Source organism: Hordeum vulgare, chromosome 2H, assembly GCF_904849725.1.
Source record: "Hordeum vulgare subsp. vulgare chromosome 2H, MorexV3_pseudomolecules_assembly, whole genome shotgun sequence".
In the NCBI taxonomy this organism is placed as follows: domain Eukaryota; kingdom Viridiplantae; phylum Streptophyta; class Magnoliopsida; order Poales; family Poaceae; genus Hordeum; species Hordeum vulgare.
This window is the reverse complement of record NC_058519.1, coordinates 654,632,939-654,704,652: the sequence shown is the minus strand read 5'-3', so window position 1 is coordinate 654,704,652 and position 71,714 is coordinate 654,632,939. Positions and strand designations below refer to the sequence as shown.

Here is a 71,714-nt window from a genome sequence, read left to right as displayed (position 1 = left end):
ATTAGAAAAGCATTAGCATACGAACAATACGATCTAGTGCTAGGCTTAGGATTGGGTCTTGTCCATCACATCATTCTCCCAATGATTTGATCCTGTTATCAATGACATCTAATGCCCATGATCAGGAAACCATGATCATCTATTGACTAACGAGCTAGCCAACTAGAGGCTTGCTAGGGACACATTGTGATCTATTTATTCACACATGTATTACTGTTTCCTGTTAATACAATTATAGCATGAACAATAGACGATTATCATGAACAAGGAAATATGATAATAACCATTTTATTATTGCCTCTAGGGCATATTTCCAACAGTCTCCCACTTGCACTAGAGTCAATAATCTAGTTACATTGTGATGTATCGAACACCCATAGCATTATGGTGTTGATCATGTTTTGCTCGTGGAAGAGGTTTAGTCAACGGGTCTGCAATATTCAGATCCGTGTGTACTTTACAAATATCTATCACTCCACTCTGGACATGGTCCTGGATGGAGTTGTAGCGGCGCTTGATGTGCTTCGTCTTCCGGTGAAACCTGGGCTCCTTGGCTATAGCAATGGCTCCAGTGTTATCACAGAAGAGTGTCATAGGACCCGACGCGCTTGGAACCACTCCAAGGTCGGTGATGAGCTCCTTCATCCAAATTCCTTCATGAGCCGCTTCTGAAGCAGCTATGTGCTCCGCTTCACATGTAGATGCTGCCACGACTTCTTGCTTGCTGCTGCACCAGCTCACTGCCCCACCATTCAACACATATACGTATCCGGTCTGTGACTTAGAGTCATCCGGATCTGTGTCGAAGCTAGCGTCGACGTAACCCTTTTCGACGAGCTCTTCGTCACCTCCATAAACGAGAAACATTTCCTTAGTCCTTTTCAGGTACTTAAGGATATTCTTGACCGCTGTCGAGTGTTCCGTACCGGGATCACTTTGGTACCTCCCTACCAAACTTATGGCAAGGTTTATATCAGGTATGGTACACAGCATGGCATACATTAGAGAGCCCACGGCTGAAGCGTAGGGGACAGAACTCATCTTCTCTCTATCTGCTGTCGTGGTCGGCGACTGAGTCTTACTCAATCTCATACCTTGCAAAACTGGCAAGAACCCTTTCTTTGAGTTTTCCATATTAAACTTCTTCAATATCTTGTCAAGGTATGTACTTTGCGAAAGACCTATGAGGCGTATCGATCTATCTCTATAGATCTTGATGCCTAATATGTATGCAGCTTCTCCAAGGTCCTTCATTGAAAAACTCTTGTTCAAATAGGCCTTTATGCTCTCCAACATCTCTATATTATTCCCCATCAATAATATGTCATCCACATATAGTATGAGGAAAGCTACAGAGCTCCCACTCACTTTCTTGTACAGACAGGCTTCTCCGTAAACCTGTATGAACCCAAACGCTTTAATCACCTCATTAAAGCGAATGTTCCAACTCCGAGATGCTTGCACCAGCCCATAGATGGAGCGCTGGAGCTTGCACACTTTGTTAGCACCCTTAGGGTCGACAAAACCTTCTGGTTGCATCATATACAACTCTTCCTTAAGGTTCCCGTTAAGGAACGCTGTTTTGACGTCCATTTGCCAAATTTCATAATCATAAAAGGCGGCAATTGCTAACATGATTCGGACTGATTTCAGCTTCGCTACGGGAGAGAAATTCTCTTCGTAGTCAACTCCTTGAATTTTTCGAAAACCCTTTGCGACAAGTCGAGCTTTGTAAATGGTTACATTACCGTTTGCATCAGTCTTCTTCTTGAAGATCCATTTATTTTCTATGGCTCGCCGGTCATCGGGCAAGTCCACCAAAGTCCACACTTTGTTCTCATACATGGATCCTATCTCGGATTTCATAGCCTCAAGCCATTTGTTGGAATCCGGGCCCGCCATCGCTTCTTCATAGTTCGAAGGTTCACCGTTGTCTAACAACATGATTTCCATCACAGGGTTGTCGTACCACTCTGGTGCGGAGCGTACCCTTATGGACCTTCGAGGTTCAGTAGTAACTTGATCCGAAGCTTCATGATCATCATCATTAACTTCCTCTTCAGTCGGTGTAGGCGCCACAGGAACAACTTCCCGCGCTGCGCTACTTTCCTGTTCGAGAGGGGGTGCAATTACCTCATCAAGTTCTACCTTCCTCCCACTTACTTCTTTCGAGAGAAACTCTTTCTCTAGAAAGGATCCGTTCTTGGCAACAAAGGTTTTTGTTGGAAATATGCCCTAGAGGCAATAATAAATTAGTTATTATTATATTTCTTAGTTCATGATAATCGTTTATTATCCATGCTATAATTGTATTGATTGGAAACACAATACTTGTGTGGATACATAGACAAAACACTGTCCCTAGTAAGCCTCTAGTTAACTAGCTCGTTGATCAAAGATGGTCAAGGTTTCCTGGCCATGGGCAAGTGTTGTCACTTGATAACGGGATCACATCATTAGGAGAATCATGTGATGGACTAGACCCAAACTAATGGACGTAGCATGTTGATCGTGTCATTTTGTTGCTATTGTTTTCTGCGTGTCAAGTATTTGTTCCTATGACCATGAGATCATATAACTCACTGACACCGGAGGAATGCTTTGTGTGTATCAAACGTCGCAACGTAACTGGGTGACTATAAAGGTGCTCTACAGGTATCTCCGAAGGTGTTAGTTGAGTTAGTATGGATCAAGACTGGGATTTGTCACTCCGTGTGACGGAGAGGTATCTCGGGGCCCACTCGGTAATACAACATCACACACAAGCCTTGCAAGCAATGTAACTTAGTGTAAGTTGCGGGATCTTGTATTACGGAACGATTAAAGAGACTTGCCGGTAAACGAGATTGAAATAGGTATGCGGATACTGACGATCGAATCTCGGGCAAGTAACATACCGAAGGACAAAGGGAATGACATACGGGATTATATGAATCCTTGGCACTGAGGTTCAAACGATAAGATCTTCGTAGAATATGTAGGATCCAATATGGGCATCCAGGTCCCGCTATTGGATATTGACCGAGGAGTCTCTCGGGTCATGTCTACATAGTTCTCGAACCCGCAGGGTCTGCACACTTAAGGTTCGACGTTGTTTTATGCGTATTTGAGTTATATGGTTGGTTACCGAATGTTGTTCGGAGTCCCGGATGAGATCCAGGACGTCACGAGGAGCTCCGGAATGGTCCGGAGGTAAAGATTGATATATAGGAAGTCCTGTTTTGGTCACCGGAAAAGTTTCGGGCTCATCGGTAGTGTACCGGGAGTGCCGGGAGGGGTGCCGGGGACCATCGGGAGGGGTGTCACGCCCCAAGGGATCTCATGGGCTATGGGAAGATATAAACCAGCCCCTAGTGGGCTGGAATAAGTTCCCACTAAGGCCCATAAGGTTTGAGAAGGAAAAAACACAAGGTGGAAAGAGTTTCCAAGTGGGAAGGTGGAATCCTACTCCAAGTAGGATTGGAGTAGGACTCCTCCACCTCCAATTTCGGCCAAACCTTGAGGGTTTGAGGCTGCCTCTTCCCTCCCCCTCCCTCCTATATATAATGAGGTATTAGGGCTGATTTGAGAAAACTTTTGCCACGGCAGCCCGACCACATACCTCCATAGTTTTTCCTCTAGATCGTGTTTCTGCGGAGCTCGGGCGGAGCCCTGCTGAGACAAGATCATCACCAACCTCCGGAGCGCCGTCACGCTGCCGGAGAACTCTTCTACCTCTCCGTCTATCTTGCTGGATCAAGAAGGCCGAGATCATCGTCGAGCTGTACGTGTGCTGAACGCGGAGGTGCCGTCCGTTCGGTACTAGATCGTGGGACTGATCGTGGGATTGTTCGCGGGGCGGATCGAGGGACGTGAGGACGTTCCACTACATCAACCGCGTTCTCTAACGCTTCTGCTGTACGATCTACAAGGGTACGTAGATCACTCATCCCCTCTCATAGATGGACATCACCATGATAGGTCTTCGTGCGCGTAGGAAAATTTTTGTTTCCCATGCGACGTTCCCCAACAGTTTTACCTTCGGATCTAAGATAGAAGGTATACCCAATAGTTTCCTTAGGGTATCCTATGAATGCGCATTTCTCCGCTTGGGGTTCAAGCTTTTCTGGTTGAAGTTTCTTCACGTAAGCATCGCAGCCCCAAACTTTAAGAAACGACAACTTAGGTTTCTTGCCAAACCATAGTTCATACGGTGTCGTCTCAACGGATTTAGACGGTGCCCTATTTAAAGTGAATGCTGCAGTTTCTAATGCGTATCCCCAAAATGATAGCGGTAAGTTGGTGAGAGACATCATAGATCGTACCATATCTAATAAAGTGCGATTACGACGTTCAGACACTCCGTTGCGCTGCGGTGTGCCAGGCGGCGTCAGTTGTGAAACGATTCCACACTTCCTTAGGTGTGTGCCAAACTCGTGACTCAAATCTTCTACTCCACTTTCAATGCTTTTAGCATCAAGATAGATGGACTCTGAATCATTGGGGCACTTTTCAACCAAAGTGGATTCATATCTAGCCCCATAATCAATGGGTTTGACACAAGAAAACAAAGATTCAATGGGAGTCACACCAAGCACTTTAAGATCTTCGTGATTCTTATCACGAGAACACGCCTTTTAAGCCATTCATGTCTAGCACGAATTTGGGCGGTTCTTTGTTTGCTCTCAATCATGGAAACACGCATAGCTTTCAAAGTTTCATCCATATTGATCTTGGGAGGAGCACATCTAACTTTCAAAGCATCAACATCACTAGACATTTGATACGTCTCCATCGTATCTACTTTTCCAAACTCTTTTGCCCTTGTTTTGGACTCTAATTTGCATGATTTGAATGGAATAACCTGGACTGGCGTTGTTTTCAGCAGAATTGCCTTGGTTTTATTTTTGTGCAGAAATCAAAGTTCTCCAAACGTCCTGAAAATTTACGGGGAGCAGTTTTGGAAAATATCAAAAGTATTTGCGCCAAGCTCCACCTCAGGGGGTGGGCCAGTGGGCCACAAGCCCCTGCTCCGCCGCCACCACCCCTAGTGGCGGTGGGCAGGCTTGTGGGGCCCACACGGCCCTGCCGCCCCCAACTCCAGCTCTATAAGTTGCCTTTCGTCCCAGAAAAAATAAAAAGAGAAGTTTTCGCTGCGTTTACGATACGGAGGCGCCGCCACCACCTGTTCTTCATCTGCGGGGCAGATCTAGAGTCCGTCTTGGGCTCCGGAGAGGGGAAATCGTCGCCGTCGTCATCATCAACCTTCTTCCCTCTCCAATTCCATGAAGCTCTTCGTCGTTCGTGAGTAATCTATTCGTAGGCTCGCTGGGCGGTGATGAGTAGGATGAGATCTATCATGTAATCGAGTTAGTTTTGGTGGGGATTGATCCCTAGTATCCACTATGTTCTGAGATTGATGTTGCTACTACTTTGCCATGCTTAATGCTTGTCACTAGGGCCCGAGTGCCATGATTTCAGATCTGAAATTATTATGTTGTCACCAATATATGTGTGTTTTAGATCCGATCTTGCAAGTTGTAGTTACCTACTATGTGTTATAATCCGGCAACCCCGGAGTGACAATAACCGAAACCACTCCCGATGATGACCATAGTTTGAGGAGTTCATGTGTTCACCAAGTGCTAATGCGTTGGTCCGGTTCTTTATTAAAAGGAGAACCTTAATATCCCGTAGTTTCCTTTTAGACCCCGCTGCCACGGGAGGCATGGACAATAGATGTCATGCAAGTTATTTTCCCTAAGCACGTATGACGATACACGGAATGCATGCCTACATCACATTGACAAACGGGAGCTAGCCACATATCTCTCCGTGTTATAGCTGTTGCATGATGAATATCATCCAAACAAATCACCGACCATTGCCTACGAGTTTGTCCTACTACTGCTGTTACTTGTTTTGCTCTGCTGCTGCTGCTACTGTTGCTACTGATGTTACTTGTTTTGCTCTGCTGCTACTTCTATTGTTGCTACTGCTGTTACTTGTCTTGCTCTGCTGCTACTGTTGCTACTTGCTACTGCTGTCACTACTGTTGTTCCTTGCCACTGCTATTGCTTGTTACACTGCCGTTACTCGTTACTTTGCTGTTACTACTGTGCTTGCAGATACTAATCTTTCAGGTGTGGTTTAATCTGACAAATTCAGCTGCTAATACTTGAGAGTATACTCTCACCTCCTGTGGCTTATCAACAAATTGGGTCGAATACTCTACCCTCGAAAACTGCTGCGAACCCACGCGCTGGTGGGTCATCAACAACATTCTTCCAGTTTCATTACCGGGGAGTGCTAGCAGCATTCTTCTGGTGCCGTTGCAGGAGAAGGTTTCTTGTCATCAGCATTCGTCTAGCCTACGCCAGAGATTGCAAATCATCATTTTTCTGGCGCCGTTGCCGGGGAGGTATTGCTATATTCTCTGAGTCACTTGGGATTTATATTTGCTGATCACTATGAAGAATCTGAAGGATCCGAAAACCAAAGTCTTGCCCTCAACTACGAGGGGAGGTAAGGAATTGCCATCTAGCTCTGCACTTGATTCACCTTGAGTTATGAGTAAGTTTTCGACATCACCTCCTGCTAGAAATCTTGATATGTTGCCTGTGCCTGATGATGCTATGTTTGATACTTAGCCTGATACTGCTAGAGATGCTATGCTTGATATTATGCCTGGTACTGCTAGAGATGCTATGCTTGAGACTGCTTTGCTTGATACTGCTAGAGATGCTACTTTGCCTGATGTTCCACTAGGAGTGTTCCTTGATGCTCATATTGCTAGAGTTACTGCCAATGCTCGTGATGCTTCTGAAGCTGCCGATACTATTGAGATAGAACCTCTTTTGCTCCTGCTAGATCTAGCTCTCCTAGATATGAATTGCCTGATATACCTGAGGGTTACGTTATGGAGGGAGAGATAGCTGAGGATTTTCTTGCGTGTAAGGATGCGTATGACGCTGAGAAATTACTTCTCAAGTGGAAGGAAAAATCTCGGGAAGCTAGGATGAAAAATGACCCGAAGTTTGCCACTTCGCCTATCTTTGTCACCGATAAGGATTATGAATTCTCTGTCGACCCTGAGATAATCTCTCTAGTCGAATCTGATCCTTTTCACGGTTATGAGTCTGAGACGGTCATAGCCCATCTTGCCAAACTATCTGAAATAGCCAACCTCTTCACTAATGAGGAGAAGATCCGCCACTACTATATCCTTAAGCTATTTTCTTTCTCTCTAAAGGATGATGCTAAAGCCTGGTTCACCTCTCTTGCTCCTGGATGTGTGCGTAGTCCCCATGAGATGGTCTATTACTTCTGTGAGAAGTATTTCCCTGCCCATAAGAAGCAAGCTGCCTTGCAGGAAATATACCACTTTGCTCAACTCCAAGAAGAGAGTCTTCCACAAGCTCGGGGGAGGCTCATCCAGCTACAAAATGCTTTGCCTAATCACCCTCTTAAGAAGAATGACATACTTGATATCCTCTATAACGGACTTATCGATGCCTCTAGAGACCACCTAGATAGTTGTGCCGGTTGTGTTTTTAGGGAACGAACTATAGAACAAGCTGAGACTCTACTGAATAACCTCTTGATCAACGATAATGCTTGGACTATTCCCGAACCACCTCCTAAGCCAACTCCTAAGAAAAGAGGTATTCTATTCCTCAGTCCCGAAGATATGCAAGAAGCCAAGAAAACTATGCAAGAGAAAGGCATTAGATCTGAAGATGTCAAAAATCTACCACCTATCAAAGAGATCCATGGTCTCGATAACCCGATACAGGTAGTGGAAGTGAATTCTCTGCGTAGGTTTGACGAGAGTGATATTCCTTTTGATAAACCTGCTAGCCTATGCTTTGATGAATTTGACAACTTTGTTGCCAAACAACAGAGTTTCAATGATTATGTTAGCAGACATTTGGAACAAAGTACTCGTATGCTTAGCCATTTAAGTGCTTGTGTAGACAGAAATGTCAATGCTCTGAAGCTTCTGAGTAAACATGCCTCTATGATTACTTCTCAGGTAGAACAAGTACTTAAAGCTCAGAATGACCTGCTCAATGAATTAAATGACAACTCTGTCAAAGTCATTACTAGAGGAGGCAAAATGACTCAGGAACCTTTGTATCCTGAAGGTCATCCTAAGAGAATTGATCAAGATTCTCAAGAATTCAATGCTGATACACCTAGTCATCCTAAGGATAAGAAGAAGGATGATAGAAACATGCACGCCAGTTCACCGAATACTGTCAGACCTGAAGAACCTAATGATATTTCTGCGTCTGATGCAGAAACACAATCAGGTGATGAACATGAACCTGGTGACAATGTGGACAGTGATGTTCATAATAATGCTCAACCTAGCAATGATGAGGATGTGGAGATTGAACCTACGGTTAATCCTGATAATCCATAACCTAAGAAGTACGATAAGAATGACTTCACTGCTAGGAAGCATGGTAAAGAAAGAGAGCCATGGGTTCAGATACCTATGCCCTTTCCTACTAAGCCATCCAAGAAAAAGGATGATGAGGATTTTGAGCGCTTCGTTGAGATGATAAGACCCGTCTTTCTGCAGATGCGGTTAACTGATATGCTCAAGATGTCTCCGTATGCCAAGTACATGAAAGATATCGTGACTAATAAACGGAAGATACCGGATCTTGAGATATCCACCATGCTTGCCAACTACACTTTTAAGGGTGGAAATCCTAAGAAACTTGGTAATCCCAGAGTGCCCACTATACCTTGCTCAATTAAAGGAAACTACGTAAGAACTGTCTTATGTGACCTTGGAGCCGGTGTTAGTGTTATGCCGCTTTCTCTTTATCGTAGACTTGAATTGGATAAGTTGACACCCACTGAAATTTCTCTGCAAATGGCCGACAAATCAACTGCTTTCCCTATCGGCGTTTGTGAGGATGTGCCTGTTGTGGTTGCTAATACCACTATCTTAACAGACTTTGTTATCTTGGATATTCCCGAGGACGATGCCATGGCTATCATCCTCGGAAGACCCTTTTTAAACACGCCAGGGGCTGTTATAGATTGCAACAAAGGCAATGTCACTTTCCGTGTCAATGGTAATGAGCACACAGTGCACTTTCCGAAGAAACGATATCCAGTACATTGCATCAATGCTATCGAAAAGACTTCATCGATTCTTATTGGGAGCTTTGAATGCCCTATTCCTCGTGTCAAGATGAAGTATGATTTGCTTGTTGGGGAGATACGTATCCCCATTGAGGTGACTTGGTGGCTATTTGAAAATTCTCCATTCTCTCTTGCGATTCGAGAAGGTTTTTTCATAAGGACTTGATCAATCCCATTGACGGATTTCTTTCGATGACCATGAAACGGATTAATCAAAGAGTCACATACCTACATTTTGAGTTTTCCTTTTCTTTTGCTTAGAAGAAAAATGATAGAATTAGTTTAGTTTTTCCTGTTTTTTGTTTTAGCGTCCCGGAGAAAAATACCTCGAAAATAAAAGTTCTCCGATGGTACTAAAAATTTAGTATGATTTTTTCTGGAATTTTTGAAAATTTCTGGGCCTGAGAGCTGGCCTGGGGGCCACACCAGTGGGCCACAAGCCCTCCCACCGCCACCTACCCCCCTCGTGGCGGGGTGCAAGCTTGTGGGGCCCACAGGCACCCCCTCCACTCATTCCAGCTCCCAGCCTCTTCTTCCACCTCCAGAAAAAAATGTTTCGCAGCTCAAACCCATGTTCTTGCTCATTTGGCTGTGATTTTCGATCTCCTTGCTCAAAGCACCATTCTCCGAACCGTTTTGGGGAAATTACTCCTTGGTAAGTGACTCCTCCATTGGTCCAATTAGTTTTTGCTCTAGTGCTTTATCCTTCGCGTATTCTTGCTACCTTGGTGACCCTGTTCTTGAGCTAGAAACGTTGATTTTAGCTGGCCCCAAGTAGTTTTAGCGCGTGATACGGTCTCTAGGCACTAGTAGGAGTAGTTGCTACAAGGTGTGGTGGGTCTTTATTCACTTTTCTCTTGAACTTCAAAAATTTCAACAAAAGGAAATTATGTTCAGGAGGAAGTTTCATGGTGGTTCCTCAAGTAAGAAGGGTCCTCGTCTCTCCTTTCGGGAGCCTGAACCTTTTCAACTAAGGGACGCACCGGTACAACCATGTGAATGGCCTTCCGATGAGTTCATGATCGAAGCATGTTTCAAGGATGAGTTTGATGCACTTGTCCGCAATGCCGGGTTAGAAGAATTTCTCTCAGATAAATGTGAACATTATGCTTTGCTCACTGCCTCTTTCATGCGTAGATTTAAATTCTCAGTTGGCCGTGACTCATCCATACTATTTGATCTGTACGATAAATCATATACCATGGATCTGGAGGATTTCAATAGGATTTGCAAGATATCCAATGGGGGTAGTGTTAATGATCCTCCTTAGTCCTCGGTCACAGACTTTGTCTCCAGTATAACTATTGGAGAAACCAGAGATATCACGCAAGCCACCATAGGAAGCATCCATTCCCCTGTCTTGCACTACCTTGCCCTTTTCATAGGTAGGTGCATTAACGGCAAGGGTGCACATTGTCACCTATGCACTTCCGACCTTAGTATCCTTAAGAGCGCAGTAACAGGTGACAGGAGCTTCAATATGGGAGCTATAATAGCAAGGAGGCTGAATAAAAATGCCACTCAGGGGGATTTCTTTGGTGGAGTTTATGCTACCCGCTTAGCAAATTTTCTTGGGGTATCCATCCGTCCAGAAGACCCTCCTCTCCGTACAGCCTACCTTGATCGTGTCGCTTTAACACGCTACCAGTTCCTTGAGAGAGATCATGGATCCCTCCTATACCGCTTGATATTTAACCGGAGCGTGTTTTCCATATTACCCTTCCTGCTCCTGCTTTCTTTGACTTTCAGGTAAAACGAAGATACTACATAACCATAGGAGAGGCAGAGGAGTATGAGAGGGAGGCGACGGCTGCTCGACTTCGTGAGGCAGTTATTCAGGAAGTGGCTGCAGCACTCCCGTATAACACCCATTATGACTTTGGGTTTCGCCAGGATCATCCATGGGAGTAGACCAAGCTAGGCCAAAAGCCTAAGCTTGAGGGAGTACGTGTTCTCACCGACTTTACATTCATGCTTATGCTTTCACTTTGTTAGCCGGTGTTTACACTTTGCCACTGCATTATCCATGCTAGTTTCTTTTCGTTTTCTTGTTTTCTTGTTTTGTGTCCTTTTGAGAAAACCCAAAAAGATTTTTCTTTCTTCTTTTGCTTGTTGGGAGCTTTCCCGTGTAAATTGTTTTCTTTTTCTTTGTGTCAAGGTAGAAGATATTGGTTACAATGTTTATTGGTTCTTGCATGCTTACCTGTTTAGCTTTCAAAGAGTCATATTACTTTGTCTTCTCCTTTGTGTTTGCATGCAGATTCAGCTTAGTCCAATGCGCTTATTATCGTTCTCATCGTTCGATCGTGCAAATGAAAGGCAACAATGATGATATATGATGAAGTGACTGAGACTGAAAAGCTGGTATGAACTCTATCTATTTTGTTTTTGTAAATATGACTAGCTTGTTGACCCAAATTTGGCTTTGTTGTGAGAGAACCATGTTTGCAATGACAACTTAGAGATCATAGTTTCTGATGCCATGCTTATTTAGCTGAGAGCTTATAATGGTTTGTCTTGAATGCCAACATAGATTTTGAGATGACTTGATGTAGTATGATAGGATGGTATTCTCCTTTGAATATTTCAAGTGGCTTGACTTGGTGCATGTTCATGCATGTAGTTGAAACAAAATCAACGTAGCCTCTATGATGTTCTTATTCATGGTGATTTATATCATGTTCATGCTTGCATTCTATGATAGTCAAACTCATTGCATCTTGATGACTGTTGTCGCTCTGTAGTTGGTCGCTTCCCAGTCTTTTGCTAGCCTTCACTTGTACTAAGCGGGAATACTGCTTGTGCATCCACTCCCATAAACCCAAAAGTTTTTCCATGAGAGTCCACCATACCTACCTATTTGCGGTATCTACCTGCCGTTCCAAGTAAATTTGCATGTGCCATTCTCTAAACCTTCAAGAAATAATCTGTTTTGCATGCCCGAACCGCTCATGTGGTGACAGAGGGCTATTGATATCTTCCATGCTAGGAGTGTTATCCTCGACATGTGTTTATTCACAGTCATTCACGAGAAAGGGGCCGGTATTTGGAATGCCTAGTTCCACGCTTAAATCGAAAACATAACTGTAAAACAAGACTCCCCCCGGATTGATGTTAGTATGGGCGGTACCCGAGGATTCGGCTAGCCGTGGAGTGTGATTGATTGGTGGTGGGGGAGTTAAAACTTTACTTTTCTGTTTGGGAACCGCCTATAGCATGAGTAGCATGGAAGATATTGAGAACTCTGGGTCATTGCGTTGACAATGAAAGCATGCCACCCAAAATTATTATCTCTGTTTTCAAAGCTTGAGCTCTGGCACCTCTGCAAATCAATGCTTCCCTCTGCGAAGGGAATGTCTATTTATTTTCCTGTCGAGTCATCCTCCTCTTATATAAGCACCAATTAGAGAGCACCTCTGTCATTTTTATGCTTTGCTTTTGATTGATATTGAGTATGACTATGACTGGATCTTCGTTGCTAAGAATTACAATGTTTAGTCAGCCCTTGATCTTTCAAAGTGCTCTGCATTTATGTTTTGCGGTCTCAGAAAGAGCTAGCGACATACCACCTATTCATATTGCTTCATGCTTGTTTGTATTGAAGTGTTGGTATTTGAAACTCGTTATTATTTGCTCGTTAGCTGTTTATGCCATTGATATTAGTTTACCGTGAGACCTTTGTGTCATTTGCTTATGTGGTTAACTTGTGATCTTGCTGGAATTCTGGTTATGAGTTAGACATAGTTGCAACAACAAGATCAAACAGAGTTTGTCAAAGTTTTTCTTTCTCTCTCAGTTTGTCAAATGAGTTGCTTGAGGACAAGCAAGGTTTTAAGCTTGGGGGAATTGATACGTCTCCATCGTATCTACTTTTCCAAACTCTTTTGCCCTTGTTTTGGACTCTAATTTGCATGATTTGAATGGAACTAACCTGGACTGACGTTGTTTTCAGCAGAATTGCCTTGGTGTTATTTTTGTGCAGAAATCAAAGTTCTCCAAACGTCCTGAAAATTTACGGGGAGCAGTTTTGGAAAATATCAAAAATACCTGCGCCAAGCTCCACCTCAGGGGGTGGGCCAGTGGGCCACAAGCCCCTGCTCCGCCACCACCCCCGCTGGTGGCGGTGGGTAGGCTTGTGGGGCCCACACGGCCCTGCCGCCCCAACTCCAGCTCTATAAGTTGCCTTTCATCCCAGAAAAAATAAAAAGAGAAGTTTTCGCTGCATTTACGATACGGAGGCGCCGCCACCACCTGTTCTTCATCTAGAGGGCAGATTTGGAGTCCGTCTTGGGCTCCAGAGAGGGGAAATCGTCGCCATCGTCATCATCAACCTTCTTCCCTCTCCAATTCCATGAAGCTCTTCGTCGTTCGTGAGTAATCTATTCGTAGGCTCGCTGGACGGTGATGAGTAGGATGAGATCTATCATGTAATCGAGTTAGTTTTGATGGGGATTGATCCCTAGTATCCACTATGTTCTGAGATTGATGTTGCTACTACTTTGCCATGCTTAATGCTTGTCACTAGGGCCCGAGTGCCATGATTTCAGATATGAAATTATTATGTTCTCACCAATATATGTGTGTTTTAGATCCGATCTTGCAAGTTGTAGTTACCTACTATGTGTTATGATCCGGCAACCCCGGAGTGACAATAACCGGACCCACTTCCCGTGATGACCATAGTTTGAGGAGTTCATGTGTTCACCAAGTGCTAAAGCGTTGGTCCGGTTCTTTGTTAAAAGGAGAACCTTAATATCCCGTAGTTTCCTTTTGGACCCCGCTGCCACGGGAGGGATGGACAATAGATGTCATGCAAGTTCTTTTCCCTAAGCACGTATGAGGACACACGGAATGCATGCCTACATCACATTGACGAACGGGAGCTAGCCATATATCTCTCCGTGTTATAGCTGTTGCATGATGAATATCATCCAAACAAATCACCGACCCATTGCCTACGAGTTTGTCCTACTACTGCCATTACTTGTTTTGCTCTGCTGGTGCTACTACTGTTGCTACTGATGTTACTTGTCTTGCTCTGCTGCTGCTACTACTGTTGCTACTGCTGTTACTTGTCTTGCTCTGCTGCTACTGTTGCTACTTGCTACTGCTGTCACTACTGTTGTTCCTTGCCACTCCTATTCCTCGTTACACTGCAGTCACTCGTTACTTTGCTGTTACTACTGTGCTTGCAGATACTAATCTTTCAGGTGTGGTTGAATCTGAAAAATTCAGGTGCTAATACTTGAGAGTATACTCTCACCTCCTGTGGCTTATCAACAAATTGGGTCGAATACTCTACCCTCGAAAACTGCTGTGAACCCACGCGCTGGTGGGCCATCAACAACATTCTTCCAGTTTCATTGCCGGGGAGTGCTAGCAGCATTCTTCTGGTGCCATTGCAGGAGAAGGTTTGTTGTCATCAGCATTCGTCTAGCTAATGCCAGAGATTGCAAATCAACATTCTATCAACGCTCTTAGCCAAATCATCAATTTTGAGTAGTTTTTCCTCTATGGACGCATTGAAAATCTTTTGAGAGTTGATGAACTCTTTGATATTACTCTCTAGATTAGAGGGTAATCTATTGTAATTTCCATGTCTATTGTTGTAGGAGTTGCCAAAGTTATTAGAGGAGTTACTAGGAAAAGGCCTAGGAACATAGTTTCCTCTAAAAGCATTGTTGTTGCCAAAATTATTCCTACCAACAAAATTAACGTCCAAGCTAGCGTTTCTACTCTCAATCAAGGAAGACAAGGGCATATCAATAGGATCTAAAGGAGCACTTCTACTAGCAACCATATTCATTAACATATCCATCTTAGCACTCAACGAGTTAATTTCTTCTATAGCGTGTACCTTCTTACTAGTAGGTGACCTTTCAGTGTGCCACTGAGAGTAATTCGTCATGATGTTGTCTAGGAGCTTTGTGGCTTCCCCTAACGTGATTTCCATGAATGTTTCACCTGAGGCGGAATCCAAGATATTTCTAGAAGCGAAATTCAAGCCAGCGTAAAAGATTTGAATAATCATCCAAAGACTCAAGCCATGAGCGGGACAATTTCTAATCATCAATTTCATTCTCTCCCAAGATTGTGCAACATGTTCATGATCAAGTTGCTTGAAATTCATGATATCATTACGGAGAGAGATGATCTTAGCCGACGGAAAATACTTGGATATATAAGCATCTTTGCACTTATCCCAAGAATCGATACTATTTTTGGGCAAAGAAGAAAACCAAGTTTTTGCGCGATCTCACAACGACAAAGGAAAAAAACTTCAATTTAATCACGTCATTATCCACATATTTCTTCTTTTGCATATCGCAAAGCTCAATGAAGGTATTGAGATGGGATGCGGCATCTTCACTAGGAAGGCCAGAGAATTGCTCTTTCATAACAAGATTCAGCAAAACGGCATTGATTTCCTATGACTCCGCACTAGTGGCGGGAGCAATCGGAGTACTAATAAAATCATTATTATTAGTATTCGAGAAGTCACAAAGTTTGGTGTTTTCATTCATGGTGACTTCGGCCAGCAAGCAAGCACACAAGCGAACAAAGAGCAAGCGAGAAAAAGGGCGAACGAAAAGGCAAACGGAAAAGGCAAACGAAAAAGGCAAATTGTGAAGTGAGGGAGAGGAAAACGAGAGGCAACTGGCGAACAAAGTAAATGCAAGAGATGAGTTTGCGACACTTACTTGGATGAGTTCTTGACTTGATCCTCCCCGGCAACAGCGCGAGAAATTCTTCTGCTACGGCAACAAAAGTCCTTCCCCGGCAATGGTGCCAGAGATCCTTTTGTTGTCTCTTGAGCTTGCGTTGGTTTTTCCCTTGAAGAGGAAAGGGTGATGCAGCACAGGAGCAGTAAGTATTTCCCTCAGTTTGAGAACCAAGGTATCAATCCAGTAGGAGAATCCAGTCAAGTGTCCAGAGTACCTGCGCAAACACAAACGAGCTTGCACCCAACGCTATAAAGGGGTTGTCAATCCCTTCAAGATTAATTGCAAAGTGAGATCTGAAGGCGGAAAGTGCAACAAAGAAAAAGTGTAAGGCTGAAAATATGATGTGAAGTAGACGTGGGGGCTATAGTGTTCACTAGAGGCTTCTCTCAAAATAGCAAATATTACGGTGGGTGAACAAATTACTGTCGAGCAATTGATAGAACCACGCAAAGTCATGACGATATCTAAGGCAATGATCATACATATAGGCATCATGTCCGAGACAAGTAGACTGATACTTTCTGCATCTACTACTATTACTCCACACATCGACCGCTATCCAGCATGCATCTAGTGTATTGAGTTCATGACGAACAGAGTAACGCCTTAAGCAAGATGACATGACGTAGAGGGATAAACTCAAACCAATGATGAAAACCCCATCTTTTTACCCTTGATGGCAACAACATGATGCGTGCCTCGCTACCCCTTCTGTCACTGGGTGAGGTCACCGCACGGTATGAACCCAAAACCAAGCACTTCTCCCATTGCAAGAAACATAGATCAAGTTGGCCAAACAAAACCCACAACTCGAAGAGAATTACAAAGATATGAAACCATGCATAACAGAGATCAGAAGAAACTCAAATAAGATTCATAGATAATCTGATCATAAATCCACAATTCATCGGATCTCGACAAACACACCGCAAAAGAAGATTACATCGGATAGATCTCCATGAAGATCATGGAGAACTTTGTATTGAAGATCCAAGAGAGAGAAGAAGCCATCTAGCTACTAGCTATGGACCCGAAGGTCTATGGTGAACTACTCACACATCATCGGAGAGGTCATGGTGTTGATGAAGAAGCCCTCCGTATCCGAATCCCCCCTCCGGCAGGGCACCAGAACGTGCCCGAGATGGGATCTTGCGAAGACAGAAGCTTGCAGCGGCGGAAAAGTATTTTCGTGGATCTCTCACGCGGTTTTGGATTTTTCAGGAATTTATAGGCGGAAGAGGTAGGGCAGACGAGCCACAGTGGGCCCACAAGCCTGCTAGGCGCGGGCCCCCTGGCCGCGCCTAGGGGGCTTGTGGGGTCCCTTGGTGGCCTTTGCCTTGGTTCTCAAGTCCCCCGCATATCTTCTGTTCTGGAAAAAATCTTTTCGGAAGTTTTATTCCGTTTGGACACCGTTTAAAATCCTCCTCTGAAAAGGGTCAAAAACACGGAAAAAAACAGGAACTGGCACTTGGCACTGAGTTAATAAGTTAGTCCTAAAAAAGATATAAAATAAATACAAAACATCCAAAGTTTTACAAGATAATAGCATGGAACCATCAAAAATTATAGATACATTGGAGACGTATCATAGGGTCGCACGCTTAACGATTGGTAGAGCTAGGGTAATATTGAGATATCAATAGCGGAAATTCCACAAGTTTTTCGGAGTCCTGGATAGGGTCCGTGACATCATGAGGTGCTCCAGAATGGTTCGGAGGTACAGATATATATATATATAGGGTCGCGCTATTCGTCACCCTGGGTGAGGAATTCTTATTCCTCACCCCTGTCCAATTCTACAATCGTGACTTGAAAACGTAAGAAAAAATTAGACTTGAGATAATATTACACTCTTGAGGAAGGAAGTTTCTCTTTCACCGTATGAAAAGATGTGAGGTAATTTTACAACACGCGTGATGTAAAGTTACATTCTGCATGTGTGAAAAAATATGATGCGATGATATAACACTAAAAGTTGTTTGATAATTTTATATTAGAAGTGAGGTAATTTTACATCATGCATGTTAAAAATTTATGCTGTGCATGTGAGTAAATGTGGCTCGGTGAAATGGCTAGGGTGAGGAATAAGTTATTCTTCACCCTGGGTGCCTAATAGAGTGTGTGTGTGTGTGTGTATATATATAGGAAATCATATTTAGGACTCCAGAAAAGTTCGGGAATTTTTTGATAGAGTAGTGGGAAGCTTCTAGAAGGTTTTGAGGGTTCCATCGTGGGTCCAACGATCCAGGAAGGGCCCACATGGACTGAGGGTGGGGCTATAGCCCATATGGGCTGGCAACACCATTCTCCAAGGCACATGTCGTTTAAATCTAGAGATAAGATCTTATCTCTAAATTTAAATGGTTGAATCTAGAGATAAGATGTTATCTTCATGTTTAAAGGGTTTTCTCCCTTGTGACCGGCCCTAGGAGGGTTTTGGATGCCCTCCCCTGCCCTCTAGCCTATATATATGGGGGTGCATGGCGGCGGCCAACCCATCACCCTTGGCCATTGGCTCTCCCAACTCCTTCCACGTTTCTCCGATGCGTGCTTGGCCTTGTCGAACTTATGATTCCACTACCACCACCATTTCCGCCGTGTTGGTTCAGATCTCATCAACCTATTCTCCCTATCATGCTGGATCAAGGAGGAATATATGTCACCAAGCCGGACGTGTACTAAACTCGGAGGTGCCACACTGATAACCCACAAGTATAGGGGATCGCAACAGTTTTCGAGGGTAGAGTATTCAACCCAAATTTGTTGATTCGACACAAGGGGAAGCCAAAGAATATTCTCGAGTATTAGCAGTTGAGTTGTCAATTCAACCACACATGAAAGACTTAGTATCTGCAGCAAAGTTTCAATAGCAAAGTAGTGCGATAGTAACGGTAGCAGCGGTAACAGTAGCAGTAGTGACAGCAGTAGCGGTAAAGCAACTTAGCAAGGACCAGTAGGAAAAAGACTCGTAGGCATTGGATCGGTGATGGATAATTATATCGGATGACATTCATCATGTAACAGTTATAACATGGGAAGATATGTAACTAGCTCCAGTTCGTCAATGTAATGTAGGCATGTATTCCGTATTTAGTCATACGTGCTTATGGAAAAGAACTTGCATGACATCTATTGTCCATCCCTCCCGTGGCAGAGGGGTCCTAATGGAAACTAAGGGATATTAAGGTCTCCTTTTAATAGATAACCAGAACAAAGCATTAGCACATAATGAATACATGAACTCCTCATACTATGGTCATCTCCGGGAGTGGTTCCGGTTATTGTCACTCCGGGGTTGCCGGGTCATAACACATAGTAGGTGACTACAACTTGCAAGATAGGATCAAGAACACACATATATTGATGAAAACATAATAGGTTCAGATCTGAAATCATGGCACTCGGGCCCTAGTGACAAGCATTAAGCATAGCAAAGTAGTAGCAACATCAATCTCAAAACATAGTGGATACTAGGGATCAAACCCCATCAAAACTAACTTGATTACATGATAGATCTCATCCAACCCATCACCGTCCAGCAAGCCTACGATGAGATTACTCACGAACGATGAAGAGCATCATGGAATTGGCGATGAAGGATGGTTGGTGATGATGACGGCGTCGATTTCCCCTCACCGGAGCCCAGAACGGACTCCAGATCTGCCCTCCAGTGGAAGAACACGTGGTGGCGGAGGCTCCGTGTCGTGAAACGCGATGAACTCTTCTCTCTTAATTTTTTCCGCGCGAGAGAGAATATATAGAGCTGGAGTTGGTGGCTGCGGAGCCACGAGGGCCTCACAAGCCTGCCAGGCCCGACCTGGGGGGCGCGCCTCCTGGGCTTGTGGGCTCCTGGCTCCGCGTCTCCAGGTAATTCTTGCGCCAGTATTTTTTATATATTCCACAAAAATCCTCGTAAATTTCTAGGTCATTCCGAGAACTTTTATTTCTACGCAAAAACAACACCATGGCAATTGTGCTGAAAACAACGTCAGTCCGGATTAGTTTCATTCAAATCATGAAAATTAGAGTCCAAAACAAGGGCAAAAGAGTTTGGAAAAATAGATACGATGCAGACGTATCACACACATGCGGTGCTTGGATCGGATTGGATCGCGACACTAGTACGACTATGCCAACCCCAATCTCTAAATCGTTAATGCTTTTGGTCTACAAGGGTATGTAGACACGTCTCCCTCTCGTTGCTAGCATCTCCATAAAATAGATCTTGGGTGTTTCATAGGAAAAAAATTTGTTTCTCATGCAACATTCCTCAACACGACGAGGCCCGTGTCCGTTACATGGACATGGTGGGGAAGGAGGGCGAGGAGCTGTTCTGGGAGACGCGGGTCAACGCCACCTACAATCACCACCTCCTCTAGGAGTACGTGTAGGTGGAAGAGCAGCTCGCCGCCGGCAGGGAGGTCGTGTCAGAAGCGAACCTGGCGGAGCAGCAGGCATTGCTCAAGTCCTATCCCTCCACCCACGAGATTCGCCTTGCCCGCTAGTGGTACCGCTAGAGGGTGGTGGAGGTGGCGGCGACCTACAAGGAGTGTGACGACGCGGTCGAGGCGGTGTTCGGTGAGACCAACGAGGAGGAGGAGGACATCACTGAGGTCGCACCCCGCCGGGACGACCACAAAGCCAGCACGGCCGCAGGTGCCGTCGGCATCGAGGAAGAGTAGTGCATGGTAGGTCGCCGACTCTCGGGTCCCAAGAAGGCCACCGCTCCTTCCGTGTTGTTGAAGAAAATCTTGGCCGCCTCAACATCATCCACCAATTAGATGCTTGGCGACAACGTGAAGGCGAGCAACTTCACTTCCCGGGGCTCGGGAAAATGAGGTTACGGAGGCGGAGCTGGAGAAGACAAAGCTTCGGTTCTTAGGGATCATGGTTGTACACTAGGAACGGGCGTCGGCGATATTAGATTAGGTGTATTAATTATACCTCTAGATCCGGACAAAGGGTGAATCAATAGTCAAAACCGTTTTAAAACAGGACAATTTTTTCCTAAATAACATATAAAACAACATTTTAATGACTTTGACTCAGTACCAAGCTCCTCATACTCTAGAATATTTTTTATTTACACATGCCTGATCATAAACTTGAAATCGTTATTAGGATATTTTTAGATCATATCCTTTATATATATATCTATCAAGATATCTAAGGACACATATAAATGTATACATTTTAATCATGCGAGTATCACAAATTGATTTACAAAATTATGAGAGTTTGTGTTTCTTCATTTTTTTCTCGCATTTACAGGATTGAGTTTCAATATATTTCTAAGGTGCACTGTATAGAAAAATAACTAATGTAACCATTGGAATTTAGTACTGAGTGATAACCAATCTATAAAAATTATAGATGCAATGTAAAAAAATTATTATTATTATTTAGTAACATTATCATCTAGTTATTAATCATGAAAAAATTGATGAAAAATAACTATGATTGTATGATAAAAATTGAGTTATAAATAAGTAAAAAAGTTTTGTATAAATATTAAATTCATTTCAGCTTGTCATGTAAACTAAAAATTGCTTGATCCAGCTTTGATGTATATACTAATATTCACGAACTATATTTATTTATTGTATTATTGACCTATCTTTAATAGTCACATACATATATACAATTGATCAAGGGCAACACTAAGTATCAGATTATGATAGGTAGCATCCTATCAGACCAGTCTTTAGCAATTGGATTAGAAGGAGCATAAACATTCGACCTACTATTTAGTCTAGGCGTGAGATTAGGTATTTAGTGGGACCACTTTTGCCTCACATAGCCTATGCATGCATTTGTTTTCCATGGTAACTAATGCAGCACTAATAACATGGGATTAATGATTAATTAGGCCCCCTGTTTGAGTAAAATAATCCCTATTTTCACAAACCAAATATTGTTTTAAATATATTCCGGTTTGTTGCAGAGTATTATACTCCGTAACGTAATGGTTTGTTTACATAACAATAAAAAATATGATTACCATAGAATTATCTTCCAGGATGAATTAGATTTGCTTCAATTTGCTAAAAAAGATATAATAATATTTCCTACCAACCATAGTATTGCTTTCAACGTAATATGAATTTGTTTCCATCAAACACAAAATTATCTTCGCTATCATGAACGCACATGCTTCAACCGAATTGGGGATGTGCATCCACAGAAATAAAAATTTGCCCCCATCCTAACATGATTTTGTTTCCATGGAGAAAAAAACTCAAATTATAATCACAATGTTTTTGTATCAGTGATCAGAAATATTCATATTGATTGTGCCACATGCTTTCTACTAGCTTCTTATTTGATTTTGTAAACATTGACAAGCGGCTATGCCGTTCCTATTTCCATGCAATGTATACTTTCTATTTTCTTACTGACGCTTGATGATGCAACAATGTCGCTAGTTATTTCCATGTGTTGGAAGAAATCATGCCCATCATCTTGAGCTGGGTTCTCATGGTGCGAGAGGTCTACATCGCTATTTCCATCAGTTTCCATTTTTTACTTTTTCGCTTGTCATCATTACTTGAATGACACTGGTGCCCCCTATTTTAACATAGCGGATCAGGAAGCGTGGATATTTTTAAGCATCAATTTCATAATATCTCACATTATTAAGGAAATCGTTAACTGGTAACTTATCGGTCGGTTGGCGAGTATGGCATTAATGGTCTAATCGGCAAGTTAATCGACCATTTTATCAATTAATCGGATGATTTTTTGGTTTATCTGCTACTCGGTGACCCTATGAGTAGGGATTAATCGGCAAGTTAACTGGTTAATCGAAAGAATTCTTGAACACGCCTATCTCAACATAAGTTATACCTAGTGGAAGCATAAAAACTGAAACTAGAAATTGGCTATGCTTGCCGCCCACATGCAGGTGCATCATTTAAAAGCACGAATATGTTACCAATGAAGCAAATTGTATGCCCAGAAGAAGCACAAATAAGTCGATCGATGCGCAAACTCGACACGTCGTCTTTGAAGTAGCCGCATCCGACCTTCACCTCCAAGCACCACACATCGTCAATGAAGTATATGTGAGAAATCAAAAAATATGAAGCATAACTAACACAATTGTTTTATACTATCATGAACTAGAAAAAACGCAGAAAACTTGATTTGAGAAACTACACACTTGCCGAGCAAAATTTGGGTGCATAAATTTAATATTTGCGAAACCATACTGTGATACGGACACTACATGTCAACATTAGCAGGATAGTAAAAAAATCAAGGAAGCATGCTTCCAATTGAAGCGAAACTACTGGAGAACGGCGAGACTTGGAGCGATTTCGGGTGAGAATGAGGCGATAGAACGAAAAGGTGCGAGATTAGGAGGGGGTCGTGGGGTGTTTTTTGTTATTTTAATTTCAATTTAGACGGGGATAAAAGGTAGTTGGATCGGGATACTACCGGATCCTCTCAGCCATACGATGAAAAGGAAATCGATGGAAAAGGACTAGTCTGTCGAGTGAAAGGGATAAGACGTCTCACAAACAGTGTTTCCCATTGATCAAACGGAGAATATAGAAGCGAATCTCCCCTAATCTCCCCTAATAATAAAGCGTCGATCGTTTCTGTCGTCCGGCGTGGCATTTTTGCAAAAAGGCCCCTTCGTTTTCAGTTAATAAACCCGCAGTCCTTTCTTTAGTGAGGAAAACGTTTCACTTTTATCTAAACCCCCCTATGGTTTCCCGGTGCTGGAGCTGCGACGAGCCGACGACGGCCAGGCCGAGCTAGGCCTTGGGGAGGGCACGACCAGGCCGTGGCGAGGAGGCATGGCGGCGGCAGCAGGGGCCCACGCACGCACGAGGAGGCATGGCGGCGGCAGCAGGGGCTCTCCGGCGCGGATCTCGGCGGGGGACTGCGGGGATAGGTCGGCGGAGGGGCGAGGCACCGCCGCCGCCTCCCCGGCCTCCCTCGCGCGTCGTCCGTCGACCACAACCACTGATCTAAGCGTACATGGATGGTGGCAGCGGTGGGGAGGAGCCCTGCGACGACCTCGACGCCTGCTCCGTCGACCACAACCACTGCGTCCGCAAGAAAGGTACAAAACCAATCGCACATCCCCCCTTCAAGAATCAGAAACAACCATACATGCTGCCACCAACAACCCATACATTACAATGCCTTGTTAGGACAAGCGAATTCATATGGTAGTAAGGATTAATAAGATTAGCAGCCGTGGATGGAGTGAAGTGGCTAGAGAATTTCGGAATCCAAACTATTGCTGCTATAGATCTACTCTGCTCCGCCATTTTGGTAACTGATGGCAATGCAGCAGCTGTGTGGTTCCCGGTTTTATGCAGCAGCTATTCAACTACTGATTTATTGCTTGGCGACCAATTGTGCGTGCTTAGATAATTTATACTGCGTAAACTGCAAAGCTCAGTAGCATGCGCACCTGAATTTGCTGTGATGACTGGACAAGTTACATGTTCAGTCAGTCATTCACCGCCAGCCCATGGCTATGCTTTCCATCTAAATTTCACATGTTATGTGCAGCCGCATGGGTTGGGGATATGCACTTCGGTTTTGGGTTCAAATGGCAATCGTTGAGCATTTGTATCACTATCGAGGATCTCAAGCACATGGGTCACACTATGATCAAGTGCATTCTGGTGCTATGATGATTGTGACACAAGATGTTAGCAGCAGAAGCAATCGCTATGTAAGTGTGATAGCCTGGTGTGACATCTCTTTTGATCCTGCTTTGTTTATTTTTCAAGTCATCAATATTCCCATTGCTTTTCTTCTTGCATAATTGCTCTAATCTCCAGCACTTTTGTGTTGTTGATAAAAATTGGTAGTATATGCAGCCGTGATCATGAAATTGTATTGAGCAGAATAGGAAAAAGATAATTTGAAAGCAAGAGGGGGAAAACTAGGGGGAAAACAGATCAGGAGTGAAGATGGCTGGTGGGAGGAGGGATCAGGGGGAGGGAAGCATGGTATGATGCCAGCCGCCGGCAAATCGGCACTCGTGGTACTGTAGAGTTGTCCGCTGAAATTGCTGCAGTTGAGGTTGATGATTATGAGATTTGTGCAGTTTTTAGAGTTGATGGCAGCTCCCCATACATGATATTATTGTTCAAATAGAGTTCCTCCAATCTCTTAAGATGGCCTATAGAATGTGGAATCCTGCCACTGAAATTGTTCTCTACAACACGAGATAATCTCCTTATAACATTTGTTTTTCATTTTGATATTTCCTGCAGATTATAGGATATAGAAGGCAGCTTCGCAGAGGGATCGCTGACGAGCAAGGTGAGGCCATTGCATCTATTATTTTGTTATAGTTCGTTTCAAAGAAATCACACTATTTTCTCTCAGTATATGCCTATACAGAGAAATGTCCTAAAGCACGCTTTAGTGAAGACTACTGATCTAGAAGACTAGAATTGGTTGTTGCTGAAATAAGTCTTTGCATAGGATTCTTGTCCGTTTGGGTGGAGCCAAGTTTTGTCTTGGTGTTGAACAACGCTACAATTGCATAGTTGTAAGTTATTTAGGATTGTCTTTGTTGGATACGACTTGGAGTTACAAGAGGTCCAGTACTAATTTTGTATATGTATGCACTTGTGCGCTCTTCCATTCTATATACACATGATTTCGAAGCATCTTTTACCGTACATTTTGTTTCTTTGCTCGGTACAAAATGTATTGCAAGTCTTGTTCTTTTTTTCCTTTTATCTAAATATAAAGCAGACCCTCTAAGGGCTCAGTTTTCTTCCCGTTGTCTGAATATTTCCAGATTCATTATTTTTTATTCTGCATATTTAGAAAACCATTTAGTTAACCACTTCCACTTCATTCTTCTTTGTCATGAAACCATATATATAAGTGTGTGCTCAAGCTATATTATGTGTGTTATTGGGAAGTACTCAGGAGCTCCTGGGTGCTTCACACCCCTGTATGAAATTTAAATTTAAAATATGCCAGTTTTTTAGAACACTCTGTAATTTTGGGAATAACAAACATGGGTGCCCAATTTACTCCCATGTGAAGTTCGTGAAAAAATTGGTGGAAATACAATCCAAACTAATATCCATCCAAACAGTTTTTCCATACATAGGAATTTTTTTGTCTTTCTTTGTCATGGATAGTTTCATGGTATTTTTTCACGATATCACACGAAAGTAGATAGGACACCCAAGTTTGATATTGCAAAATCCCAGTTTTTTTCCAATTTTCCATGCATTTTTTGTACTTAATGTTCATATACGGAGTGGAGCGGCCCGGTGCTATAAATCCTCTTTTGTATGTTATTATATTGCCTTGATTGCTATCTTAAAATACTATTATGTAATATTTCATATGATCCTTTTTTGTCAAATCTTGTAAAGGGTTTGGAATGTTACAACGTCAATTTATTTTGAATGTCGTCATTATCTTTTGGTCATGGTCGGCATGTTGCATCATATAATGCTCACTTGCTAGAGATGACATATGTCAAGCATGGGTGGTCAGGATAGGATTAACTCATTGGACTACAGCCGAAAGATAAGTTAGTAGTCATCACAAATTGCCACAAGCGATGCATGCTCTGTCCCCTCGATACATGATACAATGAGAAGTGAGAAAGGTGACTAGGGAGAACAACTACACAAAAAATCTTCTCGCGAGGTGAAGACTGAAAATGTTTGGCTTGGATTAAAAGGTTTATTAATTGTAAACCCTATGTTTGATCATGTGTGATATGTACACATCAACCATATAACATTGCTTCGATCATGTCTCCTTACATCTGTTATCATCTATAAGAACATATGAATTTCTGACTATAACTTAAATCCACCTAATCTTATGTGATACGTAGCGTAGCACGGGCATTTTACTAGTAATAATAAAGCGCGCAGCGCTTCTGTCGTCCGTCGCGATATTTTTGCAAAAACACCTCTCACTTTTTTGGTATTCAACCCGCGATACGTTTCTAAGTTAAAAACTTTTCGGATTTACATAACCCCCCTTCGTCTCCCGCACCCAAGAGCAGCCCCTGATCTGCTCCCCGCGCTGCCGCCCCGCTCCTTCCGCCGGTCGCCGGCCCCGATCCACGCCGGATCCCACCGCCGGCGAGCTGCCGAAGCCGTCGCCCCCAGCCATGCATCCTCCGGAGCTCCGCCGAGATCCGGAGCGCCGCCCCGGCGAGCAGCCGCGTCGCCCTGCCTCCTGCGCCTCCCCGCTCTCCCTGCCTCTCCTTGCGCCGCCGCAACTCGTGCCGACAGCAAACCCCGCCGCGCGCCTCGCGTGCTAGTCCCTCCGGACGCCGCAGCCGCCTGCTCGCCGAGCACCTCTGCCCCGTCGCGCCTAGATCGGATCCAGATCGACCCGCCGCCGCGTGACGACTGGGATTTTGTACAGGTCGGTTGCCGGAGGTGGCAAGTCGCAAAGGAGAAGGGAAGTGGTAGCATACAGAGGGGGAAGAGAAAGCGGTGACACGCATGGGAGGATGGGAAGCGGCGCGCACTGATGAGGACCTAGCTAGTCGTCATCTAGATCGGGAGGGGGTGAGAGGAGCGGGAGGGGCTGGGCAAAGGGATAAACCCTAGCTCTTTAGGAGCGGGCGGGGTTGAGAGGGGTTATGGGCCAAATAATCGGGCTTTTTCCCACAAGTTAGCGGGCGAACTTTCATTAATCGGCGATCTAACATATTATTTAACTGGTCTGACAGATCATTTAATCAGCCTGGCAAGTTAAGTGATGAATATATATTATTCAATTCGACCATCGGATGAATAACGATTAACTGACCAAGTAACTGATTAATCGGATGTATTCTTGAACAATGCTATTTAAAGATAGTTTATAAAATGAATGAAAAAACATATGCATATAATTTTGAATATTATAGATATGCTTGGAATGTATCATGTTTCACTAGCAAAAATGCCCGTGCGTTGCAACGGAAGAAAAACTATCAGGTTATACAGGTGTGATAGATATAAAGAAGTATGAATCCAATGCGAATATGACATAAGGATTTTTGAAATATTATTTCACAAAGTATATCTGAGTGATGGCATGATGAGATAAGGCACTTTTAAAATGTAATTTCAAAAACAAAAAATATAATGCTCATTGTGACTTGATTTGTTAAGGGGCCACAACAAAATATTTTGTGGTGAGTAAATTGTAAATCACAGACACCTTTTTGTACCCAGCGCGGGGGACTAAATAAAATCATAAAATGACCACTAGAGATTTTTTAATAAAACCTTTATCTAAGCGACAGTTAGTTTTGTTCATTATTTAGAGATGTGTTTTAATTTTGGGGAACATTTTCTAAAAGTTGATAGACATGTTTTTCAAATTCCTTAATATTTTTTGAATATCTGATCATTTTTAAAAATCATGAGCATTTTTTATTTCATGACAATTTATTTGAAATCATGATTTGTTTTATAATATGTGAGCAATTTTTGAATTCATGAACATTTTATGACTTTCTGAATATTTTTTAAATACACAAACAGTTTATCATGTTTCTACTTTTTTTAAACTGACAACTTTTAATATATTTTTTGTTCTTTTGAAATCTGGAATTAATTTAGAGAAGAAAACCAAAACAGGAATAAGAAAGTAAAAGAAATACTAAACAGGGGTGCCGTTACCTGTGAAAAACCAAAACAGGAATAGAAAGTAAAAAAATAGGTGTGAGAACCAGGGATCAAACCCCTGCTCTCCAGTGTGGAGGGTTGAGGCTTTGGCCATCGGGCTAGTCCATGTTGATTTTCTTTTAATATATTAGTCTATTGAAAACATACAACGGCGCGACGATTTTTGAAATTCGAAAACTGAAACTTTTTTGACTTACGGATGGCATTGGTGGGTAATTTATGATTGCTTCAGGAGCAACTTTAATGACGTACCACAGAAGCAATAGGTGCTTTATTAATAGGTAAAGATAAAGAATAAAAAATACGCGCGTAGACAAATGTCACAAAAAACTAATGAAAAATTTTCACACACGCAAGAAAAGAAAGAAAAATTAATGAATTTTTTTGCACACGTAAGGAAAGAATTACTTCCTCCGTTCTATAATAATTGTTTTAGTCCACGACAATTTTTATATGAAACAAAAGGGAGTATCGACTGGAAGTACTTTTTCACTCACTTTTTGAGAGTATTTGTTTTCCTGCATTCATGAAGAGACCGCGCTGCATACAATCAAAAAAGGGCTCCAGCTAGCTACGGAGCATTCGCAAGCTACAATCATCCTTCAATCCGACTGTGTAGAGGCACTCAAGATGATTGCAGATGCTTCCCCCCAACAGATCAGCTTATGGATACTTGGTGGCGGATATCAGGGAGTATATGAACATTAGGGCTTTTGTTCCTGTCAAAATTCTCCAAGAACAGAGTAGGGTTGCACATTGTTTAGCAAACTTTGATAGATGTGGTGATAGCACAGTCTGCTGGTTGGGGCGCCCACCTTCATGTACCCATAGTTTAGTCGCTGATGATTGTAACACTATCACTATGGAATAAAAATCCCTATGTTGTCTCGCAAAAAAAAAGAGACCACGCGAGGGAATTGTAGTACTTAGAGCATCTCCAACAGCCGCGCTTCGCGCCGCGCCCAAAAAATGTATTTACAGCGGCGCGCCGGCTGGTTTAGCGCAGGGATACGCGCCGCTCCAGCAGTGCCCAGAAATGCAGCGCGCGCACAACATTTTTTAAAGTAGATTGCATTACAATAAAAACGATATTTTACATATATTGCAACTAGATAGGTAGTTCGAAAACATAGATAGATAGTTCGGTGCTAGATAGTTCGAAAACAAAAAAACTAATCCTAGTCGCTCCAGTCATCTGCACCATCACCATCGTCGTTGGTATCGTCAGGGGTTGACAGCCAGATGTCAAACCAACGCTCATCTTCTTCAGTGAAGAAGGACCTCCGAGGTCGGCCTGCGCACACGCCAATGCCTTCCGACGACGCCTGTCCAACCGCTCCTCGCGACGCCGGCGCGTGTCCTCCTCGCGGCGTCGTTCCCAATATTCCTGCTCGTAGGCGACGTCCTCCGGATGGCGCCGGCGCCACTCCGCCATGACCCGCTCGTCCTCCTGGGCGACGAGGAGGCGGCGTTGCAGCGCAGTGTGCTCCGCACGGTCTTGTGCGGAGTTTAGACGAGGCGGCGGGGCGAGGTCTAACGCCTGCTGGAGCGTGTGGACGTCCGTGAAATTCATTTGGAGGCGCGGCCTGCCTAGGCGCCACGCCGCCGCGTCGAACGCGCGGGCGGCCTCGTGCGTCGTGTCGTAGGTTCCGAGGCTCAGCCGAAGATCGCCGGAGCGTATCTCGGCGTAGAACCCGCCGTTGGGGCGCTGGCGGACGCCGCGGTAGCCGGACGCAGAACGGCGGCGCGGCGGCATGGTGGCGCGTCGACGACGGCGGCGGCGCGAGAGGCAGAGGAAGAGAGAGCGCGCTGGGGCGGCGGCGCGAGAGGTAGAGGGAGAGAGAACGCGCGCTGTGATGGCGCGAGGAAGCGGCAGCGCGCTGCCTTTTATGGGCGCGCGGGACGCGGTGCCGCAAAAATGGCGCGCGAGCTGCCGCCTTTTCGCGCGCGGTTTTCCCGCCGCCACTGGAGCGCGCCAAACTGTCCCGCGCGCGGTAAAATGCCGGTTTAGCGCGCGCGCCCCTTTTTGCGCCGCTGTTGGAGATGCTCTTACCCCGTCGCCCAAACCAGTCAAACAGCCTTTGATCAGATTTTTTTTCTTAATAGAGGCATCAAAAAATGTCTTAGGTCTAATTAATAGCGAAGGAAACAAAATTAAATATAACAGACAAACAACTGGACACCGAATTATTGATAAAGAATAAAATTACATTGAAAAGTATACTGCTCTCTCCTATCCGAATTAATTGATCCGGTCTTTATACAATATAGTAGAGTCTAAGACTACATCAATTAATTCAGAGTGGAAACAATAGTCTTCTTCCTCCTATTGCCGCTTGCACTGATTGAAAAATGCACTAAGCCAACAGTAAAAGAAAGGACACGAACAAATTCGCTCGTTCCGGAGGATGAGATATATAAATCACTGAAGCATTATCTTATGTAATACAAACATGCAATTCATCACCATCAGTCCATAGGATTGGAAAAATCAAATCATGCCACAAAACAACAAAAACAAAGATATTGAAGTCGCCGCGCCAATTGGCAGTCAATAGTTCTCCTCGAAAAACACAAAGTACCAGAAAACCAAAAAAATCCAGGGAGACATACTCTCGCAGGCCCCTCATTGGCTCAAATCAGAAATAGGATGTCGCCGCACCAATTGGCATTCAATAGTTATCCTTGAAAAACACATACCAAAAAACCAAAAAAATCTAGGGAGACATACTCTCACAGGTCCCTCATTGGCTCAAATTAGCTCAAATCAGACATAGGGAGAGACGGAAGAGACCTTATTTCCAACACGCCATCACTGCCACCACCTCGTTGATGTCACCAAGAAAATAAGACCTGATAAAAATTGATATATACTTATCGAACATCGAACAGAAGAATATGACATCAATATCCATGTACGTATTACGAGCCTGGAATATGGCATCAATATCCATGTACTCCCTCCGTTTCTAAATATAAGTCTTTTAAACGATTTTACTATATGTCTACATACAGAGCAAAATGATTGAATGTACACTCTAAAATATGTCTATATACTCGTATGTAGTTCACTAGTGAAATCTCTACAAAGACTTATATTTAAGAACAGAGGGAGTATGTATTACGAGCCTGGATCAGCTGTAATAAGCAATAATAATACTGCAACGTGTGTAAATTGCCTGTCAAAACATCCAGGCATAATCACCCGCGTTGGCGTTGCTTGTACCACAAGGGTCCTAACATGTCCAGTAGACAAAATATAGTAAAGCAAATTCCTCTGAACCAGTCCTGGAAGAAAGTTTCAACACCAGAAGTCACAAGGAGACCAGGGCAAAAGCACAACAGCTCAAACTCATCACTGTGGTCAACCCAAATACAATCCACAACCAAGCCACTGATCACTCAGGTCAACTTTATTACCACTATGCAGAGAACTACAATGCCGAACAGGGAAACACCGACGAACTACGTCGACGCTGAACTGCTGCACACCGCCAGTACCGAATATGCTATAACAAGAATTTCAGCATTCCAATCCCCCCAAAAGAACAAAAAGAATCTCAGCACACCGAAACCACCTACTACTATGATAAGCAAGGCAAGACATACAGCTAGACCTTACGCTCTGTACAAAAGACCATGCACCGAGGGGCAAGGGCCGATGCAGTTCGACTCAGTCACATGGACAAACTAGGGGTCCAATTTACAGGAACACCGTCGCACCCTCACAGAGCGCGGCACGCAGCGAGGCCGGCTATCAAGAACGTTCTTGTTTCCCCTCGAATAGGTTGCCCAGGAACAGCTCAAGCTGCTCAGGCGTGTGCTTGACGTACTTCCCAGGCGCTTTGCTGTTCTCGATGAGAGGCCTGCAATTCGACAAAGAGATTTTATAAGCACATACACAATTACGGATGAACTAGAAGCTAGGAGCGACAACCTTGAGACAGAACAGTTTTTGAAAGAGATCTTTAGAAATAAACATCTATGTTCGTAAACAAGTAACACCAAAAGAACGTTATTTCACGAGATTAAACCTGTCAGAAAATAGTTATGAGCCAAACCTCAAAAAATGACGTGTTGTTAAATTTCACCACAAATAAATATAAACTAGCCTAACCTGCAACCTCAGGATTCAGGTCTAAATGTCTAATTGACACACATATACACAAAAAGATACAATAAGTTTGCCTCCTAAATGGCTGCCAAGTGGCAAGTGCATCAGGGTATAGGAATAAATGGATTAACTATATTTATTATAATGCTGGTATGAAGGAAAAAAAATACCGTCACTAGATACCATATACAAATGTGGCACAAGCTTAGCTTTAAGATAATGCCACCAGGTTCAGAACAAAAAGCATAGAACAAGAAAGTTGCGTGTTATGATCCTCGGGTTCAGGTTGATGCATTGAAATTCACTGTTTATGAGCACAAGGTGTCATGTGTCAAGAAAAATACCCGAAGCGCTTTTGGAAAGATCTGTATGCGGGTAACAGAATTTCTGCAACTGCCAGTCTCAGTGACTCTCGCAACTCTGAATCTGGAACAGACCAGCCACACTGCTTTTGATAAATCTCTTCAAATTGCATATTGAAAGACCTGAATCTGATAGCATCATGGGGGGAAACAATGTTTCAGTATGGAATAATAGGCCATCATGATAGTAAAGTAAGCTGAAATAGTCAGGGCATATGAGCAAACCTCTCTTTCACAGCTGTTCTTGAAGCTCCACTGCTATTGCCACCTTCGCTTCCTGCTTGACCACTACCTCCTGATGAAGTCAAACCTTGACCTGAGAGGCATTGCAACACCTACAACATTGGAACAAACTAAAATAAAGCAGTGCACATAAATATTTACTACCTACACTTTTACAATTTCTTGCAAATGTAATTTCAGTTTCTAAGCAGTATTATTGTCTTGTACATGCCAACAGATAAAGTGGTGACCAAAGCTAGTGATACAATTAAGCCACAAAATTTTCCTTCTGAACATACATCAATCAACAATATTACCCACAACCACAATCATACCTCAGCAACAAAGATTAAGGCTCGGCAAAACAAAATAGGTCAATCCCATTTTCCATGCTATGAAATGCATTACTATTAGTACGTTTAAGGCCGTTAATTATCTCTGGATTCCTCCTGTATATTCAGAGACAGTAGCTACATAGATATTAGATTTTCAAGTGTGTTAGTTTGGATTGGCAGTTCTTAGTGAGAACATTTATGGACGAGGCTGAAAAGGCTTCAACGAGATGGTATCAAAATGCAAGAGAAATAGGCACAACGAGTTCTAATCGAAGATTTCTGGCCAACGAACCTTTGACCAAGCAACCCTTCTATATTGGTTTGCATTTTGCTGTACAATCCTTCGATGTCTTTGAATCCAGTCATCGCCCAATAAATCCTTGGCTTCTGATCTGCACGAAATGAAAGAAAGCATTAGACTAAACTCACACTCTTACAAACTCATTATGACTTTACTTGTACTTCATAAAGAGCATACCTGCGGACAGATTTAACAATATAATGAATGTTATTCATCAAAAAGATGTGCATCAATGCAGGATCCTTGTATTGTTTTGCTTTTGCTTCCAAATTATTTTGTAAAGCTTGCATAATACTCATGGTCACAGATGCCAGCTCAGAACCTGATCCATCTTCCCTTTTGAATTCCTGGAAGAGCTGTTTCAGAGTTGATTGATAGCTGCACAAAGAGTAGCAGATTGAGGTCATTATTTACTTACAGTTATTCCTTTATTTTGTGAAGCTGAAACAAGTAGTGACATGTTGAAAGATAACATGGATAGGGAGTTACTACTACTAGTTAGAACTAACACAGCCTGAAAGGGCATTAAATAATACACCCTCTGTTCCTAAATGTAAGACGTTTTGGCAGTTCAATTTAAACTGTCAAAACGTCTTACATTTAGAAACAGAGATAGTAGGTGAAATACTGGAAGTGTCAACACCACCTTTACAAGAATGGAATAGATGAAGTTTCACATACAGCTACAAGCAGAGCTATCTATTCTGATTACTGAAACAGCTGTAAAAATGAGAAAAACTGTTTTTTTTTTTTGGTGAAGTAGAAGGCTCTACAAAAGGTCCAAATATAACAGCGGTGAGGTGCATAACACAAATATCAACATAACCCAGTGGATAAACTTAAGAAAGAACACATGAAAGTATGACCATACACCTACGCAATTGCCAAAAAAATAATATCAAAAGCGCAGGTCATTAGACACTTACTCAAATAAGAATTTAACATAGTTAATCACATAGCTTGTCAAAGGATGAACCGTTCCATCAGTATGAATATTCTTCGTTGCATCCTTCTCGACAGCTTCTTCGAAATCGCTGAAAGTCTTCTGTGCAGTTTGTGCTAAACATTTTGTCAGACTGAGTGCAGAGTCACGCATTTGAGAGCATGATTCTCCAACAAAGATGGTGTCAATCTGCAGTCAATTGAAAAGATGAATGTTTTAGTTACTCCATGCTTACGACCATATATAAAAATAAATTCACATTGAATTTACACTACAAGTCTTCAACCTTCCTACAAGATATCAAATCAGAGATAAGAGAGTCTGAACAACAAAGTCATGGTGAAAAACATATTTTATGCATAAAAGGTAAACTTAAATACAAATGGGAATGGCCCAACACTTCAATGATGGAACTATGGTATCGAACTGTGACACATAAGTACTACTCCCTCCGTCTCAAAATAAGTGCCTTAAGCTTAGTATAATTTTGCACTAGAGCTAGTTCAAAGTTGACAGTTATTTTGGGATGGAGGGAGTATTATATTTGTAAAGTTGCAGACAATGCATAAAAGGTAAATTCAAATACAAATGGCCCAACACTTCAATGATGGAAGTATATGGTATCAAAGTGTAACACATGAGTACTATCATATTTGTATAGTTGCGGACGGAGATTGTTCTTCGTAACCATATGCAACATTCAATAATTGCTCAAATGTCTCCAGCCAAAGCAAACCAAACTGTTAAGGCAGTTGGTGCAGGAAAAAATTTCAGGCGGCACAAGGCAATAAGCATTTGTGTCAACCGCAAAAAGATAAACTGTACATTTGACATCCCTTTTTAACATTATGCACACAAGTGCACTCGTTAGCCAGTGAAACAAACATGTCTGAAAAAAATATACCTCTGTTTGAAGTTCACACATTATCTCATACATGTCTAGCAGAACAAACAATTTCTCCGGTGATCTTTTACTCGTAGCAATTGCCTCGCCAAAGCTGAGTAGAGTAGCCAAACTGTTCTTGGTTATTGCAGAAAAACACTTATCTCTCAAAGATTGGCTACATTCAAAAACTTGGTCACAGAGCTGGCGTTCCCCAGCGAAAAGTAGTTTCACCTGTTCCAAGCAAAATGTGTCATTAAAAGAAAGCTATATAGAGCCATTTAGTAGGTTTGAGAAAGATCCTTACAGCAATTCGCATGAAATGAATCCAATTTCCTATTTTAGACTCCAAAATCTCCCAAGGCATTTTCTGCACTTCATCTTTACTCAGTTTCTCAACACCCAAGTTCTTCAAACTCGACTCCAAAGCTGAAGCACGAGCTTCGCTGCATATAGAAGGAGAATATGTTTCAGCAAGTCACTCTTGACTAGAAAATTGCCTCTCTTTTTTATGTTGTCCGTATATAATCAGTTTCATCTAGGTGAATGCTTCAAGTCTCTTTTGTGGAATGCTTACCATGAAATGGTCGTTACATCTTCTATTGCTGAAATTTTATTTGTGTTGTAATTTCTGTGTACTTAACACAGCATTATATCTGTATTTTTATGTCTACAGGAGCAAGGATTCCGAACACATATTAACCAATTGTGAGGAGCTAAATCAGTACTTAGAGATGTAAAGTGCCTGACTATTTAAGGTAACATGAAAGCCAAGAATATTTTGTCGTTACAAGATGTTATTACCTATACTTCTTTTCTATGTTAAAGTTGATAGCTCTAACTAAAACCACTTAATAAAGGATAAATGCAGTTCATCCAACAATAAACCAAATTCCAACTATGAGCAGTTAAAAACTGAGATCACGCCTAGGCACGAAAGCGCTGAGCAGAGGCCTACCGCTTCGCTTTTGGTTAAGTGCTGAAAAAAGCACTCGGACGCCTAGGTTTAGACAAAGGAGAGCGGGGTGAGAGACAGAGGAGAGCAAGGCGACCGCGTGCCACCAGATGTGGGGCTTTCTTCCCCGACATCACCACCCATCTTCTTCCCCCTAGCGCCGCTAGACCTTGAGCTCCCCTTCCCCGACCTCGCCACCAGTCCTTCCCCCTCTTTCCCGATCTCAGGCTCCTCCTCGTCAAGGCTGGAGCCTGGTGGCTTCTCTTCCCCGACATCACCGCTGCCAGCTTTCTTCCCCTTCCCTGACCTCTAGCTCCTCCTCATCTCTCCTTCCCCAACATACTTGCGATTTTATGCTTAATAGATGCTTTGAAAATTATTTTCAGGTGCCCTTGTTCCTGTCCATACGACATTCATACAGAACGCTTAAGCGCGCCTAGTCGCCACTCAAGCTGTCATTGCACTAAGCGAAGGCACAACGCTCCTCCTCATCTCTCCTTCCCCAACATACTTGCGATTTTATGCTTAATAGATGCTTTGAAAATTATTTTCAGGTGCCCTTGTTCCTGTCCATACGACATTCATACAGAACGCTTAAGCGCGCCTAGTCGCCACTCAAGCTGTCATTGCACTAAGCGAAGGCACAACGCTCGCTCAGCGCCTAGCGCTTAAAAAAACATTCAACTATAAAAACTATGACACAACCAAACACGAATAAACTAAATGTTGAATTGAATCATACTAGTACAAGTCTATGCTGGGGTTTATCACTCATTTTTGTACTTGATGTTTTATTTTCCAGTCACTTCTTCAATTCAGAGAAAGAATTCGTTATCCAATTTGGAAGGATTCCATCCTTATACCTATCCATGACTATCATATCAAGAAGTTTCTTACGAGCAATGCCAGACATATCTGTGTAATTATTATAGACATGCATATAACTGCTGACTGTCCCTAAAAAATTATATCACCCAGACCTTTCTCAATTATTTTGTTTCTATAAATGGTCCAGAAACAACTTAGAACTAACAGCTGCCTCTGAAATTTCTGTTAACCGCTTGAATCCAAAAGCAAGACCATATCATATCAGCAGCATTCCTTAAATGAGAATGATTTATTATTGTGTATCATATTACCCGGGTTATTTCCTTATCCAAAGTATAGAGTGCACATCTAAGGGTAGAGCTACATTTCGTGTCGTACAATCACGCGAAAAGTTTCCTATTGTACTTATACTTACTCGCATGAACAAGGAGAATTATAACCAGTCTAGCTCCGCTTACCTGTATATTTCTGCACATTGCTGTTGGCATCCAGCTTGGACCAGCTGTTGTGCCAATTTCGCAAGCAAAGGAACAAACTTGGGCTCAATAAGTGCAGGAGGGCTGTATACGGCAGCCTCCGCGGTTTCATGGTTATCGGATTGCGCGCCACCCGGCGGGTGTTTCCCACCTTCAGACCGAGACTCGGCTGATGGCCGAAGCGTACTCGGAAGGCAGTCGAAAAGACGGTCAGGCTCCATCGGTTTGCTGGGCCATTTAAGAGGGTGCACGCACCATGCAAGAGTTAGATGACGTCGAGACAAAAATAGCAATTTAAATGGATGATGAGACACGGACCTGCGCTGAGTCAACTGGTTCTGGAATTCACCCTCCATCTTGACCAGGGCCTTGGAGAGGAGGCCGTTCACGTGGCTGAGCACCCGGTCGCTGCTGCTGTAGCTCCTATTCGAGCTGAAGAAGCGCTCGATGCTCCGCAGCCGGTCGACCGCGTCGAGGAAACCCTGGAGGTTCTCATTAGGACCTTTCTGTATCTCACGCTCTGCCTGCACATACATATATAGAGAGATATTGAGCATTATATATATGTACTATCTAGTTTTTCGTGAGACTCGCTTAAGGAATATAATAATGTCCATGAAAAAACACGCCCAGCAATTCCCCATCATCAAGAGGAAAACTGACAATTTCAGCGACATACCAAAAGCTATAATTGGGTACTGTGTGACACTAGGTAGCAGCAAAACTAGGCTTGCTTGCACTGAACAACAAGCCTGAGATGTGGTAGATTGGGCTGATGACGCCAGCCAGCCACCAAAAGACTAAACTTTGCGCACACTCGATCGCCTACCGGCCACCACAGTTCCAGCCAGCAGCGATGCAATGGGGATCCGAACAACAGTGGCGGAGCGCGCGCGGGACGGGACGGGACGGGCAGGGAGGGGATTGGATCGTTGGTAAGTAGTACTGTACAGTAGAAGAGTAGTAGGTACCTCTCGTGTGCGGTCGAACTGGGTGAGTATGACGTCGGCGGAGCGGAGGGTGCGGTCGATGTTCTCGTGGGCGGTGCGGACGGCGTGGGTGCGGAGCTGGATGGGGCGCATGGCGGCGTCGAGCGCGGAGAGGCGGCTGTCGAAGGAGCCGAGGATGGAGACGACGGCGTCCGTGGCCGCCTGGCTCCGGCCCAGCGACTCCCGCAGCAGCGCGGCCCGCTGCGCCAGGCCCTCCATCCCGCTGCCCGAGGACGGATGCTCCTCCTCCTCCTCCTGGAGAGCTTGGGCCGGAGAGGCGGGGCGGATCTGGGGGACGGGATCCGGGGCTGCGCGCTGGCTGCGCGCAGGCACAGCGGAGCGGAGCGGGTGGATGGAGGACCCCACGGCGGGGTGGGGTGGGGTGGGGTGGGGTGGCTGGCGGAGGAAGCGAAGCGAAGCGAGGCGATGGCGAGAGGGGAAAGGAGGGGAATGATTGGGAAGGAAGCGGGGACAAAGGAGGAAAGCGAGGAGACGGAAGGAAGGGGCGGCGGAAGCGGAACTGCCGCCGCGCGCGTGCGTTGCGTGTGTTGCTCTTGCGTGGGCCGGAGGGCGCGGGCTGGATTGGACCCGCCCGAGGGTCGCCTACTCGCTCACACGTGGTGGTGTACCGTGCACGCCGTGTCAACCGAGTGCGTGATTTAGAGCAACTCCATCAGGCCTCCCATCCCGCCCCGGCCCGTAAAATAACCGCCAAAATGCGAGTCGGGCCGAAAAAACCAGTCCGATCAGACCCCGCATCCCGTCCCGGACCGCAAAAAATTTTAGGGGCCACGGCAAAATCCCGACCCCGACCCGGGAAAACGCGGGTTTCTCCCTCGCGGCTGCGGTGCCCTGCATATAAGCGGAAGCGGTTGGTGGGGGGACATTTCATCTCGCGCTTTCTCTCACCAACCACCTGTTCTCTCCCCCCTCGCGTCGTCGGCGGCCGCCGCCCAAGATTTCGGCGACAGCAGCCGGCACGAGTACGCCGGAAGGCCGCCACGCGCACGAGGCCTCCCCTACCTTCCCCCCTGCATCGGCGCGCCGCCGGATTTGCAGATCTACGGCACTTCATCGGGGCCGTCGGATTTGCCTTTTTCCGGCCGCTGGTTGCTGCCCCAGGCGATGGAGTGGTCGGGGAGTGCGAGCACCAAGTGCTGCGGCTCACTTCGGGCACGCCGAAGCACCCCCGATGGATGTTCTACAAATGCGAAAACGACGGGGTACGTGCACTTGCGGTAACTCGTTCCATAGCTCATTCTCTAGTTCAATTGCCATGGCTCACTTCGAGCTTGCTCATTCTTTTGTGTAGGACGATGGATGCTCATTTTAGTTTTGAGAAGGTCAATACATTGATTTGTTGATAGAAAGAAACTGCGGCGGATCAATTTAAGTTGCAAATCTAAGTTTTACGGACAGGGAGGAGTTGCGCCAGATCAGAACCCACAGAAGCCGACCTGTAAAAAAAGTATATTCCGCGAATATGTTTTTTATGGGTACATTATGCGGGGTCTGCATCTGTGCCAGCCTGCGCGGCCCGTAAAAGCGGTTTTACGCGAACTACAAACGTGTTTTGCAGGCCGGCTGGATGTGGGGTCTGCTAAAGTTGCTCTTAGAGCATCTCTAGTAGTACCCTCAAAACCTCAGACCCTTAAAAATAACTGATTTTTTATAGTTTACGAGCAAAAAACGTAGAACCCCTTAACCCTCAAACCCTCAAAAAAATTTGAGGATCCAACTCTCAAACTCCCTCCCAACCTGTAGAAGTGAGGGTTGGGAAGAGAAAACTACCCAACCCTCAAACCGTTCCATCATCGCGCGGGAGGGACTTTTCCCCATCCAGCCGAGCCACGCGACCACCGCCACGAGCCGCTGCCGCGTCCCGCCCCCTCGACCTCCCCCAGCCACCGCCCCCCCCCCCCCCCAGCCTCCCGCCACCTCTCGTACCAGGCCGCCTGCCGCGCCCAGCCCCCCGCCCGCTCGCCGCCAGAGGCAGGCCAGCCCCAGGCCTCCTCGAGCTCTCCTCGCCGCCGCGCCGGAGGCGAGGCGGGCCAGAGGCAGCCGCGCCGCCCTGAGCTCTTTTGTTTTTGCCCCTGTTTTTGTTATAAGGGTTGGGTTTGAGAGTTCTAGTCTTTGCCCCTGTTTTTCAACCCTTAAAAGTGCCAAAAAATGCAAATTCTCAACCCTTAAAACTAGTTTGAGGGATTAAGGCTGGCACGTCCCGTAAAGCACCGGCACCGTCGTAAAAAAAGCAGTATTGTGCATGGGTTCTTTTCTTGTTCGGACAATTCTCATAAAAATGCCGTTCTAGGACAATCAACCAGAAAGCTGGTGAGTAAGAAACTAGGAGTCTCATCGAGCCATCACTTCGTTACATTCAGTGTGCAAGCATACTTCTCTACTATTAAAGGGGATCTGCCGTTATAGTGATGGTTCAACCCAGATCGATCTCCCCCTCCTCCCACCCACGTCCTCCCACCTCCCATCGTTTTTTTCAACCCTTTGAAAAACAGACGGTTTAATAAAAAAACTCTTCAACCTCCAGTCCCACGTACGATCGCCCCCCATCCCAGCCTGACAAAAGGCAAAAAACACGCCACCCAGGATTCGAACGCACAACAACGAGCCCCACGCTCCCAAGATCCCCTCATGCCTTCATAAGTCGCAACTGCACCCTCCTCCTGCAATCTACAATCGCGTTCCTCCCCTCCCCATTAATTGCACAAGCCTCCACACCTAGACCTCTTCACCCACCGCTTTCGGTCGCCACTCGTTCGAGCGTCCCATTGTCGTCGTCGAGGAACCGCAACCCTAGATCCTTGCTTCCCGATCATCTCTATCGCATTGACCACGACGTGATATTGGCGGCGACGACACACTCCTCTCATCTATCTCCCTGGATGACATGCCCTCCCGGCGTGATGGGTGTAAGATTTGACAGAGAGGTTTTGAGACTGCACACATTTATTCAATCTATACCATCGGTACTTATACAGGGCAGTTCATCAGCAGCTAACCGAAACCCTGAGGAGCAGATCAGCGATCAGCAGATGGCGTGCGAGGTGGGTAGCGATCCCCATGCATGCGGACGTGCATGCGTTGCCAGGTCTTCGCCATGCTGGGCTTGCTTGGGAGCCAAGTTGGGCCACTGGCGTGGGCTGAGTATTAGGCCCGTTTCAACACCCCCCCCCCCCCCGCAGTCGATGCCTCGTCGTCGGAGATGCAGAGGCTGGAGCGAAATTCCCAGAACACCGACGGTGGAAGCCCTTTGGTCATGACGTCGCTGAATTGTTCAGCCGTGTGCACGTGAAGAACAAGGTTAGTAATGAGCTGAGGAGAAACAAGCACATCATAGAGTTTAATGGGAGAGTGGGAGGAGAGGGAGAGATCACCGCGGTGTGTGATGGGGAGAGAAGAGCCATCACCCACCACGATGCGAGTAGACGTAGGGAAGGGCTAAGACTGGGAAAGGATACCAGGGTGGGAGGCCATGTGTGAGGACGCGCCAGTGTCCATGAACCAGTCGAGGTTGCCGGTGTAGGTGGCCGGCGAGGGAGCCTGATGTAGGGCCGTCAGGAGCGTGGGATCATAGGAGGTGGATGCCCCGCCGGAGTTGCCGAGCCAGTGCGTAGGAGGCACGCGCGGCCATGTGTTGGGGGCCAGCGTGGGTAGCCACAAGACGGAGAGGCAGCCAGCAGAGCTTGGTGGCTCACGGGACGTGAGCCGAGGATGCCAGGGTGGGGCGCGCGCGCCGGCGGCAAGGCCCACGCATGAACGACACCTGTCCAGGGATTGACACCCCGAACCAGGGCGCAGGAGCGGGACTGGATGGCGTGGAGGGACACCCGGCGGTACTCGTGCGACCATCGGAGCCCCGCTTCTTCTTGCGGGCGTGGCTGAGTGGAGAGGTGCCGGCCGCGGGGGGTGTCGCGGGAGGAGCCGCGGGAGGCGCTGGTGAAGCGGTGCGTGCGGGGAGGGCAGACTGGTTCCGCTGTAGAGAAGACTGCCGCATCCGTCGCTCCTCAAGACGCAGGTAGTTGACGGCGCGGGCGAACTTCGACTCGGTGAGGAGGTTGAGGTAGGAAGAAGTGTTGGCGTAGTCCGGACCGAGCCCGCGGATCGTGTTCGTGAGCATGGTGGCGTCGGAGACCGGGGCGCCCACGTCTCGGAGCTCGTCGGCGAGCACCTTGAGGCGGAGGCAGTAGTCGAAGAGCCCCATACCGTCCTGGGAGAGGCTGTAGAACTCGTTCGTGAGAAGCACATGGCGCTGTAGCTGGTTGTCGAGGAAGAGTTGGCAGATGGAGGTCGAAACATCGAGGGTCGAGTCGTCGTTGCGGGTGACGTGCGAGAAGATCTCTTTGCTGACGGTGCGGTATAGCCACTTAATGATAGTGGCGTCGACCCCCATCCAGTTGGCGTCGTCGCGCATGACGCGGGCGTCAATCGAGACGTCGACATGATCCCGAATTTGAAATTCGCGGAAGGTCAACGAGAAATAAGTGCGCCAGGTGGAGAAGGAAGGGGTGTGGAGATCCAGGACGACGGGGACGTGATCTTGGATGTGGATGAGCCGAAGGCTAGCTGCAGAGGCAGGCTCGAGGACGGGAAAGGGATTGACCTCACCGGAGAGAGAGGAGCGGGGGGAAGCCATGACGGCGGTGGAGAGCGGAAGCGAGAGGATCAGAAGAAAACTTATACCATGTAATATTTGAGAGAGAGGTTTTGAGACTGCACACATTTATTCAATCTATACTATCGGTACTTATACAGGGCAGTTCATCAGCAGCTAACCGAAACCCTAAGGAGCAGGTCAGCGATCGGCAGATGGCGTGCGAGGTAGGTAGTGATCCCGAGGCATGCGGACGTGCATGCATTGTCAGGTCTTCGCCATGCCGGGCTTGCTTGGGAGCCAAGTTGGGCCACCGTCGTGTGTTGAGTATTAGGCATGTTTCAACAATGGGGGCCGATGACCATGGGGAATGGGATCTGGTGGCACCTGTTGAACATCGAGAGTTGGCATAGCCCCGCCAGACACGTGCCCCCCTCCTCGGGATCCTCAATTCCTCTTCTAAAAGGTTCTGTTTGCGCACGCGTGCATCTGGTTTCATTCTTGAATTAATTTTATCTTGAAGTGTGGTGATCGTGCTTGTATGTTTGTGTTCTCACGACATTCAACCTCTGCTTTCACTTCTTGTGCAGGTTTATGTGGATAAAACTACCACCATATCCATCCAGCCTTTTTGTTTGGTCTTGTGATGCTGACGCACATTGTCTAGCATGTTCCTACTATCTGCGCTTCAGATTTGAATTGTGATGCTGACGGACATTTTCTTTCTACGGTTGTGATATTTCCGTCCTTCTTGGACGTATGCAACTGCATGAATGGGACAACGAAGCCGCTGTAATGAAAAATGCAGAATGATGACAAAGATACCGAAATGTTTCTAATAGGAGGCAACTTTGGTGAGATAGAGTGGCAGGTTTGCTAGAATCACAACTTCTTCTGTCACAAACCTCTGTTCATGCCTATGACATCTTCTAGCATCTTTTTTTAAGGAAACTATTTTGTTTACACCATCCTATCGGCATGTCTATGGAAGCAGTGAAACTTAAACGAACACTTCTAGGCTAGATATTATTTAGGTGTACATACATTGATCCTTTTCATGGATCTTGCCATCTTTATTTGCCAGTCATTTGAACTATTTGAGAAAATTGAAGGGAAGCTCAAGCAAATACATCATTACCTTTTAGTTTTATTTTCGAGTTATTGGAATCAGTCTGGAAAACATCTTCGTAATGTAGATACAATATAACTGGTTTGAAGTCTTATACTCTGTTTGACATTACACATTACGGAAATAGTGAGATTATGCTTACGTCATTGTGCTGATAGAGATTGGGTACTTAGTAGTATGGAGAGGGTAAGATCAAAAAGGACGGTGATATAAGAAAAGTGGGAAGTGGAAGATGAAGAAAGATGGGATGAAAATTATAAATAGATTAGTACTTCAAATCTTTATGCACTGAGGTATTCTTTGTGGTAGAAAAAAGTGTTTTAAAAGCCTCATGATTTTCGGGAAACTATATGATGTATATGTGTTCCTTCACATGGACAAATATGAAAGGGTGCCCATTATGAAATGATAGACCAGTGATGCATCATTTCTTTGTCTTTCATATTGTAAATATGGCTCATATGGCTGCACTATGCAGAATATCGAGTTTGATGACCATGATGATTGGAACCTAGAGGAGGAAGCAAGTAAGTTTCATTTGATTTTCTATTCATATGACGGCTATAGTGACCAAATATGTAAAGCATGGATTAGTTCACTTACTTTCTTGTATGTTCTATACTTCGAGTTTTTCGGTACCTTCTTCTTGCTGCCGCTCAGTGTACCACTAAATAATCAGTTGACAGTGTTGGCAATGGTGCGTCGATCCTATTTAGTTGTGGTTCTGTTTGCTGTGCAACTTAAACCCAAAAAATATTACTATACAAATGCCTCAAGTACACATCGCACCAACTCGTGTGCATGACATGGTCATAGTGGTCATCGTAGCGAGTCCTCTCCCGTTTCATTGTGCACGAAAATGGACCGGCCCAACTACTCTACACCCTCCTGCGAGTGCTTTCTAAGTTGGCGCTTAATGCGAGAAATAGTCGGCGCGCCATATAGGATCCGAGATGGGGTTTTGTTAGCGGACCAAGTGATATGTTGTATATATTGTACCAAAACTATAGGGCCATATGTTGAGTACTTTTGTGAGGATGCAGTTCTATCTTTTTTTCCTGCGAACTTGTGACGACTAAAAAGTTCTGTGTTGCATTTGAGCTACAATTCCTCTTTTTTTCCAGCGAAAACTTTCATTTCCTATCATATACAGTATATCCTTGCTTTTATCTTCCCCTCCATCAACGTATGGAGGAGCTGCCCACTTTCATTGAAGATTTGTTTGCCATTGTTTGATTGTGCCTCATCACGTACTACAGTCATCCAATTCCGCGTTTTTTAGCTTGCCCGTTTGTCATCATGTGTGGCCCCTTTCATGTGCTTCACATCCCAAAGCAAATCTTTCAGATGCTCATATTACCATAACTAGCAAAAGGGCCCATGCGTTGCAACGGGAGAAAGAAATACCACACGACACACGCTCTTAATTTATAAAAAATGTCTATAATTTGAAAATTTATAGTTACGATACAAATAAAGATGGTCTTATCCTACAAAAATGCAGTTCAAAATTTCACAGATCTTCTATTTTAACACGGCTTGCATGTAGATTTAATACGTACAAAGAATCAGTCAAGTGACCTTCAATTTCATCTCTAATCTTGATTTTGTTGACGTGCTCATCCCCAACCCGGATGAGTACCGGTATGAAAGAAAGACGAATAATGACTTATTTATTAAGATTGCACCCTAGATAGTATTTTTATTAAATGTTTAACAGATAAAATAATATCATATTTAAATTCTACATATTTTTCTAATCAAATCCCATGTATAATATGTTTAATTTGGAGTTACGGTTTAAAAGATATGAGTATTTAAAAATATATTTTAATATATACTACGAGTTTAATGTCATAAACAGTAAGGACTTTTTTGTAAAATCACCTCGATGGGTTTTCCGACGGAAGCGATAGCCTCTTTATTATTAGATAAAGATTTTAATCTGCTCCATATATGCATGCCCCTAATTTTACAGAAATCCGTTGTGTCAAGAGCCTGATGTAATCCCCCGCAAAAAAAAGAAGAAGAGCCTGATGTAATGTTGGCATTTAAAATATTTTGGCGGATCAATAACTTCAGATTCATGAGCGGCTCATGGCCATTGTGTTACATTGTTCAAAACACAAATTAATTCTCAGTTGCTCGCACAGTTCTGGCCAAAGAAGGGAAAATAGCTTCTGTAAATACAAAGATCACAGGCACAGAGACTTGTACGAATGTTGGGCCATAGTTGGGCTTCAGTGGGCACTGATTTACTGCAATACTCCAGCTGAGCCTAAAAAAAATGATATGCCCTGATATATTCTTGCCAATTACTATGATGGTTTGCGAATGCGCATAATCGCGGCAAAAGTATGTCAATTCTGTTATTTTTTGTTCGCTTTGTCCTTTTGTCATCATGTATTTTGTTCGCCCCTTTCATGTGCTTTCCATCTAGAAGCAAGCAAATTTGAAATCTGATGTTCCAGTTACCATCTCCCAATTTTACAGAAATCTGCATGTAAACCATTTCAGCTGATCAAGAACGTTGGGTCATGTGAATGGCTTGTGGTCATCATGTTACCTTTCTCACAACACAAAGTTCTGTTGCTCGCACAGTTCTTGTCAAAAACGAAAAACAATATGAAGATCACAGATACCTGTACTAGTGTTGGGCCATAGTTGGGCTTCGGTGGGCATTGATGTGCTACAATACTAAAGCTGTGTCCAGCATTTTCAGCAGGATATCACAGAATGATATTCAATCTAACAGCAGTAGATGAATGCTTGTCAATAATGGTTTAGCATCGCAAATAACAGCAGCAGAACAGCAGCTGATGAATTCTTCTAAACAATAGTTTACCATTGTGCATATTAGCAGCACAAGCAAAAAAGAATTATAGTGCACCGCCAGTCCACCATGCTAAGGGTCAAAAACAATAGACTCGTTAACATCACAGCATAAACTTGGAGCATCAGATCAGGAAGAACCACAACACATGAAAGACAGTCCGGAAACAACAATGCAGTTATTTTACTGTCTAGTGGATAATTTCATCGAGGAACAGAGTTCATCGAAAGACCCAAACTAGTCTTCTTTCAAAGATGTGGATCCAACAAAAGTGTAGATCCAATTAACAATTAACCGCAAATAAGGGTTTTAGGAGAGTCATTATCACGGCAAGCTCTTATAAAGACTTCCTCCGTCTGGCCCGAATCCGAATCCGAGCGAGCGAGCTGTAAAGCACCTCAAAGTTGCTCACGGAAACTGAAATTTGTAAAACAAAAGAGTAGACCCTGACTTTCAAGTCCCTTTTATTAGGAACTTCAAAACCCAAAAAAGAAACTAAACTTGGGCTCCCATGGTGGGAGCAAGATGCCGCTTGTGCCACCTATTCAGGGGTTCTTGACGATGAAGTTCTGGCGGCTGATGGGGTTCATGATGACCGGCGGCCCAGCGGTGCGAGGCCAGGCCTGGAACTTGGCGTCCGTGGCCTGAAACCACTCCTTGTCGGTCGCGGTCTTGCAAACAGTCCCTATTTTCAAAAGTAAGAAGCAGAGATTATATGAATTCTTACAAGAGGTGAGGCACAAGCATCCTAAGGGCATGTATATATGTAACACAGCATGGCACTACTCACCTCCAAAGATCTTCTTGTCAGAAACGATCGTGTCGGAGACGTACGCAACGCCCAAGGATCCGATCAGCGCGCCGATGATGCACTTTGTCGCCATTGCTACTGCACAATGGAGAGGCGGGGCATATAAATTGTAGAGTATAATGCATTGCTGTAAAGGAACTATTCACATGCGTGTAAATTAATGGCCGGAAAGCATGGCAGGCCAGAAAACAAAAAAAAACACCTCCCACTGGCCACTAAGACAATCTGTTGCTTTCTTGATCCGCATAGACATCCTAGACGCAGCAGACATGTGTCATATTCAAAATATGAAATCAGGCGGCCTTATCCAGAAAGTAACAGAATTAGACCGCTAAGACAATATTTTGGTGACATTCCCATCGCCAATTAACGACCCCGGCGAACGTCGCAGGCATGCAACGGCGTCAGAGCCGGCCCTAGGTTCGCATGCATGGATCTGGTCCATCTGGACGCCTCACCAACCTACCCAGCACCTAAACCAGACGCATTTTTTTATTGAGGTAATCGTAAACCAGCCGTATGAACAAGCACGATTCGACAAACATACACACGCACAGCGCATCGCGACGCGGGCTTGGACACGGATCAGGCGGGAAACAGCGACATGCGACACAGATCTGCGGCAGCGGCACGCGAATCGGGGGAAAGGACGGGCCACCGGATCGGCTCGAGGTCCGGGCGTGGGACAGCGGGTTTACCTGGCCGCGAGCTGGCGAAGGCGTCGAACCCTAGGAGAGGACGGGAGGACGGAGAGAGCGCTACGGGGAGAGAGGAGGGGGAAGAGAGAACTGAGAGATCTGGAGGGTGAGGGGTAAGGGATGATCACGGTCCCTGCGCGTGGGACCAGGCGGAGGCGGGGGCGGGGGCGGGGGCGGGAGGGTGCGGAGCCGTCTGATCTGGAACGAGTGGTGGATGATGGGTCTATGTGACGTGGATTATGTGGGTTAAGCCTTCTCTTTTCTCTACTCCTACAGCGTGTTTGGTCGGGGGAGTTGGAGCTAGGGAAATGGAATGGAAGTTTAAGATTGGTGAGACTAAAAATCTGTTGATTGGTTCAGAGACTTGGGGATTAACTAGCAGGAAAGGGGAAGGGGAATTATGAGGACCAACTCCCATCAATCTCTACCCTGGGAAACCTGGTAATTCAACAAAGGAATGCGAGTTAACGTCTAAAAACATGTTGTTTTTTATTTTGTGGCCCGTCTTCAAGAGCAAAAGAAGAAAAAAAACTACGAACAAACTAGCTAAATGCATGTGACGACATAATTTCTCCTCTAAACAAACCGGACAACGCTAACTAGTTTCTAATCTAGGTCAAATAGAAGCACATCTCTCGCAACCTACCCTTCCTTTCTTTGTTCATGAGAATTATTCCTACAAATAATTCCCAGCCCATACCAAACGCTGGATTGGGACTAAATAGTTTACTATCAAAGTAAATCCCTCAGCCAACTCCCTCTCACAAATTGCCAGTCCCTTTTTCATAAACTACCAAACATGTTAAAGTCTTATTTGGTAGGATAGACTCCACAGTTTATTTTCATCTGATATATTGTCGCCTCACGTCCCATCATCATCTCTTCATATTGATTTTTCCACCATCTGATTAAAAACTTTCCAAACATTTTTTAAGTTTCCTAACAGACACGTTGCAAATTGATAGGCAACGATAACATGTTATCAAATAATAATTCGCGCATCTTTCCTATAAACATTGACGGATCCAGTTCAACATAACATGGTGATCCACCAGTGCAATTCTTCATGGAAATATATTATCATATTTATTTTTCTTTTTAATGATATATAGGCTATGTGGAAATCTTAGGGTGGAGCATTGTGTCCACCCATAGACACGTCACTCCCTAAAACTATCACTTTCTTAACGTACAAAAGATCTTCCACTAATGCAATTTGTTTTAGAGAAAAATAACATATTTTAAGCAAAAAATTCCTCTCCGCTCTTTCATTGTAAACCAACACTTTCTTAACATAAAAATGTTCTTCCATTAATGCAATTTGTTTTGGAAAACGAAAAATTATAGTTTAAGCAAAGAAAATGATTGATTAATCGGTAGATATGTATCTGAATCTTCCTTCTCCAGATATAGTTCAATCAACACTTATGAGCAGAATCATGTTTTTCCTTTTCTTCTCCAACCCCTCTCGTCCGCTTTTCGAACTCTATTGTCTTTCATTTGTTCATTCATCCCTCCCCGCCAGTCTGCCTATTTCACACAAAAGGATACAATGCGACAAGGAGAGGGGCATAACCGCCCACCCCTATTCACACATTCCCTCCTCCCATTAATTCTTCCTCTGGATGTGCCACCGTCCCCATGGAAGCCGTTCTCGTGACAATGTCGATGGACATCGTCAGATGTGGACGACCACAAGGCGGGGTTGCGGCAAACACAATCGAATCACGACGACCGCCCTTCTCCTTCCGAGATGCGGTGATGACGGACGGTGACTCCTACCACACTCCTCTCCGATGAACAAGAACATTGAAATATGTTAATTCATCTCGCAAGATCCGTGCTAATCTTGTCGTTCCCTTGCACTATATCTTTTCAAATATTTGGTTAATAATTTTGCAACGTAGTGTATGAGTTTCCCATTTGTCCTGAAAATATATTCCATCCTTGCAATTCCGACTGAAAATCGGTGACACATACTCACAAAAGCTACCATATCCATAGTTGCTCGCACCAGAGACACTCCGAGTCGGAAAGATGTATTTGCAAGGTCACAATTACAGTTTATATGCTATGTAATGATGTTGCATTTAATATTCTGTATTTTTTAATCATTTCTTCTATTACTTTCTTTATGCATTTAACAAGCATAATTATCGACTCTTGTTTTCTTTTCTTCTATGAGGCTTATATTGGTACTTGATGCTCGAGATTCCCTATTCTACCAATGCCCTTATCTTGAGGTACTTCTTATAATTTTTTAATATGCATATTAGGATGATGGATGAACATGACTTGTGCTGCAAATGCATATTAGGATGATGGATGAACATGACTTGTGCTGCAAATGTTTACTCGTGGTAGGTTTATGTTTTGACATCAAAATTAGTTGTTGCCCATGCTAAGTCTATTGCGGGTTCTACATCCTCGCACGGACGTTCCACCACACAACGAATGGGATCTTCACTTCCCATCTCACATCTTCCTCCATTAGTCGCTGGCACCAAAGACCGCAAGCATGGCTGCTCTAGGCTCATGCTCCTCCTACCCCGAGTCGGTTGGATGAAGGGACTTACGGAGCGCATCGGCCACGATCAGTTGCTGCAGCGCCAGCGCGTCGCCATCGAGTACGATGCCACCAGAAAGCAGTCAAGTATGCTCAATACTGCTCTTGCCCTTCTCCCCTTTCTTGACTTGGGCAGAGTCTTGGGATTTCGATGAAACCATGACCATGCCCTCGCACGCTGGTAGCTTTTTCCCCCACTCTGTTTGTGCCTGGATCTCATTGACGCGCCACGGCCATGATGGCGTGTCTGACCTCCTAATTCATTCGCGGGTGCACGCGGGTTCAATTCTTTTTCGTCTATGGTTTTCTTCCCTTGTCATGTTCCTATGCGTTTTTTTTCTTTTCGGAAAGAAGTGAACGCGTTAGGTAAATATGGGATGAATACTTCATAAACCATCGATGCATTGGAGATGTATCACACATTTATAACATTTGGAAGAGTGGTGTATCCTAGATTGGCTAGGCATCGCTTGGAAGCCTCCGACTTCGTGTGGAGTTGAACCAAAATGTTTGTACGGGCAAGGAGATCGCGTACTTCATGAAGACCTACTCCGAGTAAGGCTAGTCCTTCGTGAACGTAACCGATTGTGGAATAGGCAAGGTTGCTTCTTCGTGGACCCCTTGTGGGTGGAGCCCTCCGTGAACTCACGTAACCATTACCCTTCGTGGGTTGAAGTCTTCATGAACATGGATGTACGATAGCACCACCTATCGGAACCACGCCAAAAATCTTTGTGTCATCTTTATGTTTGATCTTCCTACCCCCTACTCCTTAATTACATGTACATGTCCTTACTTTCCGCTGCCATACATGATGATTTTGCATGTGTAGGGTGTGCTATACTTGCTAGAATTGCTAAAACTTACCAACCAATAAAATTAGGGAAATCATAGGTTTTAGTTTGCCATGTAGTCTATTCACCCCTCCTCTAGACGTCCCTTCTCGATCCCACACCCGGTCACGCCCGGGTCTCCTATTTGCCACATATTTGGGCTGGATATGACTATATGAGGTGTGCCGGTTATCCCGGACATTTGAGGCCGGTTTGGGGCGTCCGTTTGGGTCACGTTTTTATAACCGCCCACCAAACGGGTCGTCCTCCCGGACATTTGGGGGGAGGGTTTGGGGTGCCTGGCTGTAGATGCTCTAGGAGCAAATTTGGCCTCTCAAACGCCCGTGGACGCCTTCAGGGGCGTCCACGGGCACTGACCGGTCACGCCTCATATTTCCCTTATCACAACCGAATACCTCAATTAGCATATCTCAAATCCATACATACCATGCAACAACGTAAACGATGCATACACATTGTCCGGATACCATACAACATGCCATCGGACTACCAAAATTTGGCATGTTTGGCTATGTCCGGATACTACATGCACATCCTCCGCTGTCTTCACAATGAGGGCGCAGGTGGCTTCCTCATCTGCGTCCGCTTGTGCCGCCTCTGCCGTCGTCATTTCGGCAATGAGTCGGGCCTTTGAGGCCCTTATCCTCTCCTTTCTATGACGGCCACACCGGTCCCAATGGGACTCATGCTCCGCCCCGACCGATGATGGGAAGGGCAGATTTGATGGTTGCCGCGCTGATCCAGCCACGAAGGATCCGAGCGACCATTGAGCCGACGCTATAGAGTCGTGCCAGACATATCCTATCGTCGGTGGGGCGTTGTCTTCCCAGGAGCGACGTAGTGCAATGCAGAAGGCCATTGCCTCCTCCAATCTGTATCGTATGACACGCCAGTCGAAGGATCCAGATTGGTCAGAGTTAGATCCGCTGTCCGCCATGCCGGAGAAGGCCGAAGATCACTGGATGTGAGCTCGGATGACGGAGTGGAGTGAAAGGGGATTGATGTGTAGTGCCTAGGGTTTGATCAGACGAATGGATGGGAAAAATACATGTGGGGTCGGGTGGACCGGCTTGATCCAGGTCTGACCCGACGGACACTCCTGGGAGCTAGTATCCGTCCAACATTTGGTTGGATATGAAGAGTGTTGGTTAGTCTGGATGTTTTAGTCCCGTTTGAGACGTCCGTCTTAATCGATTTTTCGTGACTTGTTAGTTCGTGTGGGTGCTTGGTATGGGTTTAAGGCGTCCGATTGTATACATGCTCTAAGAGCATCTTCAACGGACGCATTAGATAAGCCGTAGGCTGTAGCGCGCCATCAAAACTAATGTTTCTGAAGGCGCGTTAAAATCTGGCGAGCGGTAAACATGGTTCAACGCGCCGGATAAAACGGCATCACGCGCTGCGAATTTGATGCGTCCGCTCGCACATGGTGTAAAATCTAGGCTACTATAGGTGAGGCCGTTTGATTGGGCGTCATATTTTTCAGCGTCTGTTGTAGCAAACGCCCTCCAACATGTTAAAAAAACATTATTTTCATACTGTATAATTATTTTAGCGTGTGTGTGTTGAAGATGCTTTAACGTTCGGTTGATTGACGGCCTCCGCTTGCCTATGCGTCGCCATCGAGCGCTCGTGTGCCCAGAATTTGTCCGTGTGTATGTGCGCCTGCTTCGAACCGGCGAAGAGAACAGGGGTATGTCTACCCGATCTGTTCCGCTGGTGGAAAGTCAGCTAGGCCGGTTCACACCACGCGAATCGCGTCTCGGCGAACGTATGTATCGTCGATCAGGTCACCCCGTCAGCCGGTCCTGGTGGAGGAGCAGGTGTTCTTTTTCCGATTTGTAAAGCATTTGGATGAGCTCGTCTTTTCGAACTTTTGGTTGGGATCGGGCTACAGCAGATTAAAACAGTTGGTTAAGCTGACCCACAGGTTTTTGTTATGGACGCCTGCTAAGAATAAACTGTTGTGCTCAGGTGCGTTTGTTAAAGATTCTATTGTTATCGGTGATTTTTGGCCATCTTTCTGGACCGGATAACTGAAGCCCTGCACATACGTGTAAGCAGCCTGTCTGCTGCAGAGCCAACTGAAAGATCAAGGTTGCCTTGCTGCGTCTGACCTTTTTCGTTAATTAACCAAACAACTTTCTTCTTCTTTTTTAATTAATTCATGAGTCAACTCTGTTGCCTCCGTTTTTAAAAAGAAAAAAAAATATATTGACTGGTCATTTTCTAATCCATTCACCCACCTCGTCTCGTGCTTGATTTTGCCTACTCTAGCTTTACGTGTCGCGCCGTCCCGTCCCGTCGCAAAACCGAATTGCCAAACATATCTTCATGGAAAATGTTTTAAATCATCCGGGTCGCGCTCGCGCCACACGTCATTGTTACCAGATGATTTTCCCCCCTCTTAAACCGGCACGCGTCCCGTGACTGGCCACCCACCACTCCAGCACATCCTTATCTCCTCGCAATCGCTCCTCTCCACTCGTTTTTTCTTTCTTTTCCCCTTTCTTCCTCGTTGGTAACCAGAGGAGAGGTTGAATCCACCACAGCTCGGAACCGGGAGGCACCGCCATCGAAGACAGCTGCATCCGCCATTGTCGTCGCATGCTGCATCGCAGCCTGCTGCCGGCGCCGGTGCTGCCATGGAGCATCGCCAGGGGCGGCCGGGGCTGCATTGAAGCGCCACGGCGTCATTGAAGCCTCCACCGGGTTGCTATGAAGTGCCGCCAAAAGCCTCCACCGATGTTGCGACGAAGGCGCCGATGCTACAATGAAGCTCTCGCCGCCGGTCACCGATGCTACAATGAAGCTCGCGTCGCCGGCCGCCGGTGCTACAATGAAGCCCTTCTCGTCAGTCGCAGGTGCTGCAATGAAGCCTCGTCGTCGGCCGCCGGTGCTGCAGTGAAGCCATATCGTCACCGGCCATGGGGTGGTTTCTCTTACTGTGCAGCAATGCTGGAGGGACAACGATGAAAAGGTCTGCTGCGAGCATTTCGTTTGCTGGCTCGGAAGGAGAAAGCCGGGAGCAAAGTGATGCGTTGACTTCATCTATGGTTACACTAGGATGAATCGGATGGTTACGGACCCGGCTGATTTCGGTTGATTTATAGCAGCCGCCTATCTTCATACTTATAAAGAGCAATTTCCATGACGGTATTCAAAACAAAGAGTAAGTTGACGGGTTGACTTTCCACACCAGGCTTGTCTTGCAAGAGCAATAACAATAAGTTGGGTTCCATTCAAAGGTTGACTCTCGCTGTCCTGCACGACATTCAAAGGAGAACTGCCTTGCAAGATTTGTTTCACTTGTCTGAAACTTACCCTGCAAGTGTCGCGTTGGCAGAGCAGACACGTTGTTGTGTCCGTCGTTACCCGAGTGAAAAACACGGCACGCCACTGTTCCGTCCGTGTGTGGAATTAAGGAATGCACGTATTATTGGCAACAGTTGGAGAAGCGGGCGGGCTGCAGATGGCAGGCGGCAGGCGGCAGGCGTACTAAAATCGGCCGCGAGCTCCGCCTCCGCGGCGGCTTCTGCACATCGGCCAGCAGGTTTATTCCAAGGAGGATCGCGTACCTACGCGGTTGCCATGTGAAATCGTTCATCTTTTTTCCCGTAACATGGCCTACGTACGCCAGTTGTTTCGGACTTTCGGCTCAATCCCTTTTCCTTCTCGCCGGTCGGAAAGAAAAGCGGATCAAAATCCATTCAAAAATGCTAGACCTACTAAATCCTACTTACGTTTACTAAACCTTCTAAGATCCTGTTTGGAACCACTCAGATTATATAATTCAGTTTTTATAATTTATTTTGTCTTCAAACAGGACATATTATGGTGTAGATTATAGAAACTAGATAGACAGATTATTAAAAGCTCACAATCTACTCTACCCAGCTAAAATCAGATTATGGGTTGCTAATGATTCATTACCCTTGTATAGTTGAAGATAATTACATTCCTGCCACCGCCACCCACCTCTTTTAAAAAAAACAGAGGGCAGACAAGTCATTATGGAATGTAAAATGTGGATTACAGTTTATATAATCTAGCCTTCAAACATGTCCACCTAGATTATTTTTATAAACCAGATTATATAATCTATTTTCATAATACAGATTATCATAATCTATTGTGGTTTCAAACATGGCCTAATTTAAACATGACCCCCTGATTTGCAGGGATGGATGGGCCTCACCATCCTTTTAATCCAATCAATTATTGATAAATCACACTATTCCGTAAATGTACGTAAACATTTACATAGTTGCTCGCTCAGTAGTTGCTGCCTTGCTGGTAATGTTGAAACTTGATTTTTTTTCTTCTGTTGGGCGCACTCTGATAATTTAATCGCTGTGTATATGCTTCTCGTCTCTTTACTTGTAAAAAGAAAAAGAAGCAAATCAATCTGTGGTTGGATGACTAGGAGGACTCTGGTATCTTCTGTCCATCAGAGTTCTAAGTTTCACACTTGACGTTGGTGTTTGCATTTTTTTGAATTTATTCCACGTCTTATGGTGACGTGCTTTCAGTGGAAGGAGACGTTCTCGTCGACAATAAAGGCATCAGTGGCGACTTCGTCAATCTCAAGATGATGTGCCGGCTTAGTCCCTCGAAGATGATTATAGGGATAGGGTGTGCGTGCTTGCGTTCATAGGGGTGAGTGTACGCTCGTGTATTTAAACGACTTCGATTGTACTATGCTAAAAAATGCTTCTTAAAGCATCTACAGTCCGTGATGGGCTAATTCGGTCCTTAAAATGTTTATCGTGGTGTTGACAGTGAGTCCAATCTCGACGGCCCTTCTCCTCTTCTTTCCACGACGGTCACACCGATCCTAATGGGACTCATATTCTGTCCAAGCATGCCACTTGCAAGTGATACAAACATCTTCAACAGCGGCGGTAAAAAACACGCACGGGAAATGTGGGTTTTAGCATGCGCGGAGTGGTTTCGCGCGCTCCAGCAGGTGCTGGAGATTCCAGCGCGCGGGAGAAGACTCCGGCATTCGACACGCTTTATAAATTCAGCGCCCCCACGCGCCCTCCCACCGCTCTGTCCCTCACCACACGCCCTCTGACGCTCTTTCTCGTCTCTGCTCGCCTGCTTCCGCCGTGCCGCAGGGGAAGTTTGGGTTTCCGCGGCGTCTGCGAACGCCCCTCCGGCACCCTCTACACCGAGATCCGCTCGACGACACGTGATTTGGTCTCGGCACGTTCAACACCGTCGACGTGGCCACGCGCGCGTATGATGCGCGATGTGGCGCCTCCGATGGCCTCGTAGGGACATGAATTTCCCTGAGGTGATGACGCGGGAGGGGGCGCACGAGAACTGGAGGCGGGAACGCCGCCTCGGCATCACTAAGATGGACGAACATGCCAGGCGACGTGGCGCCAACAGTTTCCGCAGGACGTCCTTGATGAGCGCGCATTCTTCACGCAAAGGAGGGCGGAGCGAGCCGCCTATCGTGAGGACATGCATATGCGGAAGTAAGCCGCGCTCTTCAACATCGAGCTCAAGGTAGTGTCGATTTGGGACCCCGACGAAGAACGATGGGTTGACGCCTTCATCACGATGGAGTAGTCGGACACCAAGGCATCGGAGAAAGACGACGAGGGATAGTTTTTATCGTTTTTATGTATATTTTTAGGGGCCTGCTACGCATCCACCACTTGGAGGGACGTCCGATTTACGCGTAGCCGTCCGATCTGCTCCAACCAAGCACCCCATAATTCCTAAAACAATGGCTGAGTTGCAGAAATTTTCGCTTTGTTATAAGAAATAAACGTTGGACCCGTTAATTCCTGAAACAACGGTCGAGTTTCAGAAACAATTTGCTTGATGCAGGATTTTTTTTTCTTCGTTTTGCGGGAGAATTTTTTGCAACAAAGGTCATGTTTCAGAAATCTTTGCAGCAAAGGTCAAGTTGTAGAAGCACTACCTAGCGAGTAGGAAAGCTCCCCGACGGCGGGATCCGACCACGGGAGCCGGCGTGGTCCCGTTGCTGGCCGGACTGGAGAGGAGGCGCCGACGAGCTCTTGGCGACGGAGCGGCCGGCGAGCTCTAGGCGGCGGGGCGGCCGACGGGCTCCAGGCGGCGGGGTGGCCGGCGAGCTCTAGGCGGCGATGCGGCCGGCGAGCTCTTGGCGTCGGGCGGCCGTCGGGGCGGCCGCCGAGCTCTTGGCTTGCTCCAGTGGAAGTCTTCGTCGCCATACCTGGGCTCCCTCCTTGTGCAACTACTTCCAAGCTGTAGGAACAACGTCCTGAAACAATGAAGTTGTTTCAGGAAAACGGTCACGGCTCGTCCGCCCGGTCACGTGGCAAACAAAGGAGGCGCTGGACGCGAGAGCAGGATCAGCCGGTTGAAAGGTAACGTTTCCCATATTTTTATCTATAGCTATTAACGAGGAGTAGTTTCTATCCACAATGAACTATCTATACTATCTTTTTTTAATCTATATATGATATCCTTTGTATCATCTTGTTTTTTGTGTGTAATGTGTATCACACGATCTAAATTTTAGCACTTCTGTTGAAGCGGCGCGTAAATTTTTTTAGCGACCGCTGGAGCCAGCGCTCTGCGGCGCGCAAAAGGTTGCTATTTCAGCGCTGCAAACTTATTTTAATGCGCCGTGCGGTTGCGCGCTTGTTGGAGATGTTCTAGGAATCATGTCGGACCTAGCAGAGAATGTGTGTCCATGACGGACAATTTTACTGTCCTGACCTATAACCGAAACATAATAACGATTGACCATATTTTAGAAAATATATCTCAAATCTGTTTTTTTTTTGTCACGTCAATAGCACTGGCATCTAGATTATACGGGAAATGTCATGAGCCGTGGCGTCCAGCTGAACATCCCTGACGTGCAGCTTACACGAAAGATATCACGGTCAAGATGCTAAGGTGGTATGTAGGCTGGACGTCAGGGATGTTGGCATCACCACGGACGGATTTGAGATTCTTTTGAAAACAAGGTCAATTTATGAATTTATTTCAGCAAAAGGTCAAAACAGTAAAATTGGCTCGATGCTTGACGTTATGAGTAAAATACAAGGTTGACCTAGCACACAAGACTCGTCTTGCAGGGCTACATAAATTCCATCCCAAGGTTGACTTTTCCAACCTCCGCGGTGGTTGGCAGTCAGAGCAGCACCTTGTGTGGAGCCATGGAGCCGCGAGCCCGCGACCAAGCGAAAACCACGGCGGTGCACGCACCACTTGGAGCAGGAGCAACCGGTCGTCAGACGGCAACAGCTTCACTGACCACCATACGCGTAACTACGTAAACGTAGCCCACCGCCCTACGATTTCGTTTCAATTGTTCCGCTAGCTAGGGTTCGGTTTGATGGTGCGCTATTAATTTAAAACGAAAGCCGGCCGCGTGCAGCTCCGCGGCGGCGGCCGCAACCGGCCGGCGGGTTCGTTCCGTCCACGGAGAATACGCGTCGCCATCGCGCGTACAAGGCTACAGAATATCCTGGAAACGGACGGGAAATTGGGTGGTCAGTTGACGGTTGAACGGCGGAATTTTCGCCACCTTTCTAGAACCGGGAAGGGAGTAACCGCGTCACGTTACGTACGAAGTACGTCGCCATCTGCGATCGCTCAACGTCACACGGTAGTAGTACTACTAGCACATCAGCCAACGGCGTGAAACCCAACGTTGAGAAAATATCAGACGATAAGAAGGGAATGGGGACATTTTGTTTCGCACGGTGAAATTCATCATCTTCCTCTGCATATACCACTTCGATATACAAGAAACAGCTATTATCGCTCATAATCCACTACGGGGCTCTCACTCACTATCTTTCTCTCACTAAACAAAGAAAAATGAAAACGAATAAACAGAGGAGGATTCCAGAGGGAGGGACTCATCAAACAACCCGGATGGACGGACACCCGCACTAACTGTCACACCATCTATAATCGGACTCTTCATATTCCCTCAAACGTTCGAACATGCTGTTCAGTTACTCATCGATCACATAATTTGGACTCAGTCATTCATAGATGTTTGTTTTGTTCGAATTTCGTTCGTTTGAGATGGAAATGTAGAAGTGCATGTCCGGATTTGTGTTGGCGTTGGCCGGACGCCCAACGCACGGCGGATCTTCGGCCTCATCTCGTCTGCATAGATTTTTTTCTTCTCATTTTTATTATTTTCATCAATGATTTTTTGATAGTTTGAAATACATCCATCAAATCTTGACTAGAATAACAAGACCAAGAAAAAATAAGAACCACAAAAAGACATCTTGAAAGATATCCAACTTTCATGCATTCGTTGTTGATCTATGATGTCTTGATCAACAACAAATGCATGGAAGTTGGATATCTTTTTAAATGACTTCTTGAGCAATCGATGACGACGCCTTCGAGCACCGTCCCCTTGTTGGAGGTATCGATGTTGCAGCCCCCTCCTTCCCATGCCCGACATTCTCCGAGGGAAACCATAGATTTACTCTTGCGGATCGAACGATGATGACGCTATCGGCTTTGCTCGACGTCGTATCTCCTCCTGAGGACATCGCCTTCAAGGTAGAGTCGGTCAGAGGGACCTGGTGCTCATGTTGGTGGTTGGCGCCAACTTCTGTAGCATCGCCATGAGAGCAACAGAAGCATCTTTCACATGCAAATTCGTGAGGCAAGTTATGTCGGCCAACCTCGGGGGATTAAAGCAGCATATGTTTGCTCTATCGGACATAGCGTTCTCCTTTGATGCCGTCGAGTTTCGTGGATAGGCTTGTGGCAGCTCGGATTGATACAACGGTTCTTGGTATGCACTTTGACAGCAACGAAAGCGTTCGAGTGTCCCACCGGGTGTGTTGTGGGGTGTGTTGGGGAACATCGCATGGGAAACAAAAAATTTCCTACGCGCACCAAGACCTATCATGGTGATGTCCATCTACGAGAGGGGATTTCCGATCTACGTACCCTTGTAGATCCACAGCAGAAGCGTTAGTGGACGCGGTTGATGTAGTGGAACGTCCTCACGTCCCTTGATCCGCCCCGCGAACTTTCCCACGAACCGTCCCGCGATCCGTCCCACGATCTAGTGCCGAACGGTCGGCACCTCCGCGTTCAGCACACGTACAACTCGACGATGATCTCGGCCTTCTTGATCCAGCAAGAGAGACGGAGAGGTAGATGAGTTCTCCGGCAGCGTGACGGCGCTCCGGAGGTTGGTGGTGATCTAATCTCAGCAGGGCTCCGCCCGAGCTCCGCAGAAACACGATCTAGAGGTAAAACCGTGGAGGTATGTGGTCGGGCTGCCGTGGCAAAAGTTGTCTCAAATCAGCCCTAATAGCTCCATATATATAGGAGGAGGGGAGGGGAGGCTTGCCTTGAAGCTCAAGGAGCCCCAAGGTCTGCGCCACCAAAGGAGGAGGAGTCCTCCTCCAATCCTAGTCCAACTAGGATGGGAAGGTGGAGTCCTTCTCTCCTTTCCCACCTCCTTTTTCTTTCTTTTCTCTTTGATTTTCTATCCATGGCGCATAGGTCTTTTTTGGGCTGTCCCACCAACCCACCAAGGGCTGGTGCGCCACCCCCAAGGCCTATGGGCTTCCCCGGGGTGGGCTGCCCCCCCCCCCCCGGGTGAACACCCGGAACCCATTCGTCTTTCCCGGTACATTCCCGATAACTCCGAAAACCTTCCGGTAATCAAATGAGGTCATCCTATATATTAATCTTCGTTTCCGGACCATTTCCGGTAATCAAATATCGACCATTCCGGACCATATTGGATCCCACATATTCTACGAAGATCTTATCGTTTGAACCTCAGTGCCACGGATTCATATAATCCCGTATGTCATTCCCTTTGTCCTTGGTATGTTACTTGCACGAGATTCGATCGTCCGTATCCGCATACCTATTTCAATCTCGTTTACCGGCAAGTCTCTTTACTCGTTCCGTAATACAAAATCCCGCAACTTACACTAAGTTACATTGCTTGCAAGGCTTGTGTGTGATGTTGTATTACCGAGTGGGCCCCAAGATACCTCTCCGTCACACGGAGTGACAAATCCCAGTCTCGATCCATACTTACTCAACGAACACCTTCGGAGATACCTGTAGAACATCTTTATAGTCATCCAGTTACGTTGCGACGTTTGATACACACAAAGCATTCCTCCGGTGTTAGTGAGTTATATGATCTCATGGTCATAGGAACAAATACTTGACACGTAAAAAATAGTAGCAACAAAATAACACGATCAACATGCTACGTCTATTAGTTTGAGTCTAGTCCATCACGTGATTCTCCCAATGACGTGATCCAGTTATCAAGCAACTAACAGGAACAAAGCTCAGAGATTCGGTCGATCCCGCACCGCTGACACAATCAATTAACAGGAACAAAGCAGTATACACACATGGGCAGTATACACACAAGGGCACGATGAATTAACAGGAGCAGAGCAGATGCAGATGCATATTTGAATGGAATTGAGCAGCAGCAGCAGATACAGAGGGGTGCGGGCGGCTGACCTCTGTTGCACGCCGTCTTATTTGCAAATGAATGAGATGAGTTCGGATCAGACCACGATCCAGTCCTCCTCCCCGTCGGAGAACTCGAGCGCGCTTGTGATGCCCCGCACCACGCAAATCCCGTCGTCCTCCTCCTCCTCGTCCTCGTCGACATCGTCGGTAATTTCAGCATCGTGCTCCTCGATTTCGTCGGTGTCCGCCGCTGTCGCCGTGCCGTGTGCGTCATCTTCTTGTCCGCCCCGCGCGGCCTGGAGGCTGACAATGAGGTCGTACAGGTCAGAGATCCCCCTCAGGGCGGCGGCTACGAGATCGGCGTCGTCCTCCTCCTTGTCCTCGGCGTGCCAGTTGTTGCCGCCGGCGAGGTGGGCGAGCACGGCGGACGTGGAGGCGCCCCTGTAGTTGTACTCGCCCGTGGCGGCCGGGCCGTCCTCGGTGCCACCGCCGACGCGCCAGGAGACGAGGCGGTGGTTGAGCGCGACGTCGGCGGCGCGCAGCTTGCGCGCGCCCTTAGGCTTCTCCCGCGCCTTGGTGGTGGCGACGGTGGCGGGCGGGTGCTGGTGGCACCCCGCGCACCGCACCGCACCGGGCCCCAAAACGAAACCTTATCTTAAAGAGCAGGATCTCGGATGGAATACTGCAAAACGCGAGGTTCTTTTTGTAAGAACGAAACATTTTTCTGGTTAGTCAGTTAAAAAAGGACGGCGGGTTAATTACTTGAAAAGACAGGGATTTTTTTGCAAAACCACCAACGACGAACGACGGAAGCGCTCTGCGTTTTATTATTACTAGCAAAAGGGCCCATGCGTTGCAACGGGAGAAAGAAATACCATACGACACACGTTCTTAATTTATAAAAAATGTCTATAATTTGAGAATTTATAGTTACGATATAGCAAAAGGACCCATGCGTTGCAACGGGAGAAAGAAATATCACACGCTCTTAATTTATAAAAATGGTCTTGTCCTACAAAAATGCAGTTCAAAATTTCATAGGTCTTCTATTTTAACATTGCTTGTATGTAGATTTAATACGTACAAAGAATCAGTCAAGTGACCTTCAGTTTCATCTTCAATGCTGATTTTGTGGACGTGTTCATCCCCAACCCGGATGAGTACCGGTATGAAAGAAAGACGAATAATAACTTATTTATTAAGATTGCACCGTAGATAGTATTTTTATTAAACGTTTAACAGATAAAATAATATCATATTTAAATCCTACATATTTTTTTAATCAAATTCCATATATAATATGTTAAATTTGGAGTTACGGTTTAAAAGATATGAGTATTTTAAAAAACATTTAATATATACTACGAGTTTAATGTTATAAACGGTATGAGTTTTTTTGTAAAATCACCTCGGTGGGTTTTCCGACGAAAGCGATAGCCTCTTTATTATTAGGTAAAGATTAGGAAAGAATATCTTTTCTAATCAATGAATTTGGCAGCTGCCAACATTCAAAAACTTTGTCGTCCCAATGTTGCGATCAAACCGATTCTTGCATCAGTCCAGCATTTCTGGCCATCTCGTCTAGTCTCCAGATTGATTGATTGATTTTTTGTTCTTGATTGACACCCGTCTGCTTCACGAAATCGTCACGAGCAGAGCAGGCATATTTCTTTCTTGATTGACACTCGTGGTCTGTGTGCAAGAGTAAGTTTCACGGTTGACCTTTTACCACGAGGCTAGGTTGTAGTGTGACAAGTACTCCCTCCGTTCTTAAATATAATTCTTTTAAAAGATTTCACTAAAACACTACATACAGATGTATATAGACATACTTTAGAGCATAGGTTCACTCATTTTGCTACGTATTAGTCCTTTAATGAAATTTCTAAAAAGACTTATACTCCCTCCGTTCCAAAATAAGTGTCTCAACTTTGTACTAACTTTAGTATAAATTTGTACTAAGCTTGAGACAGTTATTTTAAAACGGAGGAAGTATTTAGGAACGAAGGGAGTAGATTCTAAGGCTTTACCACGACATTGAGACGGTCCATAACGGAAAAGTCAATCATTTATCTTCGATTTGTCTAGATATCAAATGTATCGAGCAGTATGTAGAATAAGCTATTTTCCTAAGTCCATGAATGCTGCCCCGCTGAACAGACGGCCGAGATTATTATTCATTCATTCGAGACTTCGAGTGCGTCGGCATACAGAGTGGATACAAGGGGCGAATGGTACGTCGGCAAAACATCTTTTTGTCAAGCAGTTGAGTTGTGCTGCTAATTAAAACTGATGGGATGCATTGCATTGCATTGGCGCGGCCAAGTAACAAGATCGCGTGCGTACGAGTTGGACGCCATCTGCCTCGTCTTTGAATTGAAAGGCTCGCCGTACCTACGAATTGCTTCGCCCACAAGGAAACATTAGTTTTATCCTAATGTTGACTTTTGCTACTGATGAGTACTGACGTACCCTGATAGTCAGTACTCAGCGGCCGGGAAAGCAAACCAGTACTACTGCCTTGAGAGTTCTTTATTGAGGTAATAACACTAATGGTGCCCAAACTTGTCATGGATGTTTACTTTGATGTCTGAACTTGAATAATACACCGAATTGGTTTCAAGACTTGGCAATATGGTTCAAATACAGTTTAAATCATGTCTAGATACATATGTATTGCTGACTAGACATGCCAGCTTGGCGCAGGGCCCACTTGCAGTGCCGGATAAACTGACACAAGGAGTATGTCTCATTGACCATCGGGTCCCACCTGTTAGTACACAACTATAATAAACAAAAAATGGATAGGTTAGGATTCGAACCAGTGGACTGTGCTCCACGAACAACCTGCGTAACCACTTCCGAAAGGTAAAATTATTGTCTATTCATCATCACTAGCACAATTTATCTACCTAACAAGACCGTGGAATTAAATGCGGTAAAGTTAGTGCAGCCCATTTTACATATGTTAGTTGTTTTTTATTTTAAAAATTACAAGATATATATGTAGTATATAAAGTGTTCATACTTTTAGGAAATGTATTTCTAGTTGTAAAAGTGTCCATGTATTTTAATAAACAAAATGTGTTTGCCAAAATATATATTTTTGAATGAAAATAAATTTTAAAATATGTGTAAAAATATATATAACAGCCTATTGTGCCCCAAGAATTTTATACATTCTTATATTTAAATTAACACATTTTAAAATATGCATACATTTTTCTAGTTAAAAAATATTTTAAGACAATAAGATTCTAGATTTATCTTGATTACTATTACAATATTTTACATATGTTCTAAAATTTCTGAAAACAAAAAAAGTTCCAAAAAAAGTTCAAATTTTCTAAAAAGGAAAAAACTGAAGTTCCAAATAGAGAGCACGTGGATATATCTTTTAAAGATGAAGATTTTGAAAATTAGATGAACATTTCAAAATGTATGAACTTTTGGAAATTGTAAAATTATTTTATTATATATCAAAATCCTTCTAAAAATTCCGACAAAGTTTTATTAATTGTTTATTATTATTTAAATTCATTATTTTTTAAATTAAATTAAATGTTTTCTTAATATTGTAATTATAGTTTGAATACTTTTGTAATTTTTAAGGAAGAAAAATAACTAACATGTGGAAATTGAGTGACACTCATTGCAACCCATTTAACTCCGCGGTGGAGTTAGTTAAATAAACAGAAGCGGTATGTAGTATACAATAAAATTACCTTGGTTATGTGGTTAGGGCGGGTCATTGATAGCATATATGTCATTTATTTGAATAGCAAGATATCTTTATTTTTTACTAGCACAAATGCCCGTGCGTTGCAACGGGAGACATTGTTACATGTCTTATGATTACAACTATTTTCCTTCTTTCTCGTCTCAGTTTGTCACACGTACACGTATTACAACTGAATAAAAAAATCTTTAGACTCCTACGGTTTTCGTATATGCTCTTTGGAGAAAGAAAAAATGGCCAGCTTGTTTTATGAAGCACGTTAAATACATCGTCAGGTTATCAACACCTTTTATTATGCTCACCAGTGTTCCATATATTTTCATTTTAATTACTCACTCCGTTTCTAAATTTGTGCGTGGGACAACAACCCTTAAAAACGCTCCCACAGTTCTGTGACCTGTAATTGCCTTTCACCAAAAGAAACAGAATTACAATCTGAATATCAGGGTCACAAGGAAGTGAGCCTAGCTCACTTGGCTAGTGGAGTGGATGTACAACCCAGCCACCTTGGTTCAAGTCCCCACGGACGTGAATTTGGGTTCTTATTATTTAAAAAAAACTCGTTGTGGGGGTTTCCCTTACAGTTTTCCTTCAAAAAAAATAATATCAGAGTCACAGAAAAAAGTAGCACTTGGCCCTCATAGCTTACTCAAGATGTCCTATGAATCATGAACTGTAAACTATCGGACATAACATTTATTTATTTTCTGAATCACATTCACACCTGATAATGTACCGCTACTCTCCTTCAAATGGTGATATGAAAGCACTTTTTTTGCACGAATAACTCGAACAAGAAGGAAACAAAGCAGACGTACGCTAAAATGAAGACTCGTCATGCCAGCATTTACTGTCAGCACTCAGCAACCATTCATACACAACACAGAAGTATGATTCAGTATTCCCTGATGGAACAAAGACAGACATGATGCCCAGCCACATACATAATCAATAATTACTAATCAGCAAGTACCTAAAGTAGTAATTAGTTTGGGTGGCACTAGCAGCGAACTCGGCACCAACAGTTTGGCACCGGCAGTGAACTGAACTGTCCCCCCAACAAGAGTTTGACGCCAGCAGTATTGCTAATTTGGAGAGGGTAAATAAAATTGGCAAGCAAATCGAGGGTTGTTTCAGCGAGGCGAGGCATGCGTGCGTACCTGCTTCTTCTTCCTGGCGAGGTTCCAGATCCGTCGGGTGTTGCGCTTGTGCAGGCTCCGCATCGCTGACGTCTCGGCAGCAGAAAACAGACCCATGTCTTGTTGAAGCCGGAGATGACCTCTCGACGAAGTAGGGCGCCGGGTTGAATCGCCCGCGCTCCCGCAGCATGAGCTACGCCTTGTCCCGCTTCTTCTCCGCCGCGTCGGCGCCCGTGCCAGGAGCCGCAGAGGAGGAGGCAAACGGTCGGCGGCGAGGGGAGGAGGAGAATCAGGGTGGGGGCGGACGCGATATGCGCCGGAGTGCATCTGCCCAGGGGCTTTTTTGAAAAAAAACGAAACGTTTTTTCCACTTAACGAAGGGTTGCGGATTGATTTCGAAAAAACAAAGGGACTTTTCTACAAAAGCGCAACGACGTAGATTAATTTCAGTTGTTCGCTCACAGGTGAGACCTGATGGTCATTTAGTCGTACAATTTTGATGTTTGTCTGTCCGTCACTATAAATGGCCCCACGTCATGCTGGCATGCCTAGTTAACCGTAAATACGTATTTAGACGTAATTTAAAACGTATTTGAACCATACAACCAAGTTATAGAACCAATTTGATGTAGTTTTCAAGTCCATGCATCAAAGTGATCATCGATGGCAAGTTTAGGCATTACTAGTGTTATTACCTCTTCTTTATTTTCTGAAAAACTTGCCTTGCAAGAGTGTTGATCCAAAGGGCTAGGAAAAATAAACAACACGAACGGCACGGCACGGTACGGTGTGTGGCTGTGTCATGTGTGTCCAAGAAACGTGCATGAACAGAACAAACGGACGGCAAGGATTGTGCTTATATTATATACTCCCTCCGATTTTTAATATAAGTTTTTCTAAAATTTTATTGCATACTACATACTATAAATAAGATAAATAAATTTATATTTTAAAACACACACACACACACACACATACATATATATATATATATATATATATATATATATATATATATATATATATATATATATCGTATGTAGTATGTAGTGAAAAACTTATATTTAAAAAACGGAGAGGATATTTGGTTGGGTTCGATGATGAACTGACCATTCCACAGCGTATGCGTCGCCATCCAGGCAGCGCTCCTCGTGCGCCCAACAATATTTCTTTCCGTGTGTAATATGCGTCTGCATCGAACCGGAGATTTTCCGTTTTCTGAAACTACATCTCACGGAGATTTTCCTGAGACTATATCTGGCAATGATACCATCATCAGAATTTAAGGGCTCCTTTGATACAAAGGAACTTCATTGAATTTTTGGAGGATTTGGATCCTTAGGATTTTTTCCTACGATGATCGTTTGATTCGTAGGATTGAAATCTTTTGAAATTTTTCCATAGGATTCATTTGTACTACTCCCTCCGTTCCTAAATATAAGTCTTTCTAGAGTTTTCACTAATGGACTACATACGGATGTATATAGACATATTTTAGATTATAGATTCACTCATTTTGCTTCGTATGTAGACATCTAGTGAAATATCTTAAAAGACTTATATTTAGGTACGGAGGAAGTACATTTTAGAGAAAAATTTCCATCCACTCAAATTTCTTTGTAGAATTCCTTTATTTTTCTTGTGCTATCAAACACACTTTCAAATCATGTAATGTAGAAAAAAACATGCCACTCTATTTCTATATTTTCCTATTCCTGCATTTTAACAATCCTATGAATCAAAGAGTCCCTAAAAAACAGCAGCTCGAGCACGTGATCACAAGCATAGGATGCAGACTTTTCCTGGCTTATCCCTGCCGTGCCCCTGCCCTGCCAACCGTGCTTGCCAGGACGAGGAGGCCACGCACAAGGGCTTGTCGCCAAGACAAGAAATCCGATCTGGTCCGCTCGTGGAAAGCTAGCTAGGCCACGCTTTCTGGCTCTGGTACCAGGCGAGATCGATTAGCTCTGCGCGCACCTGGTCTTGGTGGAGGAGCAGGCGTTCTTCTCTGATTCTCTCACGTACTCCCTCCGTTTCAAAATAAATGTTTCAAACTTAGTACAACTTTGTACTAGAGCTAGTACAAAGTTGAGACACTTATTTTGGAACGGAGGGAGTATATAAGAGCATCTACATCCAGACTTAATAAATTCGATCTGTATACGCCTGCAGTCGCGTTCGAACATGTCCCTGTTCCACACGACCCCTTATAGATTACGTCGCACATTCACATATCCCGAATAAAATCTTTAAATCCTTTATGCACGTCGATCATCCGGTACAAATTGTTCGGATTAACAATTCGAAACAAAAAATTAAATCACTCTTTAACAAACCGAACATGTTAAAATAAAATTAATGTCCGAGCAAAATGTATATTTGTCAGATCAATGGCGAGAGGCATTCATCCATGCGTTCTGCTCGTCCAGCTTGTCTTGCTTCGCCTGTGCAGCCACCTCCGCCTGCGTCCTGGTCATGGTTTGAAACATTCATCATGCATGAACTAATGACCTATGCAAAACGTTATACATTTGATTGGACATGAGAAAATGTATCCGGTCTTGTTCAGTCATTCCGTCGAACATGTTGAGTGTAGCCCGGGCGATGGCGGTGCCCGTGCTCATCCGCTCTCGGAGGAGCTGCGACAGCTCTCATTCGTCGACCGACGGATTCTGCGTGGCCGGAAAGCTCTCCGAAATGGCCCAGCTGGCCGTCGGATCCTCCTCGGTCCCAAGGTTGCCGGATAGCACAATCTGCATCATCGCTTCGATGGATGGGGTGCGGGGTGCCCGACATGCTGGGGGAGACATCCCCTCGATGATGCCTGCACCTACCTACAATGCCAACTCCGCCTCCCTCTCTCGCTGTCGGCGACGTCGCATCTTACGGGTGATGTTCTCCGTCTTGCAAGACGACGCGAAGGAAGGGGTGCTGGTGGACTAGGCGGACTGCCTCTCCATCGCAACGGACGGGGACGGGCTGGAAGAAATCACGTCGATGGATCAAGACTGGTGCTGAGGATGGTGAGCAAGGGTGCCGGACGGCGAGGGCTCTGACGCGGGAAATGTTGGAGGGCGGCGGAAGGAGGAGGAAGAGTTTGGAGAATTTGAAACAATTTGCTGTGAGGTAGGGTTGTTAGGTCCGAAGTGGCGGGCGTGCCCCGCGACGCTCGGGCTCCCCCATATTCTCCTTATATTTGGACTGGATATGAGGGATGTCAATCTGCGTGAGCGTTTGAGGCCTATTTGCAGGGTTTGGCTGGGCCAAAATTTTGTGACCGACCACTCGGAGATGGCCTGCACCGGAGCCTGAGCCGAGTACTACTATTGTAATTTTCTTCCTCGTCGGAGATGGCCTGCGTCGGAGCCTGAACTGCGTGCCCCGTCGTCTCCTCCGCTGCCTGCGCCGCCTCCTGCATCGCTCGCGCTTCCTCCATCCGACGCGTGACCACCGCAGCCGGCTCGAAGCGGATGGAGTTGAGGATGGCCAGCTGCTCCGGCCACAAATCTACCATCGCCGATGGCTCCTCTTCCGGCTCCTGCTGCGCCGCCTCCTCCTGCGGCGCATATGGCTCCTCCTCGGGCTACTCCCCCATCTCCTCTCCCCTCCTCGAAATCCACCTTCGGTTCCAAAAGTAGCCCCGCTTCCCTTTGGATTTAGACTACTAAAGGAGGAAGAGACGATGCTGGGTCATGTAATGCGGACGGCGTGGTGGTATGGCTCACGGGCGAGGAGAGGGAAGTACTCGGGTGGCGGCGGAGAGAGGCAGGCGGCAGATGTGCTAGGGCTGGGGACGCCGGACGGCTTAAATAGCCGGCCCGACCCAGGAGCGGCGCCACGCTACGTTCATACCGCGCCGACGATCGAAGACGCCCGTCAAACCGTCGGGTTTTCCAACGAGTCTGTGTGAGGCCAAACCGTCATACCGACGTGGCGGTGGTCCGGACTTTTCATATCTGTTCTATA

The 71,714-nt window shown here is 45.2% G+C and overlaps 3 protein-coding genes and 1 long non-coding RNA gene across 8 annotated transcripts; 1 reads left to right on the top strand and 3 right to left on the bottom strand.

Moving 5' to 3' along the window:
- Window positions 1-23,759: 23,759 nt before the first annotated feature.
- On the top strand, window positions 23,760-25,289 carry LOC123428468. Of its 4 annotated transcripts, XR_006622552.1 has the most exons (4): window positions 23,760-23,943; window positions 24,402-24,567; window positions 24,743-24,920; window positions 25,115-25,289. It is a non-coding gene; the product is annotated as an uncharacterized LOC123428468 (long non-coding RNA). The 4 variants fall into 4 exon arrangements; XR_006622551.1 differs by lacking the exon at window positions 25,115-25,289 and having other exon boundaries at window positions 23,763-23,943; window positions 24,716-25,091; XR_006622549.1 differs by lacking the exon at window positions 25,115-25,289 and having other exon boundaries at window positions 23,764-23,943; window positions 24,743-25,091.
- Window positions 25,290-31,908: 6,619 nt separating this feature from the next.
- On the bottom strand, window positions 31,909-39,469 carry LOC123428467 (exocyst complex component EXO70A1-like). Of its 2 annotated transcripts, XM_045112679.1 has the most exons (11): window positions 38,904-39,172; window positions 38,251-38,456; window positions 37,915-38,160; window positions 35,981-36,119; window positions 35,695-35,907; window positions 34,774-34,979; window positions 34,025-34,225; window positions 33,839-33,938; window positions 33,215-33,324; window positions 32,972-33,118; window positions 31,909-32,379 (listed from the first exon to the last, which is right to left on the bottom strand). In XM_045112679.1, the coding sequence occupies exons 1-11, from the start codon at window positions 39,138-39,140 to the stop codon at window positions 32,271-32,273; spliced, it is 1,914 nt and encodes a 637-aa protein (XP_044968614.1). In that variant the 5' UTR covers window positions 39,141-39,172; the 3' UTR covers window positions 31,909-32,270. The 2 variants fall into 2 exon arrangements, with proteins under 2 accessions (XP_044968614.1, XP_044968615.1); XM_045112680.1 differs by having other exon boundaries at window positions 37,915-38,456; window positions 38,904-39,469.
- Window positions 39,470-47,787: 8,318 nt separating this feature from the next.
- LOC123431271 lies at window positions 47,788-49,072 on the bottom strand. Its single transcript, XM_045115092.1, has 3 exons — window positions 49,002-49,072; window positions 48,283-48,381; window positions 47,788-48,177 (listed from the first exon to the last, which is right to left on the bottom strand). Exons 2-3 carry the CDS (start codon window positions 48,374-48,376, stop codon window positions 48,038-48,040), a joined length of 234 nt encoding a protein of 77 aa, XP_044971027.1. The 5' UTR covers window positions 48,377-48,381; window positions 49,002-49,072; the 3' UTR covers window positions 47,788-48,037.
- A 13,678-nt stretch (window positions 49,073-62,750) lies between these two features.
- On the bottom strand, window positions 62,751-68,075 carry LOC123428922. Its single transcript, XM_045113019.1, has 4 exons — window positions 67,770-68,075; window positions 67,192-67,198; window positions 62,919-63,519; window positions 62,751-62,763 (listed from the first exon to the last, which is right to left on the bottom strand). The coding sequence occupies exons 1-3, from the start codon at window positions 68,073-68,075 to the stop codon at window positions 62,966-62,968; spliced, it is 867 nt and encodes a 288-aa protein (XP_044968954.1). The 3' UTR covers window positions 62,751-62,763; window positions 62,919-62,965.
- Between the last annotated feature and the right edge of the window lie 3,639 nt (window positions 68,076-71,714).

Excerpts from the sequence above, each read along its gene's own strand:
- LOC123428467 (XM_045112680.1), bottom strand. The coding sequence starts at position 39,140 with ATGGAGGGCCTGGCGCAGCGGGCCGCGCTGCTGCGGGAGTCGCTGGGC. Across the intron at positions 38,457-38,903 it reads AGTTCGACCGCACACGAGAG|GCAGAGCGTGAGATACAGAA; the intron begins GTACCTACTACT and ends ATGTATGTGCAG. Across the intron at positions 33,325-33,838 it reads GAAGGGTTGCTTGGTCAAAG|GTGTTGCAATGCCTCTCAGG; the intron begins GTTCGTTGGCCA and ends CCAATGTTGTAG.
- LOC123431271 (XM_045115092.1), bottom strand. The coding sequence starts at position 48,376 with ATGGCGACAAAGTGCATCATCGGCGCGCTGATCGGATCCTTGGGCGTT. Across the intron at positions 48,178-48,282 it reads TGACAAGAAGATCTTTGGAG|GGACTGTTTGCAAGACCGCG; the intron begins GTGAGTAGTGCC and ends TTTTGAAAATAG.
- LOC123428922 (XM_045113019.1), bottom strand. The coding sequence starts at position 68,075 with ATGCACTCCGGCGCATATCGCGTCCGCCCCCACCCTGATTCTCCTCCT.